General features: G+C 37.1%; 2 protein-coding genes, 1 long non-coding RNA gene and 1 pseudogene across 4 annotated transcripts; 2 read left to right on the plus strand and 2 right to left on the minus strand.

The window, feature by feature from the left end:
* Positions 1 to 12,113: 12,113 nt before the first annotated feature.
* Positions 12,114 to 31,765, plus strand: LOC145116240 (uncharacterized; annotated as a pseudogene). Its single transcript, XR_013711944.1, has 7 exons — positions 12,114 to 12,220; positions 13,512 to 13,629; positions 13,950 to 14,439; positions 14,516 to 14,647; positions 14,738 to 15,013; positions 30,866 to 31,038; positions 31,133 to 31,765. The product of XR_013711944.1 is annotated as an uncharacterized LOC145116240 (transcript).
* Positions 31,766 to 34,040: 2,275 nt separating this feature from the next.
* On the minus strand, positions 34,041 to 34,951 carry LOC145149697 (uncharacterized). The gene is made up of 2 exons (XR_013730554.1): positions 34,477 to 34,951; positions 34,041 to 34,291 (listed from the first exon to the last, which is right to left on the minus strand). It is a non-coding gene; the product is annotated as an uncharacterized LOC145149697 (long non-coding RNA).
* Positions 34,952 to 35,642: 691 nt separating this feature from the next.
* On the plus strand, positions 35,643 to 36,442 carry LOC145105451 (histone deacetylase-like protein). Its single transcript, XM_079042555.1, has 2 exons — positions 35,643 to 35,788; positions 35,978 to 36,442. Exons 1-2 carry the CDS (start codon positions 35,694 to 35,696, stop codon positions 36,321 to 36,323), a joined length of 441 nt encoding a protein of 146 aa, XP_078898681.1. The 5' UTR covers positions 35,643 to 35,693; the 3' UTR covers positions 36,324 to 36,442.
* A 3,448-nt stretch (positions 36,443 to 39,890) lies between these two features.
* On the minus strand, positions 39,891 to 41,061 carry LOC145149708 (LYR family of Fe/S cluster biogenesis protein). The gene is made up of 2 exons (XM_079075227.1): positions 40,891 to 41,061; positions 39,891 to 40,365 (listed from the first exon to the last, which is right to left on the minus strand). Exon 2 carries the CDS (start codon positions 40,308 to 40,310, stop codon positions 40,023 to 40,025), a length of 288 nt encoding a protein of 95 aa, XP_078931353.1. The 5' UTR covers positions 40,311 to 40,365; positions 40,891 to 41,061; the 3' UTR covers positions 39,891 to 40,022.
* Between the last annotated feature and the right edge of the window lie 31,028 nt (positions 41,062 to 72,089).

A 72,089-nucleotide genomic window follows, 5' to 3' on the forward strand; every position in this document is an offset into this window, starting at 1 on the left:
GTCATAGTGTCGTATCGGTTGGCGCCACCCGAGATGCAGGAGCTGTCTTCACAGCTGCAGCAACTGTTGGGCAAGCAGTTCATTCGACCTAGCAGTTCTCCATGGGGAGCATCAATCCTTTTCGTCAGAAAGAAGGACGGTTCGCACCGGATGTGCATTTATTATAGGGAGTTGAACAAGTTAACGGTGAAGAACCGTTATCAACTCCCGAGGATAGATGATATTTTCGATCAGTTGCAGGGTGCATCTTGGTTCTCCAAGATTGATTTGAGGTCGGGATATCATCAGGTCCGGGTCAGAGAGGAGGACGTGGAGAAGACCGCGTTTCAGACTCGTTATAGTCATTACGAGTTTGTGGTGATGCCATTTGCGCTCACCAACGCGCCAGCAGTATTCATGGACCTGATGAATCGGGTTTGCAGACCGATGCTTGATCGCTCGGTCATCATGTTCATAGATGATATATTGGTGTATTCCAAGACCTGAGAACAGCACGAGGAGCACCTCAGGGAGTTGTTGGGAGTTCTGAGACGAGAACGGCTGTATACCAAGTTCTCGAAGTGGGAGTTTTGGTTGCGAGAGGTCCAGTTCCTAGGACATCTCGTTAACCAAGAGGGGATTTTGGTCGACCCGGCCAAAATCGAGGCAGTCATGCAGTGGGATGTGCCGAGGTCACCTTCGAACATCAGGAGTTTTCTGGGTTTAGCAGGGTACTACCGGAGGTTTATTCGGGATTTCTCTAAGATTGTAGTACCCCTCACTCGTCTGACGAGGAAGGGGGTGGATTTCCGGTGGGGTCCTAAGCAGCAGAGGGCGTTTGAGACCCTCTGTCAGCATTTGTGTGAGGCTCCAGTCTTGACACTCCCGGAGGGAGTGGAGGATTTTGTGGTGTTATGTGATGCATCCATCACAGGTTTGGGGGCGGTCCTCATGCAGAGAGGACGGGTGATAGCCTACGCGTTGTGGCAGCTGAAGTCGCATGAGACAAGATATCCTACTCACGATTAAGAGTTGGGAGCGGTGGTGTTCGCTCGTAAGATATGGAGACATTACTTATATGGGGTCCGTTGTACCATATACACGGATCACAAGAGTTTGAGACACATCATGGATCAGCCGAACCTGAATATGAGGCAGCGCAGGTGGCTGGATGTAGTCAAAGACTACGACTGCGAGATCCTTTACTACCCCGGTAAAGCAAATGTGGTGGCGGATGCTCTGAGCTGCAAGTCCGATGGGTCTTCTACCCCAGCGGTATGTATGAGGATAGCGGTGGATTCTCCGCTTGTGAGTTTGATCAGGGATGCTCAGGTGGAGGGCATGCGACCAGAGAAATGGAAAATGGAAAGGATTAGGGGTGAGAACACCCGGTTCGTGTAGGATAGCCGAGGATTATTGACCCGGTGCGGTCGGGTATGAGTTCCGATGTCTGGTGGAGTCAGACAGACAGTGATGGAGGAGGCTCATAAGTCTCACTTCTCTATTCACTCGGGGGCCACCAAGATGTACCGGGATTTGAGTTTGAGCTAGTGGTGGCCGTGCATGAAGCGAGAAATCTCTTGGTACGTCGAGAGGTGCTTGACCTGTAGGATGGTCAAGGCCGAGCATCAGAGGCCGCATGGTAAGCTGAAGACCCTGGAGATTCCCATGTGGAAATGGGAACAAATCACGATGGACTTTATTACCAAGTTGCCGAGGATGGCGAAGGGTTTTGACACTATATGGGTCATCGTGGATCGGTTGACCAAGAGTGCCCATTTCTTGGCCATACGGGAGAGTTCATCGGCCGAGAAGTTGGCCGACATGTACGTCCGCGAGATCGTGGCTCGCTATGGGGTTCCGATCTTCATTGTCTCCGACCGGGATGTTAGATTTACCTCTCATTTCTGACAGAAGTTCCACGAGGAACTGGGCACGCGGTTGCACTTTAGCACAGCATTCCATCCGCAGACCGACGGTCAGAGCGAGCGGACCATTCAGACCCTCGAATATATGTTGAGGGCGTGTGTCATTGACTTCGGTGGGAGTTGGGATTCCCACCTACCCCTTGCAGAGTTCGCCTACAACAACAACTATCATTCCAGCATTGGCGCCCCGCCTTTCGAGCTGTAGTATGGGCGGAGATGTCGCACCCCGGTTTGCTGGGGTGAGGTCGGACACGGGGTGATGGGACGGACGGAGGTAGTCTTGCAGAATACCGAGAAGATTCAGCAGATTAGGCAGCGACTGCAGACCGCTCAGAGTCGGCAGAAGAGTTGCGCCGACAGACGCCGATCCGAGTTAGAATTTCAGGTGGGTGATATGGTAGTCCTGAAGGTCTCACCCTGGAAGGGTGTGATCCGCTTCAGGAAGAGGGGGAAATTGGGTCCCCGTTTCATTGGGCCATTCAGGATCATTGCCAAAGTTGGAAAGGTGGCATACAGGCTAGAGCTACCGGAGGAGCTTAGCCGGATCCACATCACTTTCCACGTTTTGCAATTGTGAAAGTATATTATGGCAGTGGTGTCGTTGGATGATATTCAGGTCGATGAACGCCTGAATTACGTGGAGAGGCCTGTGGCAATACTGGAGAGGAAGATAAAAGTTTTGCGGAACAAGGAGATACCTTTGGTAAAGGTATAGTGGGAACATCGGAGGGGTTCTGAGTGGACTTGGGAGCCGGAGGATGAGATGCGGGAGCACTATCCGGAGTTGTTCATCGTAGCGGACTTCGAGGACGAAGTCTAGTTCAAGTGGGGGAGAATTGTAACGCCCTAATTCTCAGTTATTAATATTATGACTTTAATTTTCAAGTTTCAAGGTCTACTCGACGATTTGGATGCCCTGACTCGTCGAGTAGCAGCGGGTTTGGGGCCACGTGTTTAAGTGACCAACTCGCCGAGTCGGAAGAGTGACTCGACGAGTTGGAGCTGGAGGGTGAAACCCTAATTTCCGGGGTTTTGCACCCTATTTAAGGAATCATTAGCCTCCCTTAGTCCCTTACAGCCTCTAGAGAGTCCAGCAAACCCTATTTCGTGTGAGAGCTTCATTTCAGTGTGTTTTTGAACTTTGGAAGGTGGAACTTGTGAAGGGAGCTTGAAGGTCAAGTAGCTAGCAGCAAGGGACTTGTGTGGATCTACAAAATCTATCTCAGTTAGCTTCATTTGAGGTATCAATTCATGATCTTGGTCTCATTTCTTTCTAGATCTCTTGGGATGAAGTTTAGGGCTTTTTGGCTTGATTATGAAGCTATTGTTGGGTATGAGCTGGATCTGAAGTTGCAACTTCAGATCTGAACCCTCCTTGGGATCTAGGTTCATAAAGTTTCTAGCCTTGTCATGTATGAAACCTTCCATTTGAGTTAGACCCCATTTCAAGTTTGGATTTGGCATTTTGAGTCATTAGAGCCTTGCATGCACGTAAAGTTTGCAACTTTACGTGATAAGCATGCCTTGGGAAGTTGGATCTGCAGTATGGAGCCTTAGCATGGCTTAAAAAGCATATGCATGAAGGACTGAAGGGACTCGGCGAGTGGCATGGTCGGCTCGGCGAGTCCGATAAAGATTATCGTAGACTCGACGAGTCAGTAGAGTGACTCAGCGAGTCCGATGAAGATTGCCTTGGGCTCGGCGTGTCAGACGAGTGACTCGGCGAGTTATGCAAGAAACTCGGCGAGTAGCTGAGGGTACTCGACGAGTTGACTTCTGAGGGTATTTTGGTAAATTGGATATTTATAGCAAAGGGCATTGGTGAATATAGGTGTGGGAGTTGGAGTTACATTTGGAGGAATTTGACACTATCTTCCGAGCTACTTGCGAGGTGAGTTACCTCACTATACTAAGGGGTCTAAGGCACCAAGGCCGGCCTATTGGATATGTTATCATAGCAGTGTTAGATGTTGAGTATGAGTTAGTGTTGCATGCTAGTGGTTATGCCAGTAAGGTAGATCTGTAGGACTACCTGTGTTGTTATATGATTATCTGCATGCTCAGTAGTTATGTTATATGTTGATATGTTATGTGGGATGGGTTGAGGTGATACTGCTCCGTGCGGTAACCAACAAACCCGGGAGCATTCCAGATACGAGCTGAGGGAGACTCGTATTGTGGGCTCGGTGGCAAGCCAGATGTGAGCTGTGGGCCCAGAAGGCAATCCAGACTCACACTGTGGGCCCAGGGGTAATCCAGCCTATAAAGCTGTAGACCCAATACATGTTGTTAATTGTATATGCATTATGTGCAGTGTATAAGTATTTTGGGGGAAACTCACTAAGCTTTCGGGCTTACAGTTTTAGTTTATTGTTTCAGGTACATCGGTGGATCGCGACAAGGCGAAGGCATGATCGTACAGCTCCTCATGTTTTATTTATGTTTCTGGGAAAAGCTCTGATATAGACTATTTTGAAAACAAGTCTGTAATAACTGTGGGTTTTAAATGTTTTGAAAAGTTCAAATTTGTCTGGAAATTTTGGTTGTTACATGATGGTTAGTTTTGCTTCATGCATACTATGGAGAGTCTTAATGCATTAAGATGTTGAGTTTTTGTGTTTTAAGCACTTAATGGACATGCAAAGTCATAAAGTTGGAAATTTTATGACTCTTGAGGATATTTTAGCCCTGGATTTCGTAATTGGAAGCATTAAGTCGAAGAAATAAGGGCTACATGGGTTAAGAAGAGGGCAGTTGCGTACGTTGGGCGTACCACAAGGTACGTTGCGCGTACGCAGAGATGACTCTGATGCCTCAGACGCTTGTACGCCCCGCGTACGAGGCCTGTGTCAACTTAGTTGTTTTGACCCATTGACTTTAACTTTGACTTTTACCTTATTTTGACCAAGTTTGACCTTGGGGTATTTTGGGAATTTTGGAGTGTGGTTGAGAATTGGTCATTTGGATGGATAGGTGGCGGCTAGAGCTGAGATTTGAAGTCGGAACCTCATCAGTTATTGTTCAGATTGAGAGGTGAGTCTTTCTCAGTGTACTTACGAGTCAAAGTCACAATAACTCAGCTCTCTCTCTCTCTCTCTCTCTCTCTCTATATATATATATATATATATATATATATATATATATATATATATATATATATATATATATATATATATATATATATATATAGCGAGGTTCAATAGAGAACCATAATTAACCAAAGAATCAATCATAAGCGTCGGAAATCATAACGATCAACGGCCAATGAAATAGATGTACACTTTTACATTGGACGCACACAAACCGGATTATACCAAAAAATCTACCTTTTACAAAAAAAATTCACCATTTTTTTCGTTTAAAATTTTTTTTAGGCCATGTTTTTTATCGAAAAAAAAACCGAATATATCGTTGTTCACAGTTTTCGTCCTCTTTCCATAGAGATCCATGATGATATATAAAAAATGAATTTTTTTTTTTCGAAAAAAACTCACTTCATTTTCTTTGTTAAAAAAAGTTAAGGTCTATTTTTTTATAGAAAAAAAATTAATAAATATATCAAAATTCATATTTTTTGTACTTTTTAAACATAGATTCATATTCAAGTTTAAAAAAATAATATTTCAGTTCAGATTCACATTGTGAACCTGTTCAGATTCACATTGTGAACCTCCTCACATTCACAGTGTGCATAATAATAAGTCAGATTCACAGTGTAAATCTGAACTGGTCGGAGTTTTTTCATATTGTGAATGTTAAAATTTGAAATATTTACAGTTTAGATTCACAGTGTGAATCTACACTGATCGAGGTTTTTTTTTGTGAACCTTCTCAGATTCACAGTGTGTATAATAGTAATTCAGATTCACAATGTGAATCTCAACTGTTCGAGTTTTTTCATATTGTGAATATTAAAAATTGAAATATTTACAGTTTAGATTCACAGTGTGAATCTACACTGTTCGAGTTTTTTTTTTTTTAGTTGGTGTTGATGTTTATTAATAGAGTACAAAAAATTAATATTTTTGGTATAATTAGTTTTTTTTGATAAAATAAACTTAAATATTGAAAAAACTAAGAAAATTAAGTGGGTTTTTTTCGAAAAAAAAAGTTCGTTTTTTATATATCATCATGGATCTCTATGGAAAGAGGACGAAAAATCGTGAACAACGGTATATTCGGTTTTTTTTTCGATAAAAAACTTGGCCTAAAAAAAATTTTAAATGAAAAAAAGGAAATGAGTTTTGTTATAATCCGGTACATGTGCGTCTATTATAAAAGTTTACAACCCTTCCTTTTGCCGTTGATAGCTTTAAACTCTGACGCTTTGGATTGGTTTCTTGGTTCCTTGATTAATAATGGTTCTCTATTGAACTTTTCCATATATATATATATATATATATATATATATATATATATATATATATATATATATATATATATATATATATATATATATATATATATATATATATATATATATATATTTATTTTATTTTATTTTTTCAAGATTACAAATATTTCCATTCTACGGATATTTTTTTGGAAGAATTAATAATGATTAATGTCACAGATAAGATAGTTATAAGGCCGGACGGAGTGGACTGCGGGGAAACCGCGGGATCGGTTCCCGCACTTAAGCACACCGCACCGTGGGTGCGGGAAAGGAACGGCGGGAAGAGGCTGGGGGGAGAGAGTCGCGCTCTCTCTCTCTCTTCTAACCATTGGGTGATGCGTTTTTTTTTCTTTTTTACTCCAAACGGCTATATAGCTGTTACATATGTGTGTGTGTATATATATATATATATATATATATATATATATATATATATATATATATATTTTTTTTTTTTTTCTTTTTTCCTTCCCTTTTCTTAACCTATAAATACTCAAACATTTTATCATTTTTTTTAACCCATAATCTATATTTCTCTCTAAAAAATATTACTCAAAATTTCATCATCTTCATCATCCGATTCGACGGCGGTAGAGGAGGCTAAGTTTATCGGTTCCGACATGGCGAAAACGGTTGCATACTATCAAAACCGACTAGGTGAAACATCACGTGCACAACCTAACCTAAGAAAGCCGCCGTTACGTAGAAATCACGAAGCCGGACACGATCGCCTTATAGAAGATTATTTTGTAGATGACGCCGTCTACGTTGTAAAGTTTCGACGTCGGTTCCGAATGAGGAAGGAACTATTCTTACGTATTGTTGGCGATTTGGAAGGCCGCTTTCCATATTTCCAATGGAAAATGGATGCAAGGGGAAAAAAAGGTTTCTCTCCCATTCAAAAATGCACGGCTTCAATTCGTCAGCTAGCATACGGCATAGGCGCAGACAAATGGGACGAGTATTTTACGATGTCAAAGTGTACCGTGCGGGAGTCTGTGTACAAGTTCTGCAAAGCGATCTGTTTGGTTTATGGGCAACGATATTTGCGCAAACCAACTATCAACAATATCCACCAATTGTATACGGTGCATGAAGGCAAACATGGATTCCCTGGAATGCTAGGTAGTATCGATTGCATGCATTGGAGTTGGTCATTATGCCCCAACGCATGGCGTGGTCAGTACATGAGAGGCGACCACAAAGAGCCGACGATCATTCTAGAGGCTATCGCATCACATGATCTTTGGATATGGCATGCATTCTTTGGTCCAGCTGGTGCAAACAATGACATCAACGTGCTAGACCAGTCGCTTGTATGCAACGATATCTACCTTGGAAAGTCACACGATGTACCTTTTCAAGCAAATGGGGTAGCATATAAGCGTGGATACTATCTTACTGACGGTATATATCCTCCATTGTCTGTTTTTGTGAAATCGTTTACATGTCCTAACGACCCGAAAAAGAAAAAAATTTAAAGAGGCGCAAGAGTCAGCTAGGAAGGATGTGGAGCGAGCATTTGGTGTACTTAAGAGACGTTGGCAAGTACTAACGGTCGGGGCAAGGTCATATGAGGTGAAAAGGTTACAACACGTAATGTATGCATGTATCATATTGCATAATATGATTCTTGAAGACGAAGGAAGAGCGATATGCCGATACAACGAAAATGAAGTTTTGCCAAATGTCGAAGGAGTAGCCGTTGGTACAGAAGAGTATATGGTGAATAGAAGAGAAGTGCAAAATCGCGACATTCATCAGGCCCTTCGTGCTGATTTGGTGGAGCACATTCATAGGGCTCATATTCAACCCCCGTACGAGTTATCTCACGATGATTTGTTTGACGAATCAGACGAGGATTCTGATATGTTCGTCGAGAGTGAAGATTCCGACGACGAGAGTGACGCTGGGGAGAATGATGCAGACGATCAAGGCGATGACGAAGACGATGATTCCGAGTGACGTATCTAGGTTTAAATAAAATTAGGATATTAATTAATAATTTTTACTATGTTGTAGGTTGTTTGATTTTTTTTTTTTTTGCGGTTTTTTTTTTCTACTTATTTAAATATTAGGGTTAATGTAATTTTTATTTTACTAATGAAATGCTTTTTATTTTTAATTAAATTTTATGTTTGATATTAATTTAAAAATTATAAATCAAAAAAAAAAATTTATTTAATATAAAAAAAAAAGTGAGGGAAACTCATTCCTTGGCTTTTAGGTGAGGGAAAGGAGAGTGAGGGAAAGAGGGGTATGGCCCACCAAAAGTGAGGGAAGCTTCCCTTCCACTCCTTCCGGTCTAAGAAGATAATGGTACATGTATTACTCGCAAATATCGTAAGTATATTGTCAAAATATGGCTAACTCACGATGGTCATTCACGATCTCCAATGTCATTCGTTTTTCAAACCGATTTCCTACTCCAAATGAGACACATAAGTGTAGAGTCTCTGTTTAGACAACATCACCTGCAATAATATAAAGGTCTTGTGAGAATTACAAAAGGGTAGAACTGTAATAAAAACCTGGATCACGTGCCACACATATATACCCCTAAAAATAGTCAAAACACCTAATTATACTTTTAGTCCCACTGAAATATCATTTTTTTAGATATAGTCCAAGGAAAAAACGGTAAACCCTTTTTCGTTGCTATTTCATTGTAACTTAACGTTTTTCAACTTACAGTTGCTGTTAACAAATTAGATGCTAAATTCAATTTTTAAAAATGGCCATTTTTCCATTATCTTCTCCATTTCTTTCATTTACTTCCTCATTCCAATGTATTGTGCTTATTGTTGGAATACATCTACCTAAACCCCTGAACAAATGCTTTATGTTTTGAAAGCCCTTGTTTCCTGCCAGATACATATCAGAAAGTGAATGAACCAATTGATCTTTTGTATCAGTAATCAACAATTGAGTTAAAGTTGAAGAGCTACAAACCTTTTTCATTAAATTTTCCAAAAATCAGATGGATTTCACTTCTAAATTGGAATGAAAAGGTCAACCTCATACCCATTAAAATCATATAAAAATTACAGAATACCTGTCATTCCTTTTATGATGAAACCGCATTCTTTCACACATGTGGTATTTTTGTCAAGCAATTGACTCAGGATTGGACCTTTACAGAGAAAGTAAGATTTCAAATACTAATGAAAAATCAAAACCCAAATTAGAGTTTTGTACAAAACACCTGGTGGACTGAACATGCAAAACAGCTTTCTCAGACTCCAAATGTTGTATAAATCAAAGGTATGTTACCCTTCCACTGTGGAAGTGATTCCCAAATCTCCAAAAAAACACGGCAGCCCATTGAAGGTGCGTGCAATCAATCGAAAGAAGTGTTGAAAGAAGGACAAGTATGTACTTTCATTACTCTGGGATTGTGAAGATCGATTGGCTTAACCAATACACCCTTATTGGCTGGAACATGAATGGAATTGGCTTCACTCTTCTTCCGTCTTTTTATCCAAAAAATAAGCTTCAATGAAATTTGTATCAGAATCCTCTTCCCGTTCAAACTGCAACATGATATAAATTCATTATAATAACCAAAAATCAAAAGAAATTGAGATGAAGTTGGTTCAGAAAACAATAATCCCATTTTCTTATTAATCTGGCAATAAATCAACAAATCTAAGGTTATAAAATCCAAGAAACAACTAAAAAGAAAAGAAGTGAATGAACATACCTGTTATTAAAGCTAGAAATCTTATTCAGTACACAGTGCCAATGACCATTCAACAACAGCTAAGTTCATACTTCTTAGTCAACTTACTAAGAATCTTGCTCCTTTCATGGTTATCAGGTTCACATGATGCGAAGAACATGAATTTGAAATCAATTTCATAAAATTGATACAGACACATAGACAGACATTTACATACAACTATACACACAAATACATAAATATATATGACACAAATACATTCAAATCGTCTGCTGAAAATATACTTGTAAAAATAAAGAGGAAGAGATAAGGGATACAGGTGGAAGCAGAAGGCGACGACTTCTGATCGGAGGTGAGGATAAATGAAATAAATTCAAGTAAACAGAATAAACCCCCAATCGATTAAAGTAGGTAACAGCAAAATCTAGATTTTTGTGATTGGAGCTCATACCGGTGGCACAGAGGCCGCAGCGCGATCGATTTTCGATGATGACAGCCCGAAGACCACAGTGAAAGAGGCATGGGAGAAATGAAAAGCGTTGTTGTGGGGGGTTGGGCTTTCCACAGAATATCACCCCTGTGTACCCTGATGGATTGGTGTTCGTCACTCTCCCAATCGATCTGTCACCCACTTCAAATTTCGCTATCGGTTCCTCCTCTTGTTCCAGCATCGGAGTTCCGTTTCCAAGATACACCTGCCCATCCATCGTTATTATCCCCTTCACCGGTGTCACCGTTGGTGAATCGGGTATATCATCAAGCGGGATATGGAAATCTTCTTTTGGGGGGAGAATCAGGGTAATAGAATCAACATACACACACCCAGCCCGAAAGCATGTTCACCTGCAACCCAAAGTGAGAGATTAATCTGAAAATTAATCCGAAAATAAAAAACAACAAACTACAAATTAGATTCAGGTAGGTTTGAGCCCTAATTTGGAAGAGGGTCTACAGGATAGTCGTGGTTTTCTTCTTGGCCGGTGCAGCAGGATTCGGTGTTTGGCGAGAGGGATAGAGAGAGTTCTGGAAGGATGGAAGAAGGTGATGTTTGTTGAGTATAGGGTTGGTAAAGGTAAAGCGGTGGAGAATAAAGCAGTGACCATGGTTGAGTTAAAGTAAGCCGGTGACAGTACCTTGGTAAGGACCAAATTGCAATGTCAACAAACAATCAGACCAATTTCGATATATGAAAAATATGTGGATCAAAGATGTCAAATCCCACCAAGTTTACTGTTACTTTTTTTCACATCTTTAATATATATAATTTGGAAGAGGGTCTGCAGGATAGTCGTGGTTTTCTTCTTGGCCGGTGCAGCAGGAGTCGGTGTTTGGCGAGAGGGATAGAGAGAGTTCTGGAAGGATGGAAGAAGGTGATGTTTGTTGAGTATAGGGTTGGTAAAGGTAAAGCGGTGGAGAATAAAGCAGTGACCATGGTTGAGTTAAAGTAAGCCGGTGACAGTACCTTGGTAAGGACCAAATTGCAATGTCAACAAACAATCAGACCAATTTCGATATATGAAAAATATGTGGATCAAAGATGTCAAATCCCACCAAGTTTACTGTTACTTTTTTTCACATCTTTAATATATATAATTTGGAAGAGGGTCTGCAGGATAGTCGTGGTTTTCTTCTTGGCCGGTGCAGCAGGAGTCGGTGTTTGGCGAGAGGTATAGAGAGAGTTCTGGAAGGATGGAAGAAGGTGATGTTTGTTGAGTATAGGGTTGGTAAAGGTAAAGCGGTGGAGAATAAAGCCGTGACCATGGTTGAGTTAAAGTAAGCCGGTAACAGTACCCTGGTAAGGACCAAATTGCAATTTCAACAAACAATCAGACCAATTTCGATATATGAAAAATATGTGGACCAAAGATGCCAAATCCCACCAAGTTTACTGTTACTTTTTTTCACATCTTTAATATATATATAATAATATAATAATGGATAACTCTTTAAAAAAAAATTAAAGTTTGGACTTTGGACTATAGTCGTCAAATCAGATCCGATTTAATGGACGACTTCAGCATGCAGTTCAAACTCATAAATGCAGTAATCAATACTGATGGAGATCAAAAACCACTTCATATTTCTCACATTTTTCATGACTTGAATGCTGGATTTCGTGCACCATTTTTTATCGATTCATCTTTCTCTTGTTTTCTCAAAACCTCTTTTCTTTTTTGGATAAGTAGTTGTTATTTTGCAGAGACCAGCCAGAATACCACTACCGGATTTCATAAGGTATGTTTTGCTGTTGCTACATTTGCCATAACGTTGCTCTGAAATGTTTGTTTTTATATGACCGGCGGTAGATCAACTAATTTAACATCAAGTTTGACTTCTTGTTATGAATGATTTTCTTTACGAGTCCCATACATATACATCAATACTTGTATTGTCCATTAACTGAAGGTGTTGGGTTGAAAATGAATTGGAACACGTTTGTGGAACCGATTACAACAAAAAAATATGCTTCCAGAAATTATGGCTTCTTTTATTTCTTCTATAGTGTAAAGAGAAAGAAAAACTGAAATGAAAAAAAGTCTTCTAACAGGAAATAAAAGTGGGTATATCTATGGTGAGGTTCAATAGAGAACCATAATTAACCAAGGAACCAAGGAACCAAGGAACCAATCTTTTTTTCAACTTTTAGAACTTATTTTTTATCAAAAAAAAAACTAAAAATACAGAAATTCATAACTTTTTATCCTTTTTCCAATGATATCAAATTCGAATTTTTTTTTTACGTCAAATTCACAATGTGAATCTTTGAAAATTCACAATGTGAATCCGGATTCACACGGTGAATCCGAAAAATATTTTTCACATTCACAATGTTAATCTATGAATTTAGATATTTTTAAATTTTTTTTTCGATAAAGAATAAGCTTTAGAAATTGAAAAAAAAATTTGGTTCCTTGAAGAACCAATAATTATGGTTCTCCAATGAACTTTTCCCTATCTATCTATATGTGCAAAATTTAGAAATTTTCCTTTATTTAAAATGATCCCTACATCTAGCATGTTTGTCACATTTAACCAAGAGAAGAGAAGGTACGTAAGAGAATATGGATTATATTTTATAGGCTCCTATATATGGCCTTTGTTAGAAAAGCGACCACAAATTGTTTTTAAAAGAAGCCAAATTGGGTGTGTTGAGCTACTATATATCCTTATTTATATAAACATCACGCACAAAAGTTTGCCAAATTTGCAATTGCTAATTAGTGGTTTATTTTATCTTGTCCATGCTAAAAGTTGCTTCCTACGATGGGGCTAAACGACTTTCTGGCTCAATTAGTATGTCACGAATTCATTCTAAATTCAAATCCGATTATTAGGTATTAATTAAACTACTAATTAGTTTAACTATCTCTTGTCACAGTTATAACAAGAACTTGAAAGTTATTGAAATAAATGTTTGTTTTACTTTTACATGAGATATCTTACTAACTTGTTTTTAATTATGATCATCATTTAAGGCAAATATAATTGCAATGATAAATACTATAGCTATGCAGGGCAATAACAGGTTGTTCCAATGGTTGAGCTGAATGCAAAAATCCGGCAGCATCCTGCACCACCAACACCACCACCACCACCACAATCACAGTTGCATAAAAAGCTTCCTAGTCCAGAGTTTCTTTCTGGTAAGTTCTATATATATATATATATATATATATATATATATATATATATATATATATATATATATATATATATATATATATATATATATATCATTCATACAACGAATCCTACCAACAAAACCGTTGCGTGATTGGTGATACAAATATATTTCGACTTTCTTCTAGTGCAATTTACCTTTACTAATCAAAAAGCTATATAGCATTATAACTGGTTCTTAATTAATTAATTAGCGTCATTTATTAGGTTTTGCCCTTATCTTGCGATGCATGCATTAGATTTTTGTTTAATATTTAATATAATATCGGAAATTAATACTTAGATGACAGAAGAATAGACTTCAATGAAATTTGTGTTCGTCTATGCAAAGCATCGATTAAAGGAGATTGGAAAACTGCGGAAATCATCATTCAAATGACACCAGAACTGTTATACTCTAGTATCACAGAAAGATGTGAAACAGCGCTTCATGTTGCAGCATTAGGCGAAAGCACCACTTTCGTAAATAATCTTGTGAACATGATGGAAGTCCAACACTTGCTACTTCAAACTAAAACCGACGACACTGCCCTCTGCTTAGCAGCTGCAGCTGGAAACGTGAAAATGGCAAAGATCATGGTGGCTAAAAACAAAAACCTGCTCACAATCCGTGGTAGTGAAGGATTGGTGCCACTTTGTGTCGCTGCATTTTATGGGAATTGTGATATGGTTCGTTATCTCTACAAAAAAGTCCAACAGAATGGAAGGGTCTGAATGGAAAGCCTCGACAAAGCAGTGGCTTTTGTTAAAGTGCGTTGAGTTTGATCTCTTTGGTAAGATATATATACATATATATACACACACACAATAAAAACATGTTTGAATAAGAGATGTTGGAATCTTTTACAGATGCTGCACTTAAAATATTGGAAAACCATTCAGACCTCGCTCAAAATGGGACTATACTCGGAGTTTTGGCTCAAAAGCCTTATGCTTTTTACGAACCACAAACACATAACATTTGGAGAATCGTCAAGTCAAGTAAGTATCACTCATTTAATGTTCATCTAGCTACAAGTTTTATTATTTGATCTATGTTATCATTTTTTGTAGGCATTTGTTTAAAGGTAGGAGCTGATGTAGGGGAAAGCCAGGCTATGCAAGTACTAAGAAAGATATGGACAAGAGTTGTTGAAAGGCCAAAGTCTGAAGTAGATAATATACTAAGAGGTCCGGGGACTGTGATTAATGGAAGGGTAACATATTCGTCTCATATATTGTTTGTTGCAGCTGAAATGGGAAACACAGAGTTTGTACTTGAGCTTATTAGTAAATATCCTGATCTTATATGGAACAACGAAAATAAACGAAGTATATTTCACATTGCTGTGTCTCATCGTAATGAGGGTATCTGTTGGAATCCTAATTCCTCATTTTACTCCACTCATGTCTTCCACCCACAAATAAAGTAGGGGACACCAACAAGTTGGTTAGGTCTCATGTTTATTATTATAGGATTGGAAATGATTTAGTCCATCTTATAAATACAGTGCATTATCAAGAGGGTAATACACACCAACACAGAGAAACAAAAACACACTGTAAACTAATTTGGTTTTTGAGTTATATTTCCAAATTAATCAAAGAGTAGTTTGATATATATTGTGTGCTATTACATTTCTGTGAAGCGTGAATTGGTATCAGAGCTCAAGAACAGGGGCCTTGAATTCAATACTTGGTGATCAAGAAGGACACCAGTAAAAGAAGATGTCAGACATTGAAGATGCTGGAGGTACCGGTGCTGCTACACCTCCGGTCAGAATCAAAGAAATTGGAACCACATCAGTGGCTTGCCCAATGCTAAACCAGACCAATTACATGGTCTGGTCCCTCCGTATGAAAGTTGTCCTACGAATTCATAAAAGCTGGTCAGTAAGTGATCCAGGAGAAGAAAATGAAGAAAAGAATTACCTTGCCATGGGATTGCTGTATCAAGCAATCCCTGAGAGCTTGATAATGCAGATAGGGGACGTCGATAAAGCGATGGTCCTCTGGGAATCGATTAAAGCTCGATACGTCGGAGCTGATAGGGTAAAGGAGGCGAGACTGCAAACATTAAACACCGATTTCGATCGGTTGAGAATGATCGAGACAGAGTCAATTGACTCGTTCGCCGGAAAACTCTCCGGTTTGGCTTCGAAATCTGCCTCACTTGGTGAAACAATTGACGAGTCGAAGCTTGTGAAGAAGCTTCTGAAGGTTGTTCCCAGGCGATTCATCCATCTGGTGGCATCCCTCGAGCAGGTGCTCGATCTGAAATCCGTTGGCTTCGAGGACGTAGTCGGACGTCTGAAAGCGTACGAGGAGAGAATAAGGGAGGCAGATGACAGCGGAGAAGGAGGCGCGAAGGTGTTGTTTGCCTCGAGATCGAGTGGTAGCTCGAGCAGCGGCGGTGGCTGTGGCTCTTCAGGTGGATCGAGAGAGTCGAAGGGGAAATGGGCGAAATCGGGTGAAGGTGGGAGGGTTAATCGGAACAGATCCGGGTCGGGTGGAGGATCCGGGTCAGCAGGACCCAGTGGGTCAGACCCAAGAGGAAACCGGCCCAGTTCGGCCCTGAACCATAATAAGCCCAAAAACAAGCAAAATTTCAATTCAGACTCGAACCAAAACCCGAAAAAAGATCTGTCAAAGATTATATGCTACAGATGCGATAAATTGGGCCATTACGCGTCCAAATGTCCGGACCGAATTCAAAAATTCCAAGAAAGCAATTTCACCGAGCAAGACGACGCTGATGAAACTGTATTTTTTCATGAAAAAGTGTTTCTAAATGAAGAAAAGGTGATGCCATCCAAATACAACTCACAAGACAACGATGTGTGGTATTTGGACAACGGGGCGAGTAATCACATGACGGGAAATCGTTCATTTTTCTCCGAACTCGACGAAGGAATAACCGGAAAGGTCAAATTCGGTGATAATTCGTGTATCGAAATAAAAGGGAAAGGCTCAATTGTTTTCCAAGGAAAATCGGGGAAACAACGATTGATAACGGAGATTTATTTTATTCCGGATTTGAAAATTAATATTTTCAGTCTCGGACAAGCAACCGAAGTCGGGTGCGATATTCGGATGAAAGACAACTATTTGACAATGCATGATGCCGACAACTGCTTATTAATGAAGGTACAAAGAACTCCAAACCGCCTTTATAAAATACAGTTGCCCATTGGAGTACCTATTTGCCTTCATTCAAGACTAAGTGAAGACACGTGGCGCTGGCATGCAAGACTTGGGCACATCAATTTCGAGTCTATGAAGAAGATGTCCAAGAAGGGTCTAGTTAAAGGGTTACCACATTTTGACAATGAAAATCAATTATGTGAGTCTTGTTTGGTGGGCAAGCAAACAAGAAAGTCATTTCCATTAATGACGACGTACAAAGCAACACGACCATTGGAGCTAGTTCACGGTGATTTATGCGGTCCGATAACACCGTCAACGAAGGGTCAAAATCGGTACATTTTCACACTAATTGACGATTTTTCACGGTATATGTGGATTTTTCTCTTAAAAGAGAAAAGTGAGGCGTTTTCACACTTCAAAAGGTTCAAAGCTTTGGCGGAGAATGAGCTTGGAAAGTCTTTGAAGGTGTTTCGAAGTGATCGAGGGGGTGAGTTTACCTCACTCCAGTTCAATTCATTTTGTGATCTAAATGGAATCAAACGTCATCTTACCGCCCCATATTCACCACAACAAAACGGTATTGTGGAACGAAGAAACAGAACACTTATGGACATGACACGAAGTATCATGAAGGCGATGCATGTTCCAAACTATCTATGGGGAGAAGCGGTAAAACACTCCACAAACCTGATCAACTGTGTTTACACAAGAGTACTTGGTAATACAACTCCGTACGAGAAGTTGTATAAAAGAAAACCTAATTTGGAGAACGTACGCATCTTTGGGTGTCTAGCGTATGCAAAAGTTGAACCGGTAAACGTGAAGAAGTTGGATGATAGATCAAGACCACTGGTGCATCTTGGTTCCGAACCGGGTACGAAAGCTTATCGTCTTTTTAACCCGGTTACACAAAAAATAATCGTAAGTCGAGACGTTATTTTTAATGAAACCAAAGGGTGGAATTGGGTTAACGAAGCTACACCCGACAATGAAGAACCAGGATCATTCATAGTACCATGGGATTTACCGGAAGATAAGGCGAACAACAACCAAGGAAACGATGTAAACAACGAACCAATTGAACCAAACGAATCGGATCACGAGATTGAAGACGGAGTGGAGGTACAAGAAAATGAGCAACCAAGTCCGGTCAACAACAACGTAAACAATGTTCAAAACCAAAGGCCCACAAGACCAAAGGTGCTTCCAATTCGATTACGAGATTATGTACTTTATGTTGATGATATTGAAGAACTTCTCCTAGCAACCAATGACGAGCCGATATCGGTTGAAGAGGAAAAGAAAGAACCACAATGGGTCAAAGCCATGAATACAGAGATCAATTCGATCAACAAGAACAATACTTGGTCTCTCGTAAACAAGCCTATGGGGGTGAAGCCCATTGGACTCAAATGGGTGTTCAAGCTGAAGAAAAATGCATATGGCACCATAAACAAACACAAGGCAAGATTGGTTGCTAAAGGGTACGTACAACAACCTGGTATTGACTTTCAAGAAGTATTTGCTCCGGTAGCTCGCATCGAAACCATACGGTTTCTCATTGCCTTAGCCGCTACCAATGGATGGGAGCTTCACCACTTGGATGTCAAGACGGCTTTCTTACATGGAGAGTTGAGAGAAACCGTCTATGTGTATCAACCGGAAGGCTACATAAGGAAAGGCGATGAGCACAAGGTGTACCGTCTTTCAAAAGCACTATATGGTCTTAGACAAGCACCGAGAGCATGGAATACGAAACTTGATGGGATTTTGAAAGGAATGAAATTTCACAAGTGCATGAAAGAACCATCGGTGTACCGGAAGAACGAAGGATCCAACTTGCTAATTTTAGCAATCTATGTTGATGATTTGTTTTGTCACAGGTACAAATTTGAGCATGATCAAAAGGTTCAAATTTGAAATGTCCAAGAACTTCGAGATGTCTGATCTTGGAAGATTAACTTACTACCTGGGCATTTGTCACACCCCCAAACCAAGGATGGCGGAAACGTCCAGGGGTGGAGGACTTCATGTATAGTATCATAACAACAATTGTAATAGTAATTGAAGCAAACACAACCAACATATATATAATTGAAAAAGTTACATCATTGTATGAATTACATGTTTACGAATCAATTACAATATGTTGACAAAATATGAAATAGTAGACGCCTTAGCGCCCCATCCTCAAAAGCACTTGGTTACCTGTTTAATGATTTCCTGAGAATACAAGTTGTTTTGAAAGAGTGTCAACACAAAGGTTGGTGAGTTCATAAGCTTTTGTTTGGTATTATTAAAAGCCTTTCGTTTGTAAAAGTAGTATTTGTTTTAGAAAATCCAATATTTTCCTTAAAATGTATATGTAGTCTTAAATTCAAAGACCGAAATGTATAAGTAACTTTTATTACTTATAATAAATAATGTAAGTTTAAATCGACATAAACTCGTTTAATTTTAATAAAGTTCCCGTAAATTCCAATATTTATTAATACTTTGTGTGAGTTTATTATAACCATGCTATGACCAAGGTTGCCTAAACGACGTTCTTCGGGCGTCGGAAATGTTATGACATTTGTCACCCCAGACCTATCGGTCTAACTGTTGCATGCAGTTTAGGTGTGGGTTTGTCAAACCCAATATAGATCTATACACAACTATCACGCTCTCCCTCAAGGAGACTCTGGTTACAATACAGGACTTAATGGTAATTTGAAGTAAATGTCTCACAAAGTCATTAACGGAATTACGTGTTATGAAAACTTGGTACCATATGGCCGTACCTTGCTTAATGAAAATATCCTTTGTATAAATGTACCCTTTTTAAATGTATGTGTTATGTAATGTATCATAAACTATACCTATTATAGTTTATCAACCAAGGGTAGTACGTAGTAATGTATGCAAACTATATTCAAAATAGTTTATTAAATGTTTGAATGTATCGGTTGTACTTTGATTATAATCACTTGTTATTCTTTATATTTTATATGTCCAAATCCATTTGTAAACTGATGTGTGTCTAAATATTAAGATAAAATGTCATATATTGCAATAACATATAATCACATAAAGATATACACCTTGCTCAACATGTTACAAGGTGAAATGAAACTGACAGCAACTTTTCGTTGAATACAGTTTCTGTTACTGTTCTTAGAAAATTTATAGAAAATTCATCAAAGCTCCAAATCCAAATCCACAAATTATTAGAGTTTGGAATATGAGTCTAGTTTGTTCATAAATTTTATCATGATTTTTAGTGATCTCTAACAGAGGTCAAAATGTCCATAATCACAGGCTGGTCCAGGTTTGCCTCTGAAATGATAGGCAGTTTTGTAAAAATCACCATAAATTGTAGAAACATCATATGGAGATGTGCAAGTAGCCATTTTAAAGCTAAGAGTTTGAACTAATTGCACCTGGAACAGTTTTGAAAACTAAAATATTTACGTTGACCAAAACAGTCCGTGATTAAAGTCCATATTTTCTGATGTAATCTGTTAGAAAAAGTTTAATTGTGTTCTTGATGATTTTACTTGTATTCCCCCCTTAAAACTTAAGAAAACATGTAAATGTAGGGGTATGAACTCACCTTATGTGATTTCAGTAGATGAAAGTGAGATAGAGGAAGTGTTCAACCCAAGAACACTAAGAAGATGTCTTGATGATTCGAGAATCTAACACCGAATAAGATGGAATTTGTGTAAGATATCAATGATTTGAGTAGAATGGAGTTTAATAATTATGTGAATGATGAAGATACTTACTAATTGAAGGAAGAAATCCCTGGAGAAAGCCTTGAAGTTCTTGAAGTTGAGAGAAAAGATGAGAGAATTTTGGAGAGTGTCCTTTGGTTGCTAAGTGTAGAATGAAAGAACTTTATGGAGAATGAGGAGAGAGGATCAATCCTCCAGCTCTTAGAACGTGGGAAGAGCTGGAGATTGGGTGTAAAGGTCCACTAAGGTGACAAGGAGTAGTGGGAAAGAGTGGATGATCATAGAGTGAGGTGGTGGTGGCTTGCTTTTGTCATAAAATAAGGAAAAGCAAATATTCCCTCAATAATTAGTCCAACCACCAATTCTTTTAGTACATTTTTATAAAAACCCTGGAGATTTATATATATTGGGGCCTTAGTTTATAAAATAAAGTTTTGGGTGAAAATCCCACGTTAAAATAATGAAAAACGGAGTTAAAACGAAGTCGTAGTCGAAAAACCGGTAAAAAGGGGCCGTCTGCGAGAGAGATTTGGGAGAGATTTCAAATAGAAAGAGATAGAGTGAAAACGATTTAGAGAGGTTTCGTTTGTGATTAATTTGAGTGTCCGGCTTCACAACGCAAGGTTCGTAAACCCTGTTAAACCGTGTTTTAGTGTCGTACACAATCCCGATGATTGTGCAATAGTGTTTTATCGCTTTGGTTCGTTGTTTAGCACTGTTAAGGCTAAGGAAAATCAAACACATGAACTTTCCAAATGATGATTTCTCATTAAAATAGTGAATTGTATAGTGATTACATAACGTAAACCCTAACATACAAGGGTTATTGGAGTTGACCGGTTTGACTTGTTGACTTTGTTTGACTTTGACTTGACCGAAATTTGACGGTTGTCACATCATCCCCCCGTTAGAAGGAATTTCGTCCCGAAATTTTCATTTTGACTGGGATTTCAAGAGTTTGGGAAGAGATGTGGATACTTTTGTTTCATCTGATCCTCACGTTCCCAGGTGAATTCGGGTCCTCGTTTAGCGTTCCAACGGACCTTCACGATGGGAATACGACTTTGTTTCGTTCGTTTGATTTCCCGATCCATGATTTCGACTGGTTCCTCCACGAAGTGGAGATTTTCGTTAACTTCGATTTCGTGGAGCGGTATTACGAGTGTCTCATCAGACAAACACTTCTTTAGGTTCGACACGTGAAATGTGGGATGTACTTTGTCGAGTTCCTGAGGTAATCGAAGTTTGTATGCTACTGGCCCAATCCTAGCAAGGATTTCGAATGGCCCGATGTACCTTGGATTTAGTTTCCCGCGTTTTCCGAATCGTATCATTCCTTTCCAAGGGGAAACTTTTAGTAGTACACGATCACCCACCTGGAATTCCAAGGGTTTGCGTCGTTTGTCTGCGTAACTCTTTTGCCGATCGCGAGACGCTTTCAGTCTTTCTCGAATTTGAACGATCTTTTCTGTGGTTTCCCTTATGATTTCAGGGCCAGTGAGGGTGCTATTAGAGACTTGCCCTCTAGCTAGCTGTGTATCCCCCACCTCAGCCCAACACAGGGGTGATCTGCATTTGCGACCGTAAAGAGCTTCGAATGGAGCCACTTTGATGCTAGTATGATAGCTGTTATTGTAGGAGAATTCGATAAGCGGTAGATGGGTATCCCATGCTTTACCGAAGTCTATCACACAAGCTCTTAACATGTCTTCCAACGTTTGAATGGTTCGTTCGCTCTGTCCGTCGGTTTGTGGGTGGTAGGCCGTACTCATGTCAAGCCTAGTTCCCAATGATTTTTGTAGAGACTGCCAAAACCGTGAGGTAAATCTACTATCTCTATCGGAGATAATGGATATCGGCACACCATGGAGTCGTACAATCTCTTTGATGTACGTTCTAGTCAGCTTCTCCATCTTGTCGGTTTCTTTTATCGGTAGGAAGTGTGCTGATTTGGTCAATCTGTCTACGATTACCCATATGGTGTCAAGCCCACCCGATGTCTTAGGCAGCTTGGTTATGAAGTCCATGGTTATTCGTTCCCACTTCCACTCAGGTATATCCGGCTGTTGTAATAGCCCGGATGGTTTCTGGTATTCGATTTTGACCTTGGCGCAAGTCAGACACTTGCTCACATAGGTAGCAATCTCAGCTTTCATGTTCGGCCACCAATATAATTTCTTGAGGTCCAGATACATCTTATCCGACCCGGGATGGATGGAGTATCGAGTCTTGTGTGCTTCATTCATGACGACGTCTCGGAGTCCACCGAACTTCGGTGTCCAAATCCGGTTCATGATATAACGTGCTCCATCATCCTTGACTTCTAAGTTTTTATCCATTCCCCTTAATGTCTCTCCTGCCACCTTTTCTGGTTTCAAAGCTTCCAGTTGAGCTTCCTTGATTTGTATGGTCAGGTGGGAATGGATTGTCATTGTTAAGGATTTTACTCGGCGGCCCGAGTACTCCTTCCTGCTTAGAGCATCGGCCACTACATTGGCCTTGCCCAGATGATAACGAATTTCGCACTCGTAGTCATTCAGCAACTCTACCCATCTCCTCTGTCGCATGTTGAGCTCTTTCTGATTGAGGATATGCTGAAGAATTTTGTGATCAGTGAAGATAGTGCATTTCGTGCCGTAGAGGTAGTGTCTCCAGATCTTCAAAGCGAATACTACTGCTCCTAATTCCAAGTCGTGGGTAGTATAATTAACCTCGTGCGTCTTAAGCTGTCTTGATGCATACGCGATAACCTTCCCTCTCTGCATGAGCACACATCCGAGGCCTTGATTCGAAGCATCACAGTACACTACGAAGTCTTCGGTTCCCTCTGGGAGAGACAAGATCGGTGCGCTGCATAGGGCTTGTTTTAACGTTTGGAAAGTAGTTTCTTGTTTATTTTCCCACTTGAATATCACACCTTTCTGCGTCAAGGTGGTGAGTGGTTTCGCAATCTTGGAGAAGTTTTGTATAAATCTTCGGTAGTAGCCAGCAAGCCCAAGGAATTGTCGAATTTCGGTTGGCGTCTTGGGTGCTAACCAATTCTCGATTGCCTTGATCTTGGAGGGATCCACATGTATGCCTTTCTCACTTACCACATGGCCAAGGAAATCCACTTCTCTAATCCAGAATTCACACTTAGAGAACTTAGCATAAAGCTTCTCCGCTCTTAGTGTCTCTAGCACTTGGCGTAGATGTAGGCGATGCTCTTCTTCGCTTCGCGAGTAGATCAAGATATCGTCGATAAATACGATTACAAACTTGTCTAGGTAGGGTCGACACACTTTATTCATTAGGTCCATGAATACCGCAGGTGCGTTTGTTAAACCGAAGGACATCACCACAAACTCGTAGTGCCCATAGCGAGTTCTGAATGCAGTTTTGGGAATATCTTCTTCTTGAACTCGTAGCTGATGGTAACCTGACCTTAGGTCGATCTTTGAGAAGAAATTTGCTCCTTGGAGTTGGTCGAAAAGGTCGTCGATTCGGGGTAGAGGATATCGGTTCTTGATGGTGAGTTTGTTTAGTTCCCGAAAGTCGATGCACATGCGAAAGGATCCGTCCTTCTTCTTTACAAAAAGGACTGGTGCTCCCCAAGGTGAGAAGCTTGGTCTGATGAACCCTTTGCTCAAAAGCTCGTTCAACTGACTGGACAACTCTTGCATTTCTGTTGGTGCGAGGCGGTATGGAGCTCTGGCTACGGGGGTAGCTCCGGGTATTAAGTCAATTCTGAAATCGACTTGTCGTGCGAGTGGTACACCAGGAAGATCTTCTGGGAACACATCCGAGAAGTTACACACTTCGGGGATGTCTTTGATGTCTTTCACGTCTTGTTTCTTGTCTACTACGTGGGCCAAGAAGGCGTGGTACTCCTTCCGGAGATACTTTTGGGCTTTGATGCATGAGATGATTTGTAAATTCGCACTAGGTTTGTCACCATAGATGAGAAGGGTTTCGTCATTTGGTAGATTGAGGCGAATGGCCCTTTCGTAACATAGAATGTCGGCACGGTGAGGAACTAACCAATCCATCCCGATGATTACGTCGAAGCTTTTTATGGTGACCGGCATCAGGTCAATTTTAAATTTATGGTTGTCTAGAGTGAGAGTACACTCTGAGTATATATCGCTAGTGCGTTCTACTTTCCCATTTGCCATTTCTACTACATAAGTATCCTTTAGTGCTTGGGGATTTTGTTCAAGTAATTGTTTATATTGGTGGCTCACGAAAATCCTCTCCGCTCCACTATCGAATAGTACGCATGCATAATAGTTATTGAGGAGAAACGTACCGGTAACCACCGTGGGATCCTCAACTGCTTCCCCATGTCCTATTGCCAGAATTCTTCCTACTCCACCAGCATTAGGGGCTTGTGCTTTGGGGCAGTTTCTTTTGAAGTGACCGGCGTCTCCACAGTTGTAGCAGGTTCGGGTTGCCCCCGTACTGGCGACTTGGTTGATTGGTCGAGCCGGCGCTTTACAGAAACGAGCAGTGTGCCCCTTCCTGTCGCAGTTGTTACAGTGCATCTCCCTACAAGCACCATTGTGGTGAAAGTTGCACTTGTTGCACTTGGGTAGGGTTCCAGCATATGGCTTCGGTGGTGCTGGAGTGGTAGCAGTAGTGGCAGCATAGACAGCAACAGTTTGTTGCTTCTTAGCGGGGTCTTGTGCCGGTTGGCTCTTCTTTTGGTTCCAAAACTTCCTTTTGTTGTTTCCCCCTTTTGATTGATCAGTGGTGGTCGCTATAGTGCCTTGGCTGGCTCTATGGTCGATAAGTTGTTGTGCCAATTCTTTGGCACTTGCAAAAGTAGTGGGTTTCGAGGCTAGTACGCTATCGTGAATCCGGGATGTTAGTCCCCAGAGGTATCGTTCCACCTTCTTATCTTCTGGAGTGACCATTGCTGGGCAGAGGAGGGCCAATTCATTGAATCGGGTGGTGTAGGTTTCAAGGTCGGAGCCCGTCATCCTGAGGTTCCAAAGTTCTTGTTCCAGCTTTTGAATTTCGCCTCTCGGGCAGTACTCCTTCATCATCAAGGTTTTTAGTTCTGCCCAGGTTATGGAGCTAGCCACTTCGAGAGTAAGTGAACTAATCCGGCAGTTCCACCAAGTAAGGGCCCGATCGATGAATGTGAAGGCTGCGAACTTAACTTTGTTCGCTTCGGGGCAAGAGCACACTTGAAAGACTACTTCGGTCCTTTCAAACCATTGCATTAAAGCGATGACTCCCCCGCTCCCATTGAAACTGTCGGGTTTGCCATTGGTGAAGTCTTTGTAAGAACACTCTCTTGTGCGCACCCATCTGTCGCCCTGGTTAGAGGGTGTAACACCTGACCCAGATCCACCATTCCCATTAGAGACAATTTGGGACACGGCTGCCGCTACTGCTGCTGCTATTGCAGCTTGGAGTATTGTTGGATCAAATTGTGGAAGCGGCGGCAGAGGTGTTGGTGATGGTGGTGGAGGTGTCAGTGATGGTGATGGTGGTGGAGGTGTCGGTGATGGTGATGGTGGTGTTGGTAGTGGTGGTGGAAGTGTCGGTGATGGTGATGGTGGTGTTGGTAGTGGTAGTGGGGGTGGTGCTGTGCTGCTAGATAGTCTAGTCTCCTTCCTTGGCGGCATGGTTCTGTCATAAGTTGTAAACCAATGTTCTTTTAGTGAAAGTATATTTATAGGAAAATATTTTATACATAAAGTATATTATTACGTTGTTTTCCGGTATGTTTACGATACATACGATTTTATACTTTTAATTGACCCAATACATTGGGTTATGAGGTAAAATGAAAGTATAAAATATTTTATTTGAGTTTCCTTGTTTCCAAGTATATGACCGTTTGTAAAAGTTTCACACATACTAATTTAGTCGGGACATAATTAATATATTTATGTTTTAAAAAGATCTTTATCGGTTACTTCATTAGTTGCAAAGTGCTTACCAGTCATATGTGATTAAGATATAATAGTCCTTCGAATAGATGACCCTAACTCCAAGACCACAACCAAACAAGGACAGGAAGTGAAACAAAGATACATAAATTCTAAGTCTATAGCATCTTAGTTACATATGACCTTAGCGCATCCACTTAGCAGCTATTGATCTATAAATAAAGACCTATTTAATTCTCAGATAATTTATTATAGTAACACAAAATACTCCTATAGTATTTGTAAACGTTTAGTTTTGAGTTCTTAAAGTATCCTTTGTAGTGTGTTATTAGGTTTGTTAGATTTGTTGCCCATCCTGACCATCCCCCGGTATATGCAAGTTAATTCCCGGACATATATAGTTGATCAGGCTATATTCTTCTCAGATTTAATCCACATATACTAAGGCATACTCAAAATGTTCAACTCTTCTTCTTTTGCTTTATGTTTTCGCTAGTTATGATACCATGCGAGCATGTAATGTATGTATGTATACTTTAATCAAGAAAATCATTTATTTTCTAAGAGTATATTTATTTGAAAAATGCACAAATCAGAGACTATTAGTCCCAATTGTGTTTATAGTTTGTATATCTTATGTGGTTTGATATACTTAATTCACTATAAACTGTGCTCTGATACCAATCTGTTACACCCCCAAACCAAGGATGGCGGAAACGTCTAGGGGTGGAGGACTTCATGTATAGTATCATAACAACAATTGTAATAGTAATTGAAGCAAACACAACCAACATATATATAATTGAAAAAGTTACATCATTGTATGAATTACATGTTTACGAATCAATTACAATATGTTGACAAAATATGAAATAGTAGACGCCTTAGCGCCCCATCCTCAAAAGCACTTGGTTACCTGTTTAATGATTTCCTGAGAATACAAGTTGTTTTGAAAGAGTGTCAACACAAAGGTTGGTGAGTTCATAAGCTTTTGTTTGGTATTATTAAAAGCCTTTCGTTTGTAAAAGTAGTATTTGTTTTAGAAAATCCAATATTTTCCTTAAAATGTATATGTAGTCTTAAATTCAAAGACCGAAATGTATAAGTAACTTTTCTTACTTATAATAAATAATGTAAGTTTAAATCGACATAAACTCGTTTAATTTTAATAAAGTTCCCGTAAATTCCAATATTTATTAATACTTTGTGTGAGTTTATTATAACCATGCTATGACCAAGGTTGCCTAAACGACGTTCTTCGGGCGTCGGAAATGTTATGACATTTGTCACCCCAGACCTATCGGTCTAACTGTTGCATGCAGTTTAGGTGTGGGTTTGTCAAACCCAATATAGATCTATACACAACTATCACGCTCTCCCTCAAGGAGACTCTGGTTACAATACAGGACTTAATGGTAATTTGAAGTAAATGTCTCACAAAGTCATTAACGGAATTACGTGTTATGAAAACTTGGTACCGTATGGTCGTACCTTGCTTAATGAAAATATCCTTTGTATAAATGTACCCTTTTTAAATGTATGTGTTATGTAATGTATCATAAACTATACCTATTATAGTTTATCAACCAAGGGTAGTACGTAGTAATGTATGCAAACTATATTCAAAATAGTTTATTAAATGTTTGAATGTATCGGTTGTACTTTGATTATAATCACTTGTTATTCTTTATATTTTATATGTCCAAATCCATTTGTAAACTGATGTGTGTCTAAATATTAAGATAAAATGTCATATATTGCAATAACATATAATCACATAAAGATATACACCTTGCTCAACATGTTACAAGGTGAAATGAAATTGACAGCAACTTTTCGTTGAATACAGTTTCTGTTACTGTTCTTAGAAAATTTATAGAAAAATCATCAAAGCTCCAAATCCAAATCCATAAATTATGAGAGTTTGGAATATGAGTCTAGTTTGTTCATAAATTTTATCATGATTTTTAGTGATCTCTAACAGAGGTCAAAATGTCCATAATCACAGGCTGGTCCAGGTTTGCCTCTGAAATGATAGGCAGTTTTGTAAAAATCACCATAAATTGTAGAAACAACATATGGAGATGTGCAAGTAGCCATTTTAAAGCTAAGAGTTTGAACTACTTGCACATGGAACAGTTTTGAAAACTAAAATATTTAAGTTGACCAAAACAGTCCGTGATTAAAGTCCATATTTTCTGATGTAATCTGTTAGAAAAAGTTTAATTGTGTTCTTGATGATTTTACTTGTATTCCCCCCTTAAAACTTAAGAAAACATGTAAATGTAGGGGTATGAACTCACCTTATGTGATTTCAGTAGATGAAAGTGAGATAGAGGAAGTGTTCAACCCAAGAACACTAAGAAGATGTCTTGATGATTCGAGAATCTAACACCGAATAAGATGGAATTTGTGTAAGATATCAATGATTTGAGTAGAATGGAGTTTAATAATTATGTGAATGATGAAGATACTTACTAATTGAAGGAAGAAATCCCTGGAGAAAGCCTTGAAGTTCTTGAAGTTGAGAGAAAAGATGAGAGAATTTTGGAGAGTGTCCTTTGGTTGCTAAGTGTAGAATGAAAGAACTTTATGGAGAATGAGGAGAGAGGATCAATCCTCCAGCTCTTAGAACGTGGGAAGAGCTGGAGATTGGGTGTAAAGGTCCACTAAGGTGACAAGGAGTAGTGGGAAAGAGTGGATGATCATAGAGTGAGGTGGTGGTGGCTTGCTTTTGTCATAAAATAAGGAAAAGCAAATATTCCCTCAATAATTAGTCCAACCACCAATTCTTTTAGTACATTTTTATAAAAACCCTGGAGATTTATATATATTGGGGCCTTAGTTTATAAAATAAAGTTTTGGGTGAAAATCCCACGTTAAAATAATGAAAAACGGAGTTAAAACGAAGTCGTAGTCGAAAAACCGGTAAAAAGGGGCCGTCTGCGAGAGAGATTTGGGAGAGATTTGGGAGAGATTTCAAATAGAAAGAGATAGAGTGAAAACGATTTAGAGAGGTTTCGTTTGTGATTAATTTGAGTGTCCGGCTTCACAACGCAAGGTTCGTAAACCCTGTTAAACCGTGTTTTAGTGTCGTACACAATCCCGATGATTGTGCAATAGTGTTTTATCGCTTTGGTTCGTTGTTTAGCACTGTTAAGGCTAAGGAAAATCAAACACATGAACTTTCCAAATGATGATTTCTCATTAAAATAGCGAATTGTATAGTGATTACATAACGTCAACCCTAACATACAAGGGTTATTGGAGTTGACCGGTTTGACTTGTTGACTTTGTTTGACTTTGACTTGACCGAAATTTGACGGTTGTCACAGCATTGAAGTCAAACAGGATGAATCGGGGATTACAATAAACCAAGAAGCGTATGCACAACACATTCTAAAGGAAGTCGGTTTACATGATTGCAATCCTACCCACATTCCCATGGATCCAGGAACCAAAATATCGAAGGCCGAAGATGAACCCGAAATCGACCCGACACAATACCAAAAGTTGGTAGGATGCCTTAGATATCTCTTGCAGACAATACCCGATATGGCATATGCGGTTGGAGTTGTTAGTCGATACATGCAAGATCCAAGAGAATCACATGGTGTTGCAATCAAACACATCCTAAGGTATTTACGAGGAACAACGGGATACGGAATCAAGTACGAGAGGATGGGACAAAATCGAATAATTGGTTACAGTGATAGTAGTCATAATGTTGATCCAGATGACGGAAGAAGCACAACTGGTCATATTTTCTACTATGGGTTGTCTCCAATAACATGGTGTTCTCAAAAGCAAGATACTGTTGCTTTATCATCTTGCGAGGCAGAGTTCATGGCAGCCACTGCGGCTGCATGTCAAGCAATATGGCTTCAAGATTTGCTGGGAGAAATCTTGAACAAAACGCAAGAGAAGGTGGTTCTTAGAGTTGATAACAAGTCGGCTATCGAACTAACAAAGAATCCCGTTTTTCACGGAAGAAGTAAACACATTCACACTAGGTTTCACTTCATTCGTAATTGCGTTGAAAAGGAACAAGTGGAGGTGGAGTACATTCCAGGTGAAGAACAAAAGGCAGACATTCTCACAAAACCGTTGGCTCGAACCAAGTTCAAGATAATGCGGGACTTGATCGGGATTGAAGACATCTCTAGAAGGACTTAGAGATTCGGGGGTGATTGTTGGAATCCTAATTCCTCATTTCACTCCACTCATGTCTTCCACCCATAAATAAAGTATGGGACACCAACAAGTTGGTTGGGTCTCATGTTTATTATTATAGGATTGGAAATGATTTAGTCCATCTTATAAATACAGTGCATTATCAAGAGGGTAATACACACCAACACAGAGAAACAAAAACACACTGTAAACTAATTTGGTTTTTGAGTTATATTTCCAAATTAATCAAAGAGTAGTTTGATATATATTGTGTGCTATTACATTTCTGTAAAGCGTGAGTATCTACAAACTATTATATGAGATAGGATCAATGAAGGATGTTATAACTCGTCTCACAGACACAGATCGCAATAATATGTTGCATTTAGTTGGTAAGAATAGAGTGAAAAATCGACTTGAGGATGTCTCAGGAGTAGCTTTTCAAATGCAACGTGAATTACAATGGTTCAAGGTACACATTATATATCTTCCATCCATATTTCGTTAGCGTGCTAAAGTAAGGTTGGAGGATATTAATTTATAATCTTTTGTACATTGTGTTGTAGAAGGTAGAGTCTATGATTCCTCCTTTTTATAGAAAAGAGAAGAACAATGATGGGTTAACACCACTTGAATTATTCACCGAAAGCCATAAAGATCTAGTGTCAAAAGGTGAGGAATGGATGAAAGGAACAGCTAGTCAATGCATGGTGGTTGCTGCACTTATAGCCACTATCGTGTTTGCAGTTGCTTTTACAATTCCAGGTGGTTACAACCAAAGTGATGGCTTTCCTATGTTTCGCAAAAATGGGGTCTTCATAGCGTTTGTCATAGTGGATGCCATTTCTTTAATCTTATCTTCGACTTCAATTCTTGTGTTCTTATCAATCCTCACATCTCGTTATGCTCAACAAGATTTCTTGAAATCATTACCCAAAAAATTATTGATAGGTTTAGGAACACTTTTCCTATCAATAATGACCATAATGGTCGCTTTTAGCATCAGCTTCTTCTTGCTATATGAAGAGAAGTTAATCACGGTTGCAATTCCAATTAGCGTTTTTGCTTTTATACCTATCATTTCATATGCTACACTACATTATCATCTTTTGATGGATTCGTTTCACTCAACCATTAGTTCAAGACATCTCTTTAAGCCACAGAGACGACTTTTTTCATATGAGAATCCCAGATTGTAACTGTTATGATTGTTTGAATTTGAGCTTCCATTTACATAGTTTGATAATTTTGTACTTGAGGGATATTTATATACGTAGTTTAGAATTGTTTCTGTCGTGTAAATTTTATTCCTCCCACATTATCTAGTTTAGTTCTTTGTTTATTAAAATCTAATTTTCTTCTTTTTGTTTGATCAGTTGCATATAATAATAGATATATAGTGATTATTAAATTGCTATTTTATGAGTTTCGAAAGTATAGTCACACGTAAGTGTTGTCAAACATACTAAAAGTGGATACAACACAATCAAATTTACATATGCAACCAATATAACCAATGCTAAAAGTGAATATGGTTGAACACTTTTTACAAGTTCAACAACATATGGTGTACAAAAAAAAAAATCTCCGGAAAAGTCCTAATATTTTACCCTAATTTACGAAAAAGTTCCAATTACCGGTAAAAATGACGATTTGGCTCATTTTTCCCGGTTTACCGGTTTCATTACTTACGCGGTTTTAATAAAGTCTCATTATTTTACCATGATTTATGAATAAGTCCCAAATTATTGTAAAATAATGGGATTTTAATGAAAATTATGGTAAAATAATGGGACTTTAATAAAACCGGGTAAGTATTGAAACCGATAAACGAGAAAAAAAAGGTCAAATTGTCATTTTTTCCGGTAATCAAGACTTTTTCATAAGTCAGTTTTAGTTTGGGACTTTTTGGTAAATTATGGTGAAATATTAGGACTTTTCCGAAGATTTCCCAAAAAAAAATAATTAAAGTAAAATTACCCCGTATTATGAATCAAGAAGTATCAAGCATAAAGCTTGAAATATGCATTCCATAGCCATTTAAACACAAAACGTTGACAACATAAACACATCAACTTATATATGAGACAGCAAAAGAAACATACACTTTATTGAAATGATACATAGCTTCAAGCTTCAAATCCGTCTTAATTTTCGTCTGAAAATACCAGAAGTAGTCTTTACTTGAGTCTGAAGAAGGTAGCGAAGGTGCATCTAACACCTTTTAGGATGACGTGGCAGTCATCCACATAATAGCCAATGATTTTTGCGTATTTCTTTACTTCCCATGGAAGCAAAGTGACACCCGTGTAAGTCCCATCCATGAAAACCATGAGAAAGATATGATTATGATCAGTTTTTTCACTAGGGAAAGGGAAATACTCATTCCAGTTGCATAACCTTTTGGTCAACACTTTTCTGACCTCACCTGGTTTGACCCTAATGATCATCCGGTATCGGTCAGGCCGGGCAGGTGGAACAAACACTCGAATTTCCATATCTACTGCTGCCCTGTTTTCAAACACAGTCACCCTGCCACCCATTTTGCCTTAACTGTGTGTATGAGTGTGTGTGTGTGTGTGTGTTCGTGACTTATACTAAATCAAAGAGGACAAGTCACAATCCGTGTAGAAATATTTTATCATTCACTGATGCTTACTTTTTGTTGTTTTTGTTTGTTTGTATCAATTGTGAGTTTCAAGGAATTTTCCTAGGAGAGGACCTACTTTTTACAAGTGGTTAAATAGTAGCTAAAAAAATATTCTACTATATCTAGATAGAGAAAAAATTTAGAGGCAAATTTTTAATTTTTAACAGTGAAGACAAATGAGAAAACTCAAGTATTTATACAAAAGTTAACCAACTATGACCATTGTGTCTTCTAGGTAACTTTCTGAGTCTAACGTTAGATGAGGGAATTAAGCAACTAGAAATAGAACGTGGTCTTTTTTTAGATATGGCTTTAAAACTGTTAGATATGGAGGGAGAAAAGGGAGTTGATGATATTTAGAGTGTAGAGTTCACTTTCCTTAATTGATAATTCGACCCTATGCCGGTGTTTCCCAAACTTCAATGCTACAAGATGGAACTTTGAGTTCTCAAGCACAAAGACTGAAGCAACAAACTAAATTTGTATATGTAATATTTAAAATGGTAAGAGACCAAATGCTCGGATGACACTAAAATCAATAATAAAAATTGGAGAATGTGAATGTGAATGTGAATGTGAATGAGGTGATATGATTCAAGGAGGTGGAATGATTACTCTCATAGAGTTGTAATCAGGGAAGATGAAGCAAAAATGAACAGAATAGATGGAAAGCAAGTTTGGATTTATGAATCAGGTTCTTCTCCTCAACATGTCACATGTGCTATACTATTAAGATCGCATTGAACCTTTATTCATAGATGAACTTTTTGTATAATAATTTATTTAGCATGTATCGAACATAAAAAAAAAAAAAAAAAAAAAAAAAAAAAAAAAGTAAGCATTTAGGTGATGTTCAACAGTTCAAGGCTTGATAGTTATACACTTATACTATACTCATGATTTCCATGTAACATATAATACAAGGCAATCTATATGTTCCAGAAAATAAAAGATTTCCGATTCATATAACTATATGTGTTCATGTAATCTTATCTGAGGAAGTTGGAGATATCATTTTTCAACAATCAGTAGAAGAACACAAGATTCTATGGATTCTATCCCCAAAAAGAAAATCCTACAGAAATGCAAATCATTTTCATGGGTTAAAAACTGGAATAGATAAGATCATATGCAGAACCAATCAAGGAGATGCATAACCATACACAAACATGAAGAAATTAAATAGTATATCAATTACATTCAGGCTATTTTTATTCAACAAAACACACTACGATAAATCAATGTTCCAGATAAATATACCTTGGTCTGTTTAGATCGGGGAAAACAGCTCCTCTAAAGATAATCTTTGTGTTCTACAGATGAATCTGACGAAGTCAACCCAAGCCAAACCCAAAAAATCCATCTAATCTTTGCTCCGATATCTTCTGATAGCCAACGATTTTTGCGTAATATTTTGGAAATTGTACCAGTTATCGAGTAAAAGTTACAATCAAACGAACTAAATAAAATTACGCAAAAATCATTGGCTACAGCAGTAATGGAGGCAAAGATCGGAAGAATATGGTATGGCGTGGACTGACGCCGGCAGGCTATTCACGAATTCTCCGATCGCCTCCCACCGGAAGGTCCAGATCGGCGGAGACATTAGTGAGATGGGGTTTATAAGGCTGAATTTAGTTTTTCCGAAACTAGTCCCTGAACTACTTGTTAAATGACATATTTCGTTTTTCAAGATTTATTTTTACAATTCCAGTATTGTTTTTGGCTACTTTGCAACAATCAACTTCCATTAATTGAAGATTAGAAAATTTTAAGAAATAAACTAGATATATTATATCTATAAAATCAAAATATTTAAATATCCATCGATCAATAAAAGATCCCAAAGTCATCAAGAGTAGATGAAAACCCACCAAATTCCAAAAAAGATAAATAAACAAATATGAACAAAACCCAGCAATCACGATCACAATAATTTTAATATAAATACTCATAATCTTTTGTCATTTTTATGGAAGATAAGTAACCAACGTAAAAATAGATATATTGATTCGTATATATAGTTTTTATGCACATAAATGCTCCACTTTAAAAGGAAACGTGCAAGCCTGTTCCCGTGGTCTCCATCGAATAAGCCCACACGCCATTAAAATAGAAGTGTTGAAATACCGCAAGTAACGTTTTTGTTACGGCTATTAAGGTTTAAATATATATATATATATATTTTCTTTTATCAAAATTGCACGATTTACTTCTTATTTTATATTAAACTGATTATTTATATTAATTAATTTAATTTAAACTACAAAAATATAATATGTTTTTATGATTAAGAAAAATAAGTATCCAATTGTTTAGAGTTTAAACTTGTTACAAAAAACATTTTCACATCTGTGGGTCAATCGTTAAGTGGGTCCAACCCACGTGGGCGAACTATGAGATCACAACTCCTAAAAAATCCTAATAAAAGGCTTTATAGACATGATCACATCTCCATTAAACTTTTGGAGAGAAAGATGGTGATGATGACAACCAGCTGCTGTTTCAACCCACGGCCACCCACAGTTCCTCCGGCCACCACATCCACCAGTCAACCACCGTCATCCGTCAGGTATGTCAAATTAACCTACCTCTGTCGACGCATCAGCCGCCGTTGATCCAACTATAAGAACACGTGTCTTTATAAAACCTGCCCTCCCAAATCTGTGCACGTTAGCACACGACACACATCTCTTCTAACATACGCCTGCTGGACTTAAAGTTATTTTTGTGTTGACTTTTTTGGGTTGTGTTTGTGTAGACCAAAGAAGGAGGTTTCTTGGAAGAATCAATGCGTAGTTGGAATGGCATGTGTGATAATTGGACTACAAGTGGAGGGCATAGTTGTAAATAACCATGACTACGCGGTTGCCATTGAGTCAAAGGCGGTGGCGTCCAAGATAAAAGGGAAGCGGTGGAGTGGTAAGAGAATATGTCCGGCATGGCAGTTGAATTCATTGGAGACAATTGTGCCGGAAGATCTTCCACGGCCATTTCATAGGCGGAGATGGGAGGAAATTGGTGATGATCATTCAAGAGTTGCTCCACCGGTTAAAGCTTCCCCCACCACCATCACCGCCGCCAGCAGTGCTTGTTTCTCTATGTAGAAGATTCTTGATCACTTAAAAATGTTACATTTTTTATATACTTTTGTAAATATCATACAAAATACATGTTCACATCATATACTTAGATTGAAATAATATTCGACCTATTCTTACCGATACCACAAGTCTTGTTAAATTATGAAATGGACAACAAATTAATTAATTACTCGTTAAAAGAAAACATTAGGAGGCCATTTTTGAAATCGTGTGCAATCAATGGACTTAGATGTTTAGGTATCGGGTTAATTTACTTTCCATGCATGCATGAAAATGTTTTTATATTCTTTGTGACATGTAAATTAAACGTGTTTTCTATGCCAAAATGTCAATATGTCAAAAATACCTTACGATCTTTTTACAAAAAGATTTGATGGATACCTTACGAATCAGTTTAAACATATCATTATTTGACTATGTCACATGAAAATACACAAAACAAACATGTTTTAAGAATATCTTTATAAAAGACAAATCGTTCTCCCGACATGAAATACTTGTGCATCTATGTCAATGGGCGCGCATTATCTTTTATTTACAACTGAGACTTTAATGACAGACATTTGTATGTTATCTTAACCCTTTATAACACGAAATATATATGTTATTTTTCTAGTAGTGGATGCAGCCGTGTAATTACATAACAAAAATTCATATATAAATTACTATTGTTATAATAATTTGTATTTCATAAAATAATAATTACATGACTTTGAATGAATAATCAAACTTGATGAATTAACATTATATATGAACTCAATTATCAGCGAAATTTGAACCATGTTTGGTGGAAAGATATTAATTTCCATCACATATTCTAGACAACGAAATACTACTTCTATTAAGATGGGCAGACTTCATAAATTGTCACTATATCTTTTTACTTCTAACCACATATTCAAATATATAATATTAATTGTAAGTCACAAACATGTTTTTATGATTATATCATACCATTAATGACAATAATGATTAATAATTGACAAATATCTTTAAAGAGAGAATATTTGGGTTGGTGAAGGAAAATAAGTCGTAGTACAAAAGCTTGTAAATTTTAAGTACATGTAGTACAAGAATAGAAGCTTCACCCCAGCCAAGAGCCAATCTTGGTCCACGATGAAGTTGTGGTTGTCTAGTTGATGACTCTTTTACAAGATGTTGATGCTACGTCGTTTTTTGACCCAATTACGTGTTATTCAGCACAAGCTTTTAAATCACTAGTCATAATTTTGGGCATTATTCGAAAGGATTGCAAAAAATTTGATTAACATTTGTTTGCTTGTGTTTTTCATTTCGCTTTCATTTTATATAGGTGGTCGTTACATGTACAATAAGGCAATAATGGTATACAATACTTCCTTTTGTATTACTTTCCTTGGTGTTAGTGTTTGTATAGCTTTATTATTAGTTTATCACTTCTTCTTTTACATTTTAGGCTTCGATGTAGACCTGGCAATGGGCGCGTTTGGAGCGAATCAACCTTGATCCAAACTCATTTAACACATTTCAAATTCCGATCCAAACCCGCATGGTTTTGAAAAATCAAACTCATACCCTTATCCGTCGAATCAACAGATATCCAAACCCGCCACGTAACCCGTAAGTTTTTTGAATAATCAAACGCATTTTACTTAAACCTCAAAATAATATTTATTAAATAAAATAGATGTTGATTTAAATAACACATTACGTACTCGACGTCTTTCGATTGGAATTAAAGCCATTTTCGTAGTAACTTCTGATTGGTTTTTGACCGTCGATTGCATTGATAGAGAATAAAAATTTTACACTTTCTTCCGATTGATAAATGATTGTTTGGTTGATGAAAAATAAATGAAATGACATCATTTTTCTTGTTAGAATACTGAAAGTCTAGAAGTCGAGTCATTGATTCTTATGTAAAAACAATCTAGTCTTTGGTCTTTTCTCTTTGGACTTTCGATTAGAATTAAAAGTAAACTTTAGGTTCTATAAAATATAAATTTATAATTCTAAAATTTATACGGAGCGGGTCATAAACGGAACGGATCAGTGATGATCCATACCCGACCCTTTTAATAAAAGGTTAGCGGGTACGGGTCGTTAACGGGTAAACGGATCAAAAACTATGATCCAAACCCACATAATTATTAAGGGTTTGGATCGGATCAGGGTCAAAACCCGCTCCATTGCCAGGCCTACTTAGATGTCTATAAGGCTGAGAGGAATGGTGTCGGACATGTCGGACTCCACCTTAACTCCAGCAAGGAAAGGGTGAGTTTTGCAGTGTTGGGGAAGAAGAGAGAATGGGAAGATATATAGTGTAGCAAGAGAGGACAGAGACATGACAGACTGTTACCGAGTTGGACTATCGAGCTCGGCATGCCGAGCTGAGGGTATAAATGTTTGCCGAGCAGACACAGCTCCTACTGATTCAATGTCAAGCCCACTCCGCATGGCCTAAATACTTGGTTTAATAAACCCACATTTATTAATTAATAAACATGTTTTACCGATAAGTTGTCTCATCACATATGAGACATGCATTATGGGGTGTTTAAGATTGTTTATTTAAAGTGTTTATTAGCATATTGTAATTTGACATCGACAATATGCACAAAACATTTTAAGTATTTGGATTAAAAAAAAGTTGATTTTCGTAATAAGTATTTTTTATCAATTGTGTTCTTTTAACTTATTAGAGTCTTCTATTAGGGATAGAAACTAAATTACACCTTGATTTAAAGAAACTACAAAGTCAATATTATGTAAGATGCTTATTTTTTGCCATTTTAAACGTATAAGCAAAATCTATCAAAAACTAAAATCAATTTACCAGAATGACGCAATTCAATGTCATTCAAGAATCTCGTTAAGCATTAAAGGATCATCTAAGATTTGACAATCTTTAATAAACGTCGATTGTTCAAAGCTAAAGGTTGTGTATTCGTTTCTAAAGATGGATTTCAATAGAAAAAACAAAGCATTTTCTCAACATATCGCACTTGTTTTTCGGATTTCAAACATGTTCTTGAAATTTTGGAAGAAGTTTCTTTTCCTATCCGAAATACTTGGTCCAAAATCCAAAATGAATTTTTTGGTCAGAAAAAAAGTAGTTTGATATAACATAACACAAGTCCGAAATGTATATGACCACATCACGATTAATAGTTTAAATGAGCATAATAACTAAACATATTATTAAACAAGTTCACATACATTTGTTAAATTCGAACATTCTAAGAAATTCACATTTTTTTTTTGTAATTGCTAATGCCAGCCATTACAGCACTCAAGGTCCGCCATATCTAGTTATGAAATTTTATGGTGAATGCTACACAGAAAACATTAAAAACAAACCATCTTTCCAACTGATAGCATTACTTTGTTTTGGCATTTTATCAAACACCTAATGTGCCCTACCAAAATTACAACTTAACTATAGAAATCCACTTTAGACAAATCACACAGAAACAAAAATGAAGGAGGAATAGGAAGCCTGAAATATATTTGAATAAGAGTTACACCCTTAAACCAAATTAACTAGTTTGATAACTGATCAATGTTAAAACCTCATAAAAAGTTCTAAACTCAATGTAACACATGAACCCATGTCTTATACATACTCATTTAATACAAAATCCAGCTTAAACCAATCAGAAACATAACTGTATGCTATCTTTCTTTAAATTTATTTCAGATACAAAGAAGAGGTAGAAGTGATTATGATGTTGTTTTTGTAGAGTCTAGATTAGATGAAGATAAGGTAACAGAATCAACAGTTTTAAGTTGATCAAGTTGCTTTTTACCCCTACGAAGCAAGTACTCAATATGTAGGAAATCTTTGCGATCTATAAGTTTTGAATTCTTACGAAATTCACCTGATATAATTGATTCCATGTGGGCCCGGTTTTCTGTTGGTTTAGAACGTGTTGTTCTGAGAAAACATCTGTATAGGGAAAGAACTTGCTTCTGAATACCAGATAACTTTTGTGCCCTTGAACCTCCCATTGCATCTTCTCTTCAATAATCAATACTTTCACCTTTTCCCTTTTTGAAATGTTCCCTGTATACCAATAAAAAAGACTTTCATTGGATTGTGTAAAATGAATACAGATTTGTTAAGATCAACTTGCAGCTAATGAATCTCCATTAACAAGCATAGTTCATGGGGGTGTTTGGATCTCCAATTACAAAGTGAATTGAGAAGACAATTGAACAATTTTAGGTTTATATTATCAATAAGTTTTCTTTGAAGGAACTCTATATACCCTAAATCTGATGTTTTTAATACCAAGTTTTTTGGCGCATTGGGAATCATACATATACATATATACAAATACATTTGGGATTACTAATTCGAGTTTAAACTCAAACACCAAAAAGAAATTGAAATTAGTTACATCTTCAGCATCCAAGAACTCGATTATACACCTACATAATCCGCTAAATGTCGGAATTTAAAGGAAACAAGGAGGTGAAAACAAAAAATCGAGGCTGCTCTGGTACAAATTCAGCAAAGATTGAAAATCAAAAGGCAACACGAGCTAATAATGTCAATTAGATAATAGAGAACAAAGAGAAGCCAAACCTTAAAAGAGCGATTAGAATCGATTGAGGAATTTCTGCTTCGTCGTCTGGTATAAACCTTGGAGCAGATGCTAAACTGAGAACATCTTTCGTGGACCAAAATATGGCCACGGAGTCGGAGCTCCGGAGGGGGGAGGGCGATCGGCGGTTGTTGGGCTGAATTACACAAGGTGTGAATCCAGTCCACTGTGCGTTTGGGCTTCAGCTGCCAATAAGGCGAAATGTATGATTAATCGAGGCCATTCTATTTATTAAAATTTTGGCTTTTTCTTTATTTTTTTATTATATAAAAAAGACCAATCAACCTTAACACTTAAATCGATATTATTTTGAAGTAAATTTTACACTAATATTTTTTTTCAACACTAAAAGTTTACGGTTAACACTGAAAATATATTTTAATATTATAATAACTTTATCAATATATTATACCTTACAATTTAATTGTTTAATATCTAAATTAATAATATTAAAGTTAATTAGTTCATTTTGAAAAATAATTTATGTTGTAAATAATTTTAAAACTAAAATTACGACATTGTGTTAGTACGTTACTAAAGAAACATTATATTCATTCTATATTTGAAAACATACAAATTTAAATACCAGTTAATTTAAATTACTTTTTGAAATAACATATGCATCCCATAAATGTTTAATTAATGCATTTTGAAGTTCATTACAAATTTCCTTGTCGCTTATTTATTTTATTTTTTTAAATTTCAGACCAAAAATGTTTGGAACCGAACATCAACATCAACAACCATTTCAAGTTCTATAGTTTCCGTTTCTTTTTGGTTTTATGTAGTTGCATTAATATAACATTCATTTCCGATATTGTGTAGTGATACAATGAGTCATTATATTATGCAATATTTTTTCTCGATAATGATATAGGTCCTGTACAAATGAAAATCGTAACTACAAAAAAGATCGAACAACTAAAAGATTTTATTAAAAAAAAGTTAGTGGAGAGCTAAAAAAAATTACATCGGAAAAAAAAAATAGGGTTTAAATGTCAAGACATTCTACTAATACTAATTTTCTATTCCTATTCACTATCGAATCATAAAAATACTCGATCAATCAGTCACTCAATTCCTTTTAACCTTTTGCCCATAAAAAGAGTGTTATTACGAAAAATTCCACAACAATCACCACATGATAGCAATTATCGACTCCAACACTTACTTGTTTTTTTTAGAAAGTCGAGAAGCCTCAATCCAATCCACGACATCTTGAATAGCATGAAAACTCAGGATGATCACATCACGCCATCTACTAATAAAATTCAAAATGGTGGAAGCAACTCAGGATGATCACATCACACCATCCTCAAATGACTGAAGGAATGTCAAGACCTTTACTGCCTAAATTTATACATGTGAGTAGTCTATTTAAACAATCTCTCCAATAAAATACATTAACTTTACGAGGAATGAATTTTAACCATCTAGTAGGGACATTACCCATTGGAGGAATAATGTCATCAATACGCCTTCTGACTTTCATAACTGTGAAATAATCCAACACTCCCAAATTCTATCTTTGTTTACCTCCTGAATCCCGTTAAGTGAAAATCACGAAGAATATCTAAAAGTTGTTGAAAATGGTCGTATATGGTTCAAGAAGTAATGGAACGAAACCAATACCATCTTCAGTCAGTACCATCCCATCTCTAATTAATAGAGCAGTCTTTCTCTGTTTCTAAGGCAAACGATATTGGAAACTGAGTCATTAAAGGATTATCACCGATCCAATGATCTTCCATAATAAAGTAGAACTGTCATTATCGATAACTCATTGAACAACATATCGCGGAATAATCTCTTTGTCGTGTGGTTAATTAATTATGCCAACAACTTTTGCCCAAACTCTACCCCTTATAATGGAGTTATCAACTGAACCCCTTAACCCATCATTAGGACCATGCAACCTTACACCACAAGTCATCTAGATTATTTAAAAAAACGCCACTTCCATTTAAAAAGAAGTGCATTATTAATTGCATCTAAAGAACTGATCTCAAAACCATCTGTTTCCTTACTAGCTAAAATAAGATCTCATTTGACCCAATGAAGCTTTCTTTCATACCCCCTTCTCCCCAGAAAAAACTTTATCTCAACTTCTCAATGGACTTATTAAAATTTCCAACATTCAAAATAAAGACATGTAATAAATCCCTAAAGATCCTAACACCGACTTGAGCAACATAGAATGAACATCGAAGGACAAAAGCTTTATTTTCCAAGTCGACAATTTCTTCTTAAAACTGTCAGTAATCGGTTTCCACTATGTAGAACGAGAGATAATAACTCCCATCAGAAGACCAAGATAAGAAAATGGGAGTTTCGTCGTTTTGCAATCAGCAACGGAAGCAAATTGTTCCACCAAATTGTTTGTAACTTCAATGCCAAAAGGGTTACACTTGTACAAGTTAACATGAAGACCTAAATCCATAAAAAATATCAATTAAATTAAGGATGTTATCCCGATTCCACTCACCAAAAAATATGGCATCATCCGCATAAAAAAGGTATGATAGCCGAAAATCACCATCCTCAATATTGATGCCACAAAAACAACACTGCTCTAACGCATCCTCCACGACTATATGTATCCTTTTCATTGTTAAAACATAATGTTTATAAAACCAAGTCCTCGAGGGAAAGGCTTGAGGTGAGACTGATTATAAACTAGAGTATTCTTACTTAATTTGGATGCTCTGATACCTATTGATCATAAAGGAGGAACTATGGCCAGCCGTAATTTAGGCGCAACTTGGGACTATACTATAATGTCAAAGTTAGAGTGTATTACTCGAGAGACTCTATTAGAATTTTAGAAAGAATTTGGGAGTGAATTTTTACTTGGTGATAACTTCTATGGAAGAGGTATTTGTAGTGTTGAAGAGGGGGACAATATATGTCCATATGTATGATTTATATACTTTTATCATATATATTTTTGCAGGTGATCGTGGGTGGCATGTTATCCTTATTTCAAATTAGACAGGAAGCTTTCTTTGCCTCGATGTAACTTTGGACTCAAGTGTGTCTTGGCTCCATCCCACCTTTGCTCTGGTTGCTAGTATATTACTACTCGGTTAGAATATATGTGTTGGATTATGGGTCCTTTTGATATAGATCACTACTAATGTTCATCCCAAGAATAACAAAAAGAAGTTCAAAATATATTAACAACAAACAACAGTCATGAGTAGGAAAAAAATAAGAAAAGCAAACACGTTTGGTTCATATGAACATGTAACACCTCGATTTCTAGGTATTTACATTTTGACCCTTGGTATGAGAATTGTTTGCAAATTGGTCACGAATGGCATTTAAATGAAAATCCGGATTTGATCACGTACGTTGGGCGTACGCTTGGTACGTTGGGAGTATATGGAAGAGACTCAAACCCTAATTTTTAGGGTTTGGACCCTATTTAAACATCCTTAACTCTTTGAGACCCCTTCATTCATCAGCCTCCATCCCCATTTTCATCCCAAGTAAACCTTATTTCCTTTTGTGTGCATTTTGAGCTTGAAAGTGTGCTTTGTGGTGTCTTTGTAGGATTTCAAAGTACTCCATGGATGATGGCAATGGGCCCCTTTGATGAAGTGTAGGTTAAAAGCCCAAGACTTGTCTTTTCCCTATAAATAGTCATGTATTATTCATAATTAGGGTTGAGAGTGAGGCAAAATGTAGCCGCCACGTTGTGAGGTTTCTTATGTAGAGTTAGATTCTTTAGTCTATTCTGAAAGTGTAATTTATTCCTCATGTTTTCAATAAATCGAGTGATCATTCGACATATCTTCATATTTGTGATTGTTCTTATTTTCCGCATCTTGTTCATCAAATCACAATTAGGGTTTTAATCCCAACAAGTGGTATCAGAGCGGGTCTTTGAACATCTATCGATTTTTGAAGTATCGGTTCTTGATTTGATGATTTTCTGCACAAGTTATTGAAGATTATTGGTGTTTTGGTGTCTTGGAATCAATTTTTCTGTTCAAGCAACTGTTCATGAAGATTTATGATATTTTCCACTGTTCATCTGGTATATTTTTTAATCTGATTCGTCTTACTGTTCGTATTCATGATTGGATCCGTTTGTTAATTCGCCCAATATCAATAACGATTCTACTATTTTAATCTGGCCCAAATAATTGGTATGTTACTATTCATGATCCATTCCCAAAGCCCATAGTTTCGACTGTTGTTCGTATCGTTTTTGATCCAACCAAGATCGATTTTTGTTCATTGATCTATCATTCCATGAAATCGTTTATTGCTAATCGAATCATCTGTGATCAAAATCGATTCTAATCATATTAATTGATTTTATGTTTGAACTAATTCAATCTGTTCATTCAAGTTTTTATATCGAATATCGATTTTTTATCGTTCTGTGAAGTCAAGAACTGATGAGGATAGTGATGAATTTAATTAGAGAAATCGTTTGATCTTGAAATCAATCTGAGAAATGTTGAACTTGATATTTGTCGATAATCAATTTGAATGGTCAACCTTGGAAGTCAAAATCAGATCGAAATGGTTAAAACGAAACTGCAAAATCACTTTGTTTGAACATAAATCGGTTCTAAGGAGATAAGGGGTCAAAGTTGGATCTTGAATCATCTTTGGTATTAATCGGAGTAGAGCCTATGTTTGGAATGTTGGTGCTTAAATCGGAAGTATGGTCATACCTCAAAGTCAAAATTGATTGTGATTTGGGTTGTTACATATACTGCGAACGAATCGATCTCATCTGGGATGAACAACGGTCAAAATCGAAAAGTCAAAGTTGTGAATGGATTCACTACCTGTGAACGGCTTGGATTCGGTATTGGATCTTGGGATCACACTCGTTCTTCACCCACGAACGTTCTCTGACTATGGTTCGTAGCGAATCTGGGCTTGGATTCGTTGTTGCTGGTGATTCACAACTCAGGGCTCTAAATGAATGATTGATCGGGGTTGCCTTGTTTTCGCATCTAGAACAGATTCGCTTTGGGGTATAATCGACGAACTTGAAACGAACTTGGGTTCGTGTGATTGTGCTTGGAACGAAAGAGGGGAGGACAGAAAGTGAACCTGTGATTGGATTCGATTTGGCTAAGGTTTCGCTTTTGTTCTGTTATCTATTGATTTGAAGCGAAAGGTCATGAAATCGGATTCGGATCGTGATGCTCGGAACGAACATGGTTTCGTTTTTGTATCAACGAACTTGGAACGAACTTGGATTCGCTTTGGTATCGGTATGAATCTTTGTGCTCGGAACGAAGGTTAATTCGGGGGTTGGTAATTTCCTGGATTCGTATTTCAATCGCAAGTTGTTGTCCGTTCTAGTCGCATTCATTCATCTGCGTCTAAATGAGGAAGAAGATATTAAGTTACATTATTGGTCCCTGCAACTAAAGCGAATTGACACTTTTGGTCCATGTTGTTTTCATAGCTTGGCAGTTTTGGTCCATTTCCAGAAAACTGTTACAATTAAAGGGGGAAATTGATGTAGAGTTACATTTTCAGTCCCTGACTTTCAGCAGTGTGACAGTTTCAGCCTGTTTTTTCGAAAAGTTTGCAAATTTAAGGGCTGGTGAACAGTTTTGGATTTTTTAACGCACATATTTTTTCGTGAACAGAAAATTATGGATTCCATCAAGTCTTGGCGGTTCGGAAAGTCGTTTTTCGTGATAACGTCAAATTTTCACGACTTTTTCGGATTTTATACTTCATTGTGTATATCATTTTGTCACGAGGGAGCACGGTAATTATTTATCCATTCAAGATCATTCGCATGACCATTTGAAGGCTTTATAATCACGTTTTTTATTATAAATCGGGGGAGAATTTGGTATGGCCATTCGAAATTGGATTTGTGACTTTTCAAATTTGAAGATTTTTGATAAAGCTTGTGGTGGAATTCTGAAGGTAGCTTTTACAGTAGCAGTTCTTCATCGAGCTCTTCTAAAGCTTTTACGGAAAAGTATCCTTTACAGTAGCAGTTCTTCATCGAGCTCTTCTAAGGACTTTTTATATCTCCGACTTCTAGTATTTTCTCGATCAAGTGGCGTTACGAATCTTAAAATTTGGGTTGTTCCATGATAATTTTTGGTGGCTTATATCATTAGCTTATTTGAAGATCATTGTGAGTTGGAGGGGGAGCTCTTCAAAGACAAGAAGTGATTTGGTTTCTTTGTTCTGAAATAGGTTTTTATGGCGGGTTTGGCTTTATTGAAGATCTTTGGGATTACATCAGAAAATGAAGTTTAAAAACATTACTTCAGTGCTTGGTTTTTATATATATCCTAGAACCCGTGGTTGAAGACTATTGAAGAATCAAGATTCGTGGATTGCTTCAAATATTCCTCGTTGCAAGATCTTTTCTTATTTGCTAGATGCTTGTTTTGGAAGTTAAAGCATTGTCATCCATTCCATACTTTGAGGGGGAGATTGTAGGGTTTCAAAGTACTCCATGGATGATGGCAATGGGTCCCTTTGATGAAGTGTAGGTTAAAATCCCAAGACTTGTCTTTTCCCTATAAATAGTCATGTATTATTCATAATTAGGGTTAAGAGTGAGGCAAAATGTAGCCGCCACGTTGTGAGGTTACTTATGTAGAGTTAGATTCTTTAGTCTATTTTGAAAGTGTAATTTATTCCACATGTTTTCAATAAATCGAGTGATCATTCGACATATCTTCATATTTGTGTTTGTTCTTATTTTCTGCATCTTGTTCATCAAATCACAATTAGGGTTTTAATCCCAACAGTCTTTGAAGGAAGGAGAAAGATAACAGACCATCTTAGGAGAGTAAAGCACTTTGGATCTATAAGTACCTTGCCATCAAGCTTCACGTGGAGGTAAAAAACTCTAACTTTGATGAGGTTTTTGCTTAGATCTTGTTATCCATGGATTTGTGTTCATTTTGGTCCCATAAGCTTGGTGTTTATAAGTATGGTCTAGTCTAAATCATTTGATCTGCCCTTTCAGTCGTTTTGGAGTGTTTAGAGTCAAAAAAATGTAATATTGGTCCTTAGTTTCCTTCCATGCATGGACTATGATGTTTTAATGAGTTGAGGAGTTAGGGTTTTTGGTATTGGGCACTTTATAGCCATGCAAGATCCTAAAGTTGTAAACTTTATGATTAAGAACATAATTTGAGGACTAGATCTGGATTTTAGACGAAAGGGCTTGATGGATTAAGCACTTATTAGAAAAGATAGCTGGCAGACGCATACGTTGGGAGTACCTAATGGTACGTTGCACGTACGTAGTTAACTCCTCGTTATATGGTCAAGGTGTAGTATGTCGTGTGTACAAGCTGAGTATGTTGGGCGTACTCGGCTGAGTTAACTCGGTTTCTCCTTTGTCTCTTGAGTTTGAACAAGCTTGAACTAGGGGTATTTTGGGTATTTGAGCAATGGTTTGAGACAGGGTCACTATTTGTTGTACATATGACTTGTAGAGTTGGTATACAAAGCGGTGGTGTATCCATATATCTTTTCAGACTGAGAGGTGAGTTTTCCTCGTTGTACTTGTGAGTCGAAGGCAACAATGCCGACCTACTAGGTTATGTATCTTGGTATATAGGATGTTGTTATGCGGTAGTGATCTGTTAGATCTGTATCTTGGTATATAGGATGTTGTTATGATGTAGTGATTTATTAGATCTGTATCCTGGTATATGGAATGTTGCTATACAATAGTGATCTGTTAGATCTGTATCCTAGTATATAGGATGTTGTTATGCTGTAGCGACCTGTTAGATATGTATCCTAGTATATGGAATGTTGTTATACAATAGTGATCTCTAGATCTGCCTATTGCATGTTGACTGTTTAGATGTTTATTTGTTGCATATGTCGGCATAGTACTGTTTTGGGTTGAGGTTTTACTTCTATATGTGTGAGCCAACATACCGGGGATAATCTAGCCCGATGGATATGAACCTGAGGGTATACCAGTCTGATGACTGATTGGACCCGTTGTATAGTGGTATTCCAGCCTAATGACTAATTGGGTCGGGGGTAATCCAGCCTGATGGCTGTGGACCCGACGGTATTCCAGTCTAATGACGGATTGGGCCAGAGGCAATCCAGTCCGATGGTTGTGGACCCGAAGGTATTCCAGTCCAATTATTGATTAGGCCGGGAGTAATCCAGCCTGATGGCTGTGGACCCGAAGGTATTCTAGTTCGATGACTTATTAGACCTAGCATGCATGATTGTATATGTTATATGTTTTGTGTCATACTTTGGAGGAACTCACTAAGTGTTGGCTTATAGTTCCAGTTTATTGTTTCAGGTACTTCAGACGATCGTGGGAAAGCAAAGACGTAACCGTTCATATCCTCTTGGTTTTTACGATTTTGGATTTTGGGATACTTTGATTGTGACTATTATTCTTGGAAATAATGTTTTGTAAACATTTGTGGCCGTTGGATTGTTTTTGAAAAAATGAAAATTTCACTCTGAATTTCGGGATGTTACAAGTTGGTATTAGAGCTCTGGTTTGAGAGAATAGGACGAACATTTGTGTGAATCCAGACTCAAACTAAGGATCTGCAAAAGTTTCCAATTTGTTTTCAAAATTTTTTTCAAAAGTAACCAAGGAAGGAGTAGACATGTACGATCATCCGGAGCATGAAAGTATACCCCAAGTTACACACATTTTTATTTGCTTGGATAGAACTGCATGCTAGTTGTAGGGTAGGTATCTTTAGGAATTGCATGATAGAATTGCCTGAATTTTGATGCCTTATGCCTATAGAGTTTTTATGCTCGTATGCCGCTTGCTTGTTGTTTGTAGGACTCTTTTGGGTGTGAATTAACTACTAATTGAATACGTTAAGTCACATGCTGCATGGGTTAAATAATCTTAGAGTGAAGGATTTGGTCCTATTACGCAGCTCTTGTCTGAGTCCAACCGTTGTAGGGTTGAATCTTTTAATTTATGATTATTTAAGTTATGTTGCATGTGATTGTATTCATAAATTAGTTAACTGGTACCAATAGGGGTCTTTCGGCAGCTGATGGCAGGGTGAGCTGGGGATCCTAGGATGGCCTAGAGAGTGTGTAGTACTCATGGTGCGCTATTTAGTGGGTATTGGGAGTGTCATATTGTGACAACCCCAAAATCTTTGCCTTGTAAGTTCAGCCATTCAATCCAACCGAGTGTCAGACCCGTTTCTGCTATCAGTTAGCATTGTTTAGAGTCTGTTTAAGGGTTCTAAGCTCAGTACATTCAAGCATTGAGTATAGGATTGAGTTGCTTAAGTTCTTCGCGTTGAAATCGAGCCGAACACTCCATTAGAGGGAGTGTACGGCCGTACACACATGTGTGTGCGGCCGTACACCCCCTCCATAAGAGTGATATCCCTTCATTCCTAAGCCATTTCTTCAGTTTCCAAGTCAAGAACTCGAGTTTTCTCTCAACTATCATCAAGATTTTCACCCCGATCTTCAAGAATGTAAGCCTTTCTTCCGTTTTGATTGTTGTTATTCTTCTTAACCTAGAAACACCCTTTGATTTCATCCATTGCAAATCATCTTTTGGGTAGATCTTCAAATCTTCATCCATTTCACCAAGAACACCAAGAACACCAAGAACACACACTTGTTCTTGGTGATTGTGAACCCTTTTGAGCTTCCAAAGTGTAAGTACTCCTTCCTTATGCTTATTACATGTTAGGAACACTTGATTAACACCCTAAAAATGACCAAAACTCAAGATCATAAGGAGTGTACGGCCGTACACCCATGTGTGGCCGTACACCCCTCAAAACACCCCTAAAGGGGCCTCCAAAATGCAAACCTAGCTTCAACACTTGTTGAGTAATTGTCCCACAAGCTTCCCTATCATTAAAAGACCCTTTTGTGCACTTGTTACCATGAGTGTACGGCCGTACACTCCATGGCCGTACACCCATGGCTGCACACTCCAATTAGTGGTCGTACACTCCCCTTAGATGAATCACATGTGATTCTAACACTTAGTCCAAGTGTTTCCTAGTCCCTAAAGGTGTTTCCTTGCATGTGGTTGCTTCTAAACACTATATCCATGCCAATATATGCCATTATATGTCATTTAGGACTCGTTTGTGTCTCGGGACTTCATTCGTGGAACTTCTCATCCTTACGCGCATATTCATTTGAATCACCCACATAAGGTGAGTTCATACCCCTATAATCAATCTTTAAACTGTTTTAAATGCTTTTAAGGGGGGGAATACAAGTTGAACACAGTGATAGTTGTGTAATTGTTTGTTATAAACATCTTTCAAAGGATTGCTTATGTTTTTATAAGTGATCAAAACATTTCAAAAACTCTTTTTAAGTTATGTTACTTTATAGTTTATAAAACTCCGTTTTTAAAGTACAATCATAACTTAGTAGATAAATGAGTCTTTTCAGTAACAGTTCAAGTAAACATACTAGTAAACTATAATAGGTATAGTTTAGGGGTTCAGTTCATACTAGATACTAGAACATACTATAAAGAGAATCAGGGAGGTAGATACAATGCACGATAACATAGAGAACATACTATAAAGAGAAACAGGGAGGTAGATAAAATACACGATAACAGAAAGAACATACTAAGATACTATAACAGAAAGAACATACTAAGATACTATAACAGAAAGAACATACTAAATGCTATAGCAGAAGAACAAAACAGGATCTAATTATACCAATAATCACTAACTCATTGTTCTAAACAAAAGGTGATAGTAAATTGGGTATACATGATCATATAACTTTAATGTGAATTTACACGGCTCAGCAATTTGTTTGCTGAAGTCGCGTTTGGTTCCCAGAATCTCTTGCAGGGAGAGCGTATAGTATGGGTACTATTCATCACATTATGACCTTAATAAAACAAACTTGTTTTAAGGTAATCAGTACTTCAGTTTGTCAATTTAAAAGACAACTGTGTACTTACATTTTTCCCATTACTTTCATATTGTGACAGTTCCACTTGAAAGTTAATGCAAACTATTTTCGAGTTAAGATAGTTATAAACTAGGGAAAACTTATATCTTTTCAAACGACAAAAAGAACAGTCGAGTCTAGTACATTCAGTAGAAAGGGGTCTATAATGCTAACTTTATGATTCCTTAGTTTATACATCAGGAATATATATTAATCGGATCCGACAGGTAGTAGGATGTGTGCTTTCCGCTTCATTTCCTGTTCCTTGTTTGGTTGTGGGCTTAGAGCAGATTCACCCAACCTGCTATCTATTCGGTCTTAGCTATATATATATATATATATATATATATATATATATATATATATATATATATATATATATATATATATATATATATATATATATATATGTTCCGTATACACCAAGTAATCATAAGGGGTACCAGGTATGGGTCAGGTCATAGGACACTAATTCAATGCACCGTTTTCTAGTACAAAACATACTTTTCAAATAGAACATTTGTTATTCAAAACTAGAAACTTACCAATAATGGGTTTAATCCATTTTATTAAACCAGTATAACTTAAAGGACCTTAGGTGGTTAATTCTATAATACCTTAGTTTATACATCAGGGTTATATATAATTAATACCTGATATGTAGTTGAATGTGTTCTTTCTGCCTCATTTCCTGTTCCTTGTTTGGTTGTGGGCTTATGGCAGATTTACACAATCAACTATATGTTCGATATTAGATTATATATAGCTAGTATAAACTAAGTGATTATAGAAGGAACCATTGTGGTTACCATTTTTACTAAAAGAAATAAGGGTTTTCTTAAAGAATCTTTTCATCAAATATAAATGAACTATTACAGTTAACTCCATGAGTACCAAGTGTATACGCCAGGGTTATATACAACGATTATCTAACAACCAATGGGATGTGTGCCTTCCGCCTCATTTCCTGTTCCTTGTTTGGTTGTGGGCTTAGGGCAGATACACACAACCGATTGTTTGTTTACTCTGGGTTTTATATAACTTGTATCCATTTAGTACTCATAGAAAGGATTGTAGAGTCATTTTTACTTATCTTTCATCAAAGCATGAAATATAGGATTTTCTGGAGGAACAGACGAACTTTTCTAAAAGAACTTACAACTTACTACAACTTTCTTACAACTTACTTACATCACTAAAATCTTATGAACTCACCAGCTTAAATGCTGATCTACTCTTTCAAAATAAATTGTATTCTCAGGAGACCAGTAGACAGGTACGCGCACTGGGATTCAGAAGATGGAGCAGTATAGCTTCATTTTTTGTTTTGTTATTTACTTTGTAGTCTATGTTATGTGAACCACATACTTTGTAAACACTTTCTTTCTAATGAAATGGGTTTTTTATTACTTTGATTAATATGATGCATGCCTTGTGATACTAAACATGACGTCCTCCACCCCAGAACGTTTCCGCCGTTCCGGTTTTGGGGTGTGACACATATTGGGTGAGTGTGTGTAGAAGGCCAGCTAAGGAATGTTTACCCATTCTCGAGAGATTGAGTATATTATGTATAAGTATCGTAGTTCTGGGATTCTTTTTGGTAGTTTCTGATGATCCATTGAGACAAATACGAATATATATGTGGAAGGTAGTATGGGACCGTACTACTGAAAGAATAGGACCCATACGTGTAGCAAGGTAGTCACAAACCTGAGGGTTTAGTCTCTCTATTTTGGTTGAAATGGTATGAATTGTGGCATTTCTGATATATTTTGGTTCATTTTCAGTATGGTGTTCACAAGGGGATCTGGTGGCCAGTATAAGTCGGGGTTGACTGAAGATAAGATACGACAGATGATTTCCACTAAGGTTTCACAAATATTACACGAAGAGTTACCTGTCATCGTGGATCGGATCACTAGCAGGCTAATTACCAAGTTTGAGGAGTGAACTGCAGCCATGTAGACTGTGAGTGGGACTGTTGTGATGACTACTGGGGCAGATCTTTACGTGGAAACACGACTCGAAAGAGAAAGAGGACGCATTCAGTGATGGAGGAAGAGTTTGAGGCTACTAACCTGGGTATTTAAAGTCAAGGGGCTTTAATATATTCGGGAAGTGTGGTGGAACCCACAGGTTTGCTTGTCACAAGTTTAAATTCTACAAGTGTGGAGAGAAAAGGGCATGTCGTTCGCGACTACAAGAAGGACCGGATGTGTTTCCACCGTCACCAGCCGGGTCATCTCAAACCTGACTGTCCTTCATGGATAGCAGAGGGAGTAAAAGCCCAGATACCCACCGTCCGGCAGGGTGTTAAGGTTGAAACGCAAAAAATCACAGGTATGAATTTAGATCCTCGGTTTAATCTAGAATGGATATTCATTCGTATAGTTAGATTGTTAGAACTATTATGTTAGCATTTGTAGGTTTTAATGGGTCGGGGTTTTGGATTTTGGGGTGATTCATAAATCATAAGAGTAAGAGGATTGTTTGTAAAGGTTTGGAAGATGTAATGTTGGGAAAGCTTCTAACATATCCATCTAGGGATCGAGATTTTCCTTGCAATTGTTGGTTATTATTCGAGAATTGTCATATGCATTTTTCATACCGAGAGCTATGTTAGAGAGTATCTGGATGAAATGTTTTTAGGCTTCGACGTGGAAGACGTCGGCTAATGAGGGAGCAAGACCTGAGCGGGGGAGGATTGAGTGTTCTACTTGAAGGATCAACAACCAGATTGATTTTGATGGTTTCCGCGCGATGGGACGAAGGAAGTTGCAGTGTAAGTTCGTTGGATTTCTGGTGTTTGAGACTGTTGAGATCTTTTATGGTGGAGAAGATTGAGAATTTATCTGAAGTAGGTGCGGGGTGAGTTGTGGTTTGATTCCTGCTGTTGGGGTTGTGCACGCAGTACTTGCGTTAGAAGCTTTTAGACAAGATCTCGTTGTAGCCGATTGTCCCCTCTGGGACAACGAAATAGAGTTAAGAGGGGTGCGTATTCCTTGGGTTGATTATCAATTGAAGGTGGGGTTGGATCGTCGAATCAATCGCTATCATTAGTAGGGTGTAGATCTATTGTTGAGTTATCAATCTACTTTAGGGTGTAATGGATGCACTTTTGAGCAGGTTTTGATTTTATGGTTGAGAAGGTTTTATGGGAAGTTTCTTGATATGGATGGTGATCAAACTAGAAAGATTAGGGTCCGGACGCTATGGATTGTGAATTTATAGTAAAAGTCTTGAAGCCGTTAGAGAGGGGCTAATTCCAAGTGGGGGAGAATCACTTGGAAATATCGGTAATAATTTCAAATGCAGATTAACTTGGAATTCGTATCTAAGGGAAATAGAATAGTTGGTTTTGATCATACTTAGGGAATCAGACATTGAGGATTTGTGTATCTTGGTCGGGGTTCTGGCTCATATTGATCTTCGATTAGGTATTCTTATAGATGGTTGGCGAAACCATGGGCAGGGCCCATGGCAGTTGTGGAAGTGCAGTGAGAACGTGGGGTAACCGTAGCGTTCACTTGGTGGTAGACGCGTGTGAAAGTGTGGTAAGTCTACGACTTGGCACATAGCATTCTATGGGATGAGTGAGGTCGTACCATGAATGGTTGTAAGTGTTGGGTTTTGAGCATTACAACATTCCTATGGTGTACATGCAACCCTAATTGCTTTGATCTAGGTTTTCTACTATGAACACAACAACATTGAATACCAAAGCATAAACCCTAGATCTAACATGCTATTATCGAAATTGACATAAGATTAGGGTTAGAAACATTACCTTGATTGTTATGTAGCAATAACAATCACAATTCTTCTTGATCTTGACTTCTGAAAGCTTAGTGCCTCAAATGTTGCACCTCTAATGGAGTCACAAACACCACTAGCAACAAGATGACTTAGGAGAGGAAGGAGGAGCACCAAAAACGTCCAAGATCTTCTAGAGAAAACCTAGCCACGTTTTTGGGAGCCCTAGGGTCTTTATATACTTGTGTGGGCTACTAGGGTTTTAGGTGAAACCCTAATTCCCTGCTTAGGCCTTAAGAAACCCATGGAGTCCCTATAGAAAGCCCTTGGACGAAACTCATATGGGCTTCCCATATATTTCGTCCAATGCCCTTTCCATTAGCAATCCATAGCCCAATTTGCAACTATCATATAATTGCAATATCAGTCCCCTTTATTTAATTAATCTCTTTTAGCCACAAAATTAATTCTTAATTAATTCTTGACTAATATTAATTAAACAATATGATTTCTCTTTTAATATATTATTCATATAATATATTAATAAATCATAATTAATTCTCTTTCTCCATAATTCATCCTATCAGTTGCTATGGTGAAGGCAACCCAAAAGGACCATGCTCATAATCGGGTCAAGTACATACCAAAATAGTTATGGGCTTAGAGACCTAATCCAACAGTCTCCCACTTGGATAAGTCTAATAACTATTTTTCATGTACGAACTAATCAGCAATCGTTGCTTTCAAAAGCCGCTGTCAACTCTGATCTTATCAGAAACGCGTCCTTTAGATAAGGGATCATATATTTCTCCATTCTAGATATCGTATAGACTGAGACAATAGACTACAATTGAACACATCAACTTAGTCCAGGCTTGGCCAAGCGCTTTAGGGTGTCATCACTAAATCATCGAGGGGCCCACAAATATCGCTTTTATCGACTTTGGATAAAAGGAACAGATAAACTTCGACTCAAATGCTCGCTTGTACCTACTCATCAAATCACACACAACAATATGTTTATAACACCAAGTTACTGGTGCGTTTACATATTATCAATGTGCAACCGACTTGTAAATTACAACTCACACGTCTTGGTTTCAAGAATATATAATATTATCGTCTCACTAATCACCCGTGATAAAATCCATGAAGTGATTCAAGTGAGTGTGGGTTTAATCCAATGCTTAAATCTTAATTCATAAGTGCTCATGAACGTTGTAGCAAACTTTTGCTATGTCTAATACACTTTAGACAGTCTACAAACCAATTCACGACAGTCTAGCTTCAATACCTACTTCCAAAGTATTTATCGACTGTGGATGGTTTGAATAATCTTATTATTCGGGAAGTCAAAACATGCAAAGTGAAACATAAGAATAATCGAATCCAATATGGCCTCAAACTTGTGAGTATAAATAAAAAACCTTTTATTTAGTCACCATATTGATTACACATTATTCATTGTATAATGTTTCGGATAATCAACTTATTACTTGAATTATAACAACATTTGTCCCATGCTCCAAGCATGCACACTATGTTTACCTATGATCCTTACTTTGTGAAATATATCAATTGAACACATTTCCAACGATACTCATTTCACAACTCCTAATCCTTATAAGTGTAAGAATACCAAATTCTTGCCACTATTAGAATATGTTAGATTCTAACTTTTCATGCAATGATCCTTTTGTAATGTCATAGGATCAAAGCCACCAAGACTTTGCCAATGATATTACAAAGTGCTATATTGGAGATTGTTACAAGGCAATTCCATAGATACAAAGTCTCACATTCAAAGTACATTCCTTTTAACATCCTTCCTGCATAAAAGTTTCTAATCTAGACATAGATTCTTGATATCCAACTCCCATTTATGGAAACATTTCCATATTTTCCATATGACAGCTCATTCTAAATAGAATCATATCTATTCATAATAATGTCGATATGTTCCATCCAATATTCTACTTCCAACTGCCCACAAGTGACCAATCCTTGGCGAACCTCCGATTGTTCTTGACAGTTGTTTAATTAATTTCAGTCACATTTGGTTCTGGTCCTTTTTCCCTCTTAATGCCCTAGGCATTTGGAAAATCAGAACGGTCAAATATTACAGCATATGCAATCGGTCCTATACCCGAAGCGTATGGGATACGATACGCAATGAAAACGTGAGACGATTCCCTTATGTTGAATCTTTTCAACATAACATCCATATATACCTTTTGACTAAATTTGATTAAAATTTCTCGATCTAAGCCTTTATATTTGAAATGAAGTATAATATTCTCTCCCTTAATTATAGCACAACATCCTTTCAACCCCTGCAACTTTGCAAAGTGAAACTTTTGTTTTCTAGAATTAATATTGCTAACTTGCAACATAATAATCATGATCCCACTAACATGATAATTATTACTTTACTAGCATAACATTTATGCTCCCACTAGCTTTGACATGTACTCAGAATACAGCTGGACTTCTAGAAATCAATACTTATTGATTTCCTTAACGAAAGTTCATATTTCTGATACGAGATGCTATGATAAGCCTTTATCTAAGCTTCTCAAACTCATACACCTTTCCTTAGATATCTCATATGTGTGTCTAAACAATTTCATAACTTACAACAATAAGTCTTAATTGTTCAAACTAATTGCCAAATCTCACAATTCAAACTATGAAGAGGGATGTCGTAATCATAATCGAATTTTAGAATGCAATTTACACAATCGCTATCTCCTTAAAATCTTCCTAGTGAAAGCGTTTCCTCACAATCATTTTCATGAAGTGGAGAGAAACCTTATCACTTAGATTTCATGGTGTATGTGTTGCTATCCATGTGAATCCGTCATAAGCATAATCACAAGACAAGGTTAGTGACAAATCCAAACTCATATGGACTGAACTTGTTCAATCTTGATTTATTGCCACCTGGCAGCACAAGGGCCTATCATTGCTTCCAAGTTGTTGAGCAGATCACCCATACAAATCAATGAACTTTCATTGATTAAGGTTCTTTGCCTTTATGTATTCAAATGAGAACTCATAGGACTCACATGCATAGTCAACTTTAATTGAAATGGGCACAGAAACAAGAATGTGTCAACACGATAGGTTACAAACCTTAAGTCGTGTGCTAGTGTTTAACAATAGGTTTACCCTTGATTAGTTCTTGAAACTTTTCAAGATCATTTAGACAACCACTGACCTCTTGACATATAAGATTCTCTTGTCAAGAAACATTCCTTGACAAAACATTCAAGAGTTAGTGTGGGTCCTTATCAACGCAAACACTACACACAATTGGTTTTAGTTGATCTTTGTCTTATCCAAGACATCACAATTTACCAATTTCAAATGTGCAGGAACAAGAAGACAATTTCTAGTCCACATCTGATGAGTGTGTTATAAACCTTCTTAAGATGTGTCACTCAAATCACAATCTTAGAGTACGACTCGAAGACTTGATTTTGGAACGAAGTAGGATTAACTTTTTGATTTAACCATTTCAATAATTTCCGATTCCTCTTTTTAGCCATACTAGTGTACTAAGGTGTCCTTAGAGGATCAATTATGATACGGTTTCATAATCACTAAGTTAATCACAAAACATGATACTTAAGTACTCTCCCATCTTCCAGATTGGAGAAACTTTTATCTTTCCGCCTAATTGATTCTTCTTATTCGTTGTGCTAGTCATTGAAATCTTTCCAATGATTCAGAATCATACTTAATCTTTTAAGTATAACCATATTTACTAATCTTTTAGCAAATCATGACGAATATTTTATCGTTCTTTATGGTGGACTCGACCTAGTGCACAACAATGCGTACTAGATCCTTTAGTCCTTTACTCGACTCACATACTTATGTGACCAAGGAATTAGTCTTAATTTCCCAAATACGAAGGTTCTCATTCATCATACAATACCGGCTGCATGATTCCAAGTTTCTGTCCAATTGAAACTTGGGCGATGAGAATCTTTCCTTATTTGGTAAATTTCTGACATTACCACAAATAACATAACTAAGAATCATATCCATTTCAATATTGCTAACAATAGAAACAAAAAAAACATCAATTTTTCACAAATAACATTGCAAGGATAAATAAATAAGATAAAACTCAAATTTTCATTTATTTATAAAACGCGGAAAAACTAGTCCTTACAATGCAATTCAAATGAAAACTATGCTTATTACATATTCCTAAGCAACCTATCCTAACTCTTAAACAGCAGCTCAAAAATCCGATCTTCGAATTATGCGATCGAAATCCATTTCTTCGTGATCAGACTCAGCTCACTCTTCGCTTAAGCTTCCTTTCTTTTCTTCGATCCTACAAAACATCAAAATGTAATCATCTCACATCATGTATTAAGAATCTACAAATAGGAACTTAATAGAGTTAGATAGTGGATTTTACCTGAAACAGAGTCATACATCTTGACTCTCCCATCTCTTAGATCTCTCAGGTAGTTAGGGCAGCTTCGCAACCAATGCCCCTTCTCTTGGCAGTAGAAACACACAGACTCTTTGGGAATGGCACAAGGGACTATCTCAGACTTGGCCTTTCTCTTGCGTAGAGAAAATTTTTCTGGACTTCCAATGTTGCCATTGTCCATAGAAGGTTGGGACATTGATTTACCAGAAAATTTTGCTTGACCAGTCTGCCAAATCATTTCTGATTCAGCAACAATAAGCAAATAAGTCAAATCAATGATGGTCACGTCGTGGTCCATCATATAGTACTCTCTAATGAACTCACCATATGAGTCAGGAAGTGATTGAAGAACCAAGTCAACAGCCAGCTTCCTAGAGACTTCGACACCCAACATTCCAAATTTGTCAATATGCAACTTCATATCCAAGACATGAGCACATACATACTTTTCATCTTCGTGTTTGTTTGCCAATAGGTCTTGAGTGACCTTGAACTTTTCAAGTCTTCGAACATGTGGGTCAGGGAGAATTATTGGAGGATGTGGAGGAAGTGAAGCATGATTCTCGTTTCCATGATCCAATCGTGGAACATCATCTTCATGCGGAAAGCTTTTTCCAAAAGGTTTGGGAAGACCATAGTTAGATTTCGACATCTACAAAACGGGAGAGATTCAAGTTAGTTGATAAAATCCTCAATATAGCACCCAAATGAAATATTGAGGCTAGGATCCAACACAATATTCTCCAATTTGGAAGAGGGATGCTGTAATCCAAATTGCAGAACATTTGAAGGTAGGTAAATGACGATTTACCAATTTCCACCATGATAAACGAAAATTAAAAATTAGGTTTTAAATGAATTGAAACTCCTAGATCTTTTGAGATTCATTGAACTTTTCAATGGCATGTTTAATCTCAATTATGCCCTTCAAGTTTGTGACTGGGATGCCGAGGATCACAAACAATGTGTGAATAACCATGTAAATGTACTTGGTGCCCCCAATGTTACAGTCACCTAATCAATGTGTCGGTTAGCCACACACGCTCCATTGATCTATGACAAACATCGAGTCACCCTTTGCCCCCTTCGCTAGTCCCAAATTAGTGTGCCGGTTAACCACACACGCTCCATTAACGTCTTGGCAAGGGTACAAAGTGTAATTTCATGGAATAGCATCATTTTCACATTTTTCCTAAAGTAACTAAGATTTGAGAATTTATAAAAGTGTTTAGTTACTTTGTATTTCATTATACTTATAATGGATGGTTGTGTCCTATCCTACCCGTTCGGCTAACGACCCTCCACTAGTCAAGGGTGCGGTGGGTAAGAGTGGATACCCAATGGCGGTCATTTTACAGGCTGCTTCCTTAAACACCCCTTATAGATCAACTTCGTGAATGAGGCCTATTAACGGTAATACTGACCTTTTACTCATACATATATAATATGTTAAACCTTTTAGATGTTATATAGTATAATGGTGTATTTTATACTATTAAAATACTAGGTGGTTTAATCTATTAATAAATTAGACTTTTAATTTGATTAACTTAAACCATATAATTATGGATTTATTAATTATCTCTTTTAATTAAACACTTAATTAATTTTAATAAAACCATAAGGGTGTATATTGAACTTTTCAAAACTTAAGGGTTTTAGAATTTAATATTTCAAAATTAATACCTTTTAATTAAAATTAAATTCCAAAACTTGAGGGCAAGTTTTGAAACCTTTCAAAACATTAGGGTTTAACTATTTAAATTTCAGAAACTAAAACTTTAAAGTTCAAATTTAAACTATAAAACCTATAGGGTGCAATTTGAAACTTTTACAAATTACTAGGTTACATATTTGACTAATAATAATCCTATATTATCCATATTTAACCAAATCCATCAATTTTGATGAGGATAACCATTCCAAACATAAAAAATCGATTTTAGACAATAAAACGAGTTTTGGCAATTATCCTTAACAAAATATGGCAAGAAAATCGAAAAACCCGGCAACAGACCCTTGGACTCGTCGAGTCCACTATGGAACTCGTCGAATAGGACCTACTCGTCGAGTCCATACATGGACTCGGCGAGTCAGCTAGTCAGAAGCCAAAAATTTTGATTTTCTTGATCTTTGGTGGTTCACTTTTGCTTCTATTCACTAGAAAACGACCTAGGATCTGATACCACTGTTGGGTTTTGAGCATTACAACATTCCTATGGTGTACATGCAACCCTAATTGCTTTGATCTAGGTTTTCTACTATGAACACAACAATATTGAATACCAAAGCATAAACCCTAGATCTAACATGCTATTTTCGAAATTGACATAAGATTAGGGTTAGAAACATTACCTTGATTGTTATGTAGCAATAACAATCATAATCCTTCTTGATCTTGACTTCTGAAAATTTAGTGCCTCAAATGTTGCACCTCTAATGGAGTCACAAACACCACTAGCAACAAGATGACTTAGGATAGGAAGGAGGAGCACCAAAAACGTCTAAGATCTTCTAGAGAAAACTTAGCCACGTTTTTGGGAGCCTTAGGGGTCTTTATATACTTGTGTGGGCTGCTAGGGTTTTAGGTGAAACCCTAATTCTCTGCTTAGGCCTTAAGAAACCCATGGAGTCCCTCTAGAAAGCCCTTGGACGAAACTCATATGGGCTTCCCATAGATTTCGTCCAATGCCCTTTCCATTAGGAATCCATAGCGCAATTTTCAACTATCATATAATTACAATATCAGTCCCCTTTGTTTAATTAATCTCTTTTAGCCACAAAATTAATTCTTAATTAATTCTTGACTAATATTAATTAAATAATATTATTTCTCTTTTAATATATTATTCATATAATATATTAATAAATCATAATTAATTCTCTTTCTCCATAATTCATCCTATCAAAAGGACCATGCTCATAATCGGGTCAAGTACATATCAAAATAGTTATGGGCTTAGACACCTAATCCAACAGTAAGAATGTGGGATGACTGTGTATTGTAGTGTGATATGGCTCCTGTGGTTTTGGTAAGTGTTAAGTGAGACATTGCTTGGATTCCTGCAGGTCGGTAGGATGATGGTTGTATGTCCATAGGCCCACCCGACACTGGTCGGGGATCTTCATGGCTGAGATCGAGATTTGGCAAAAAATGGTAAGGAGCTGTGAGCTTCTCATCTCGATGGTTGGATGGTGTCATGATGAATCGTGAACCAGTGGCAGAATGATTCATATGGGAGAGACCCGATATTTAATTGATTGAGGCTCTTAGGTCTCGGATCATTAGTTTTCTGGTCATGTTTGGGTGTTAGTGCATTGTGGGAGTCGGAAGACTGAATGATCAACTGATCTGGATCGTGGGGGGCAGTTAAAGGTTGTTGGGAGTAACAGTTGTGCATCAAAAGTCTCTTGCAGAGTGTTTACATTATGAATCATGTTTTCTTGCAGGCTGTTTATTAGGAGTTTGGTTACCAATGTTGGGTATCAGTTATAGAATCTCGAGTCATAAAGTTTATTGTGAATGTATGGAGTGATTTGTCATATGGAAGTACACCTGAGTTGTTAATGGATTTGGATGCAATGTAAAATTCTTGGGATGGACCATCATTATGATCGTGGGAGCAGTGGGTTGGTGCTGAATTGTCAGGAAGTTAAGTGTGTATCTAAGGTTTTTGGGCACAATTTCTGGATTTGGAAGTGGGAGAAATTTGTGATCAGCATGTTGTGAGTATTCTTTTTGCATGTTTTGGTGGTGTTCCTAGTCAGGGACTAGGGGTAGGTACGGAGAATGGATGATCATCAGTCCTAGAGCATGGTTTCTGAACTTTAGAACTGATTGGTTCCTGGTTCTGAGGGTACATTGATAAAGTTGGTTTATGGTTGTAGTTTTGAGAGTTACCTGGTTGCGTGGTCCTCACTGGAATTTGGGTCTTTTAGTTAGGGAGAGAAAGATAGTTGTTGCGAATGAGTATTCTTAAAATTTTAGGTTGTTTGTGGTCAGTTGTGGGTTTCTGAGTGGTCTCTCGAGTTTCCTTTATAAGATTCTAAGATTTCGAAATGTTTAAAAAGAGTTGTGGAATATGTTAACTGTTGGGTTTTGAGCATTCTAACACTCCTATGGTGTACATGCAACCCTATAAACCTTGGATCTATGTTTTCTCTATTATACATGCAAATATTAACTATTCCAAGGTTTCATCCTAACTAGCATATTATGAAGCACATATACTACAAAGTTCTAGTTAGATGACATACCTTTTGATGTAGCTTGATGTCTTCAAGCTTTAAGAGCTTAGCCCCAATAGTGTGGAAGCCTCAAATGGAATCACAAATCACCAAAACACCTTGGAAGAACTTGAGAGAATATGTATGCACACTAAAATCGGCCCACTCTTATTTTCACACACTTGTGCCAATTTTGTGAGCCAAGGACCCCTTTATATATTATGGAGGATTAGGGTTACATCCATGTAAACCCTAATACCCATGACCTTTCATTTACATAGGATCCATGGGTTAAAAGCTCCATGGACCATCCATGAACGCTTAGCCCAACCTAAATGAACTTGGCCCATTCCATATATATAAGAGTCCATATTTAATTAGTTCTTTTTGATCACTTAATTAATTCTAAATTAATTCTTGATCAATACTAATTAAATAATATGATTCCATATTAATATATTAGAACTTATAATATATTAATATAAATCATAAATATACTATTCTCAAAAGACTATCCATATAAATTGTGCCGGTGAAGTGCAACCCAAATGGATCATGCCGGGTCGGGTCAAGTACATACCAAATATAGTTATGGACTTAGACATTAATCCAACAGTCTCCCACTTGATTAAGTCTAAAACTATTATTGAGTATGACTTCAAAACCTAACTGGCAATCGTAGCTCTTAAAGCCGGTGTCGAACTCTGACCTTGTCAATGACTTGTCCATTAGATAAGGGATCATATATTCCTCCATTCTAGATATCATATGGACTGAGATATGGATTATCAATCATTCTCTCTGTCCATTTGTTGTTCCCGATTTCCGATTTATGATGACTGACTGATTGAACAAATCAAATCAGTCATGGCTTGGCCAAGCACTCACATGTGTCATCGCTAAATCATCGAGGGGCCCACATATATCGCTTTTATCCCGAAGGTAAAAGGAATGGATAAACTTCGACTCATATGGCTTGTTCTACTACTGGTTGAATCATACACAAAGGCACGTTTTATAACATCGAGTTACCAAATGCGTTTTCGTGCAATCAATTTATAACCAACTCATAGTAACAACTCATATCTCTAGGTTTGAAGAATATAAGATATTATCGTCTCATGATCACTCGTGATAAAATCCATGAAGTGATTCAAATGAGCGCGGGTTGAATCCAATACTCAGAACTTATGAGCACTCATGAGTGTTGTAGCACCACTTTGTCCACCAACTTGGACCTCTACAAACCAACCCATGACAGTCTTGATTTGTATCTACTTCCAACATATGACCGATTGTGGATGGTTTGAATAACTTAATCATTCAGGAAGAGCGACTTAGTTATTCTGGAAGTCAAAACATTCAAAGTGAAACACAAGAATAAATGAATCAAATATGGTATCAAACCCTATGAATATAAATAAACACTTTTATTTATCACCATACTGATTACTCATTATTCATTGTTTCGGTTTTATCAACTTTATACTTTAATTAAAAACACTAGTTGTCCCATGCTCCTGTTGGATTAATGTCTAAGTCCATAACTATAATTGGTAAGACTTGACCCGACCCGGCATGGTCCATTTGGGTTGCATGGCATCATGCATTTGGATAGACTATAATGAGAGAAATAACACATAAGGTTGGTTAATATATTATAAGTTCTAATATATTAATAAGGTTATTTAATTAGTATTGATCAATAATTAATTTGGAATTAATTAAGTGATCAAAAGGAGACTAATTAAATATATGGGTTGATTGTGTAAATCATTCATTCTTATATATGTGGGCTTGTGATCCAAGATTCCTTATGTTGGACTAACTCCATGGGGTGACCCATGGATACTCCATGGAGGTTAAAATCCATGGAGCATAAGGAATGGGTAAAGTTATGAGTTACATGGTGTAACCCTAATAGCCACCATATAAAAGAATCCCATGGCTCAAGAAATCGTGCACTAATGTGTGAGTGTGAGGGCTAGACGATTTCAAGGAGTGTTCAAGTTTCTCTCAAGTTATTCCAAGTGTATTTGGTGTTGTGTGAACCATTTGAGGTGTCACACTTGGGGCACTAGGCACTCAAGCTTCATGAAGACATTCTAAATCAAAGAGGTATGTATCCTATCTTGTTATATTTATTATTTTGTATGCTAGATTAGGATAATACCTTGGATGTTCATAATTGTATGTATAATAGAGAAAACATAGATCCAAGGTATTTAGGGTTGCATGTACACTTAGGAGTGTTAGAATGCTCATAACCCAACAGTGATATCAGAGCCTAGGCTTGTTTTCTTGTTATACTTGCAAAAGTAGCTGAAAAATCGAGTTGGATGCATATATTCGATTGTTTTGGCTGGAATTGGACTAGGAACATTACCCTAAGATGTTTTTGGACTTATAAACTTGTTTTTGATGTGGTAATGTTCATGCTAATCCAATTTCTAAGATAATTGTCATAATTTCAAGATTTGTATTAGTTTGTATGTTCATGCTAATTTCTTGAAGATTGATGATTTGAATTATCTTGTTCTTATGAGGTTCTTAGATTAATAGAAAAGTTGTGTGAAATAGTTGTTTTCAATCCATTTTAATCTAAGAGTTGATTCCAAAGTGTGTTTTTGTAACTTGTCCTCAAGTTATATGAAAAGTCACATTTAAGAATCATAAAACTAAAGTTGGCCAAGGTTACAAAATGAAGAGTCTAGTTCTAATTAAATGGTTTTATGACTCCATAACTTGTCCTCAAGTTATGGAGGTTCAAGAGTCTCTTCATTAAATTAAAAAAAAAGTGCAACCTTAATTAGTTCCATAAGTTACAATAAAAAATAGTTATTTTTTTATTAATTAGTTTAAAGTTTTCCATAACTTGTCCTCAAGTTATGGAACTTGAAGAGTTTTTTTTTTAATTAAAACTACTTTAAACTCATAAGTTATGGAATTAATTAGTTTTGAATAGTTTCAAAACTTGCCCTCAAGTTTTGGAATTTGAAAAGTTTTCACTTATGAATACTTTAATTCCAAGTTAGCCCTTAGAATTTTAAAAAGTTAAAATTGAACCCTTATACTTTATAATATTATAAGTTAATAATATTTATATATATGTATAAGAGTAAAGTCAGTCTTACCGTTAGTAGGCCTCATTCACGAAGCCGGTCTATAAGGGGGGTATAAGGTTACTGCCTATAAAATGGCAGTTTAATGGGTGTCCACTCTCACCCACCGCTTCCTTGACTGGTGGAGGGTCGTTAGCCGAACGGGTAGGACAAGGACTATAATTCTCCTTTCATTAAAAGTATTAATGATAAATACTAAGTAACTAAACTCTTATTAATACCCAATCTTAGTTACTTAGGAAAATGTGAATTTGGTGCTAACCCATGAAATTACACTTTGCACTTTGCTTAAGTCGTTAGTGGAGCGTGTGTAGTTAACCGGCACACTAACCTGGACTTAACAAGGTAGGCAAAGGGTAACTTAATATTTATCATAGTATCGGTGGAGCGTGTGTGGTTAACCGGCACATTGATTAAGGGGTAAATATTAAGGGTACCAAGTATATTTGCATGGTTATTCACACCTTGTTTTGTGATCCTCGGCATCCCAGTCACAAAACCTGAAGGGCACACTCGAGATTGAAACATGCCTTTGAACAGTTCAATGAATCTCAAAGATCTAGGACTTTCAAATCCAATTAAAACCTAATAAATTATTTCGTTTTTCATGGTGGAAATTGGTGAATCGTCATTCACCTACCTTCAAATATTTTATAGCTTGGATTACGGCATCCCTCTTCTAAGTTATAAAATAGTTTGTTGGGTCCTAGCCTTAATATTTCATATTGGGTGTCATATTAAGGACTTTAAATCAACTATCTTGAATATCTCCCAAAAAGATGTCTGGTCTAGACATTTATGATCTTCCCAAATCTCTTGAAACAAGCTTTCCTAAATGAAGATGATGTCCCATGGATATCATACTTCTTTCACCTCCTCCAATTATTCTCCCTAACCCACAAGTTCCTAAAAAGTTTAAGGTCACTCAAGCCCTATTGGCAAGGCAAGGTCTAGGTGTGATCACATCTTGGAGATGTAGTCACATATTGACAAGACGGGAGAGTTGGGTGTCAAAGTCTTGAGAAAGTTGGTGGCTCAACTACTTTCTAAGTCACATAGTGAGTTCTTTTGGGAATCCTATGAAACAGACTAAGACAAGACCCTTAATGATCTTATCTATTTGCTAAGATCAACTTCCTAAAACGCTATGGACATTGACAATGATGACATTGGATATCCAGTAAAGCTCTCTCTTCCCAATGGAAAGGGATCGGCCATAGTCAACTCGGTTGAACCAATGGTAAAGAGAGAGGCGAAGTCTGAGATAGTCCCATTATCAAGGGTCCATAGGTAACTATTGCCAAAGGAAGGGGCATTGGTTACGAAGCTGCCAAATTTACCTAAGGATGTTAAAGTCAATAAGTTTGGCTCTACTTCAGGTAAAGTCCATTGTCTAACTCTATTAAGTACATGCTGATTCTGATCGCCAAGATGGATTTCAATTGCATGGTTTGGTGATCAGAATTTTGGGCTATTACTTAAGAGTTATGATATTTATATTGCTTAGGAATAGATAACAACAAGGTTTTCATATGGATTGTAAGGATAAGTTTTTCCGCAAAGTTTTAAAATAAAAGAAAAAGGTTTTGATTTTATTTATTTTAAGTATCCTTACAATGGCATTTGTGAAAAGTTGTTGCTTATAATATTCCATTGATAGCAATATTGGAAAAATGGATTTGATTCTTTCAGTTGTGGTAGTGTCTAATATTACCAAATAAGGAAAGATTCTCATCACCCAAGGTTCAATTGGACCGAAACTTGGAATCATGGAAGTTGTATAGTATGATGAATGAGAACTTTCAGCTTGGAAAATTAAGACTAATTCCTTATGTGAATAAGGAAAGGACTAAGGGATCGAGTACACATTCTTGTGCACTGGTCAAGTCCACCACAAAAGATCAAGAAGACTATTCGTCATGATTTACTTAAGTTCAGTAAATATGGTTATACTTATAAGTTTAAGTATAAGTCTGTAGCATTGGAGAAGTTTCAATGTGAGACAGAACGAATAAGAAGAATCAAAGTATGGCAGAAAGATAAAAGTTTCTCAAATCTGAAAAGATGGGAGAGTACTTTAGTATCATGTTTATGATCATCTTAATGATTAAGATACCATATCACAATTGGTCCTCTAAAGTCATCTTAGTGCATTCTTATGACTAAGAAGAGGAGTCATGAATTGTTGAAATGGTTAAATCAAAATGATGAGTCATACTTCGTTCCAAAACAATTCTTAGAGTCATACTCCAAGATTGTAACTTGAGTGACATATCTTAAACATGGTTTGTTAACACTAGTCAAATGTAAGAGTAAAAGGTTATCTACTCTTGTACATTTGAAATTGGTAAGTTGTGATGTTTTGGATAAAACAGAGACCAACTTAGGCCAATTGTGTAAAGTGTTAGTCTTGATAAAAAATCTGCACTATCTCTTGAATATTTGACAAGGGAGTCTTATATGTCAAGAGGACAGTGGGAGTCTTAAAGCTCTTGAAAGTTTCAAGACTTAATCAAGAATAAAACCTAAAGTCCTTCACTAGCACACGACTTGAGGTTTATAACCTATCGTGTTGAAATTTTTGTGCCTATTCAAGTTGGCTTTGCATAGGAGTTCTGAGAGTTCTCAATTGGTTGCACAACTACTTGGAAGCAATGGCAGGCACCTGAGCTGCCAAATGGCAAGAATTTAAGATTGCACAAGTTTAATCAATATGAGTTTGGATTTGTCACTAACCTTGTCTTCTGATTATGGGTTTGACAAATTCACATGGATAAGAACACATACACTATTAAATCTAAGTGTCATAAGGTTTCTCTCCGATTCATGAAAATGATGGTGAGGAAACACTTTCACTAAGTAGATTTTAGCTAGATAGCAATTGTGATATTTGCATTCTCAAAGTCGTTAGTGGAGCGTGTGTGGTTTACCGGCACACTAACATGGACTTGTGAGAAGTGGAAAAGGTATAAACAATTGAGACTATGATTACGGCATCCCTTTTCATAGTTCTAAAATTGTTTAGACACACATGTGAGCTATCTAAGAGAGGTGTATGATTTTGATAAAGTTTTATCAAAACAATCTAGTATCAGAAATCTGAACTTTGGTAAGAAAGTCAGTTGATTTCTGAGTACATGTAAAAGCTTGTGGGAGCATAAGTGTTATGCTAATAATCATCATGTTAGTGGGAGCATGATAATTATGACAAAGGTTGCAAGTTAGCAATGTTAATTATAGAAAACAAAAGTTTCAATTCGTGAGGTTGCAGGGGTTGAAAAAGTTGTTTTGCTATAATTAAGGGAGATGAAATTATACTTCATTTCAATTCTAAAAGCTTAGATTGAGATTTTAATCGTATTTAATCAAGGATATATATATGAATTTCATGTTGGAATGGCTCAACATAAGGAAATTCTATATATGGGTCCATTATTTGCGTTCTAAAATTCGATTATGATTACGACATTCCTTTTCATAATCTGAATTTTGAGAACTTGGCAAATTGAAATGGAAATATTATAGCAAAAGACTGGTTTAGTCTTTATGTGAGAGATCATGAATCGTGTCCCATATGCTTCGGATATAGGATCGATTACATGTGCTATATTCATCCTTTCTAAAATTTTCCAAATGCCTGGGGCATTATGAAGGGAAAAGGTCTAGAATTGGATATGACTAAAATGATTAAGCAATTGTCGAGGACAATCTAAGGTTTACCAAAGATTGGTTGCTCAAGGACAGTTGGAAGTATAATGTTAATTCTGGAAGGACCATATTGACATAATCTGTAAGGAGGCAACTCTTGTTCAGAAGTGATAGTCAAAATGGAATATGGAAATGTTTCAAAGTTAGAAATTATTCAATCTGTGTAAGATTAGGAAACTTAATGAAAGAAGGATGTTTCCAAGGAGCTGATCTCCTTTGGAATGCTCTGTAATGATTGTTGTCAAGTCTTTCTGACTTCGTGCATAATCATTAAGAGGATCAATGCATATAAGTTTAGAATCTAACAGATTTCAGTAAATGGCATGAATTTGGAATTCTTGCATTTGCAGTAAGGATTTGGGACTGTGAAAAGAGGATCATTGGAGTGATGTTCAATTGATCTATTTTACAAAGTAAAGATCATAGACAAACATAGTATGCATACTTGGTGTATGGCATGACTAGTGTTTAGAAAACATAGTGTACATGCTTGGAGCATGGGACAACTATTGTTTTAAATTCAAGTATAAAGTTGATAAAACCGAAACAATGAATAATGAGTAATCAGTATGGTGATAAATAAAAGTGTTTATTTATATTCATAGGGTTTGATACCATATTTGATTCATTTATTCTTGTGTTTCACTTTGCATGTTTTGACTTCCAGAATAACTAAGTCGCTCTTCCTGAATGATTAAGTTATTCAAACCATCCACAGTCGGTCATATGTTGGAAGTAGATATGAATCAAGACTGTCATGGGTTGGTTTGTAGAGGTCCAAGTTGGCGGACAAAGTGGTGCTACAACACTCATGAGTGCTCATAAGTTCTGAGTATTGGATTCAACCCGCGCTCATTTGAATCACTTCATGGATTTTATCACGAGTGATCATGAGACGATAATATCTTATATTCTTCAAACCTAGAGATATGAGTTGTTACTATGAGTTGGTTGTACATTGATTGCACGAAAACGCATTGGTAACTCG

Source organism: Lactuca virosa, chromosome 1 (assembly GCF_052849685.1).
Source record: "Lactuca virosa cultivar CGN04683 chromosome 1, Lactuca_virosa_CGN04683_v6, whole genome shotgun sequence".
In the NCBI taxonomy this organism is placed as follows: Eukaryota; Viridiplantae; Streptophyta; class Magnoliopsida; order Asterales; family Asteraceae; genus Lactuca; species Lactuca virosa.

What these genes read in the sequence shown, in the direction of transcription:
- LOC145105451 (XM_079042555.1), top strand. Translation starts at nt 35,694, where the DNA reads ATGGTGATGATGACAACCAGCTGCTGTTTCAACCCACGGCCACCCACA. An exon ending in CAACCACCGTCATCCGTCAG is followed by an intron (nt 35,789 to 35,977) that starts GTATGTCAAATT and finishes GTGTTTGTGTAG; the next exon opens with ACCAAAGAAGGAGGTTTCTT.
- LOC145149708 (XM_079075227.1), bottom strand. Translation starts at nt 40,310, where the DNA reads ATGGGAGGTTCAAGGGCACAAAAGTTATCTGGTATTCAGAAGCAAGTT.